At 34.3% G+C, this 70368-nt stretch overlaps 10 protein-coding genes across 15 annotated transcripts; 5 read left to right on the plus strand and 5 right to left on the minus strand.

Annotated features, from left to right (window-relative positions):
- The first annotated feature begins 18296 nt into the window (after positions 1 to 18296).
- Positions 18297 to 39222, plus strand: LOC129953633 (apoptosis-inducing factor 3). 3 transcript variants are annotated; one of them, XM_056066871.1, is made up of 4 exons: positions 18297 to 18716; positions 18791 to 18900; positions 37349 to 38262; positions 38343 to 39222. In XM_056066871.1, the coding sequence occupies exons 2-4, from the start codon at positions 18834 to 18836 to the stop codon at positions 39087 to 39089; spliced, it is 1728 nt and encodes a 575-aa protein (XP_055922846.1). In that variant the 5' UTR covers positions 18297 to 18716; positions 18791 to 18833; the 3' UTR covers positions 39090 to 39222. The 3 variants fall into 3 exon arrangements, with proteins under 3 accessions (XP_055922846.1, XP_055922847.1, XP_055922848.1); XM_056066872.1 differs by lacking the exons at positions 18297 to 18716; positions 18791 to 18900 and adding exons at positions 22943 to 23090; positions 23208 to 23278; XM_056066873.1 differs by lacking the exons at positions 18297 to 18716; positions 18791 to 18900 and adding an exon at positions 23144 to 23278.
- LOC129953634 (pinin-like) lies at positions 28552 to 30185 on the minus strand. Its single transcript, XM_056066874.1, has 2 exons — positions 30049 to 30185; positions 28552 to 29964 (listed from the first exon to the last, which is right to left on the minus strand). Exons 1-2 carry the CDS (start codon positions 30061 to 30063, stop codon positions 28693 to 28695), a joined length of 1287 nt encoding a protein of 428 aa, XP_055922849.1. The 5' UTR covers positions 30064 to 30185; the 3' UTR covers positions 28552 to 28692.
- A 1900-nt stretch (positions 39223 to 41122) lies between the features above and the next one.
- Positions 41123 to 41752, plus strand: LOC129940000 (ribosomal protein 63, mitochondrial). The gene is made up of 2 exons (XM_056048215.1): positions 41123 to 41400; positions 41473 to 41752. Exons 1-2 carry the CDS (start codon positions 41230 to 41232, stop codon positions 41620 to 41622), a joined length of 321 nt encoding a protein of 106 aa, XP_055904190.1. The 5' UTR covers positions 41123 to 41229; the 3' UTR covers positions 41623 to 41752.
- A 4167-nt stretch (positions 41753 to 45919) lies between these two features.
- LOC129938441 (required for meiotic nuclear division protein 1 homolog) lies at positions 45920 to 47354 on the minus strand. The gene has a single exon (XM_056046001.1). The coding sequence runs from the start codon at positions 47168 to 47170 to the stop codon at positions 45986 to 45988; it is 1185 nt and encodes a 394-aa protein (XP_055901976.1). The 5' UTR covers positions 47171 to 47354; the 3' UTR covers positions 45920 to 45985.
- Positions 47355 to 51796: 4442 nt separating this feature from the next.
- Positions 51797 to 54037, minus strand: LOC129939838 (beta-arrestin-1). 2 transcript variants are annotated; one of them, XM_056048005.1, is made up of 2 exons: positions 53500 to 54037; positions 51797 to 53398 (listed from the first exon to the last, which is right to left on the minus strand). In XM_056048005.1, the coding sequence occupies exon 2, from the start codon at positions 53382 to 53384 to the stop codon at positions 52056 to 52058; it is 1329 nt and encodes a 442-aa protein (XP_055903980.1). In that variant the 5' UTR covers positions 53385 to 53398; positions 53500 to 54037; the 3' UTR covers positions 51797 to 52055. The 2 variants fall into 2 exon arrangements, with proteins under 2 accessions (XP_055903980.1, XP_055903979.1); XM_056048004.1 differs by having other exon boundaries at positions 53480 to 54036.
- A 3255-nt stretch (positions 54038 to 57292) lies between these two features.
- Positions 57293 to 59713, plus strand: LOC129941811 (anaphase-promoting complex subunit 7). 2 transcript variants are annotated; one of them, XM_056050540.1, is made up of 6 exons: positions 57293 to 57443; positions 57508 to 57627; positions 57713 to 58208; positions 58268 to 58926; positions 58993 to 59273; positions 59342 to 59713. In XM_056050540.1, the coding sequence occupies exons 2-6, from the start codon at positions 57556 to 57558 to the stop codon at positions 59571 to 59573; spliced, it is 1740 nt and encodes a 579-aa protein (XP_055906515.1). In that variant the 5' UTR covers positions 57293 to 57443; positions 57508 to 57555; the 3' UTR covers positions 59574 to 59713. The 2 variants fall into 2 exon arrangements, with proteins under 2 accessions (XP_055906515.1, XP_055906516.1); XM_056050541.1 differs by lacking the exon at positions 57293 to 57443 and having other exon boundaries at positions 57450 to 57627.
- A 4495-nt stretch (positions 59714 to 64208) lies between these two features.
- Positions 64209 to 65725, minus strand: LOC129941787 (dynactin subunit 2). Of its 2 annotated transcripts, none has more exons than XM_056050510.1 (2): positions 65591 to 65725; positions 64209 to 65527 (listed from the first exon to the last, which is right to left on the minus strand). In XM_056050510.1, the coding sequence occupies exon 2, from the start codon at positions 65520 to 65522 to the stop codon at positions 64395 to 64397; it is 1128 nt and encodes a 375-aa protein (XP_055906485.1). In that variant the 5' UTR covers positions 65523 to 65527; positions 65591 to 65725; the 3' UTR covers positions 64209 to 64394. The 2 variants fall into 2 exon arrangements, with proteins under 2 accessions (XP_055906485.1, XP_055906486.1); XM_056050511.1 differs by having other exon boundaries at positions 65578 to 65725.
- Positions 65726 to 67000: 1275 nt separating this feature from the next.
- On the plus strand, positions 67001 to 67707 carry LOC129938760 (39S ribosomal protein L18, mitochondrial). The gene has a single exon (XM_056046493.1). It carries the CDS (start codon positions 67116 to 67118, stop codon positions 67647 to 67649), a length of 534 nt encoding a protein of 177 aa, XP_055902468.1. The 5' UTR covers positions 67001 to 67115; the 3' UTR covers positions 67650 to 67707.
- Positions 67647 to 68050, minus strand: LOC129938761 (cytochrome b-c1 complex subunit 9). The gene is made up of 2 exons (XM_056046494.1): positions 67810 to 68050; positions 67647 to 67742 (listed from the first exon to the last, which is right to left on the minus strand). The coding sequence occupies exons 1-2, from the start codon at positions 67939 to 67941 to the stop codon at positions 67704 to 67706; spliced, it is 171 nt and encodes a 56-aa protein (XP_055902469.1). The 5' UTR covers positions 67942 to 68050; the 3' UTR covers positions 67647 to 67703.
- Positions 68051 to 69216: 1166 nt separating this feature from the next.
- On the plus strand, positions 69217 to 69978 carry LOC129939654 (ribonuclease P protein subunit p29). The gene has a single exon (XM_056047753.1). The coding sequence runs from the start codon at positions 69308 to 69310 to the stop codon at positions 69932 to 69934; it is 627 nt and encodes a 208-aa protein (XP_055903728.1). The 5' UTR covers positions 69217 to 69307; the 3' UTR covers positions 69935 to 69978.
- Positions 69979 to 70368: the final 390 nt, after the last annotated feature.

Below are 70368 nucleotides of genomic sequence, written 5' to 3' on the forward strand. Positions count from 1 at the left end.
ACTTATTATTGATAGCTTACAATCAAGTTCTAATGGTGTAATGGCGCCAAGAAGTTTTCAAAAGTTAGAGAAGAGTATACTATTTTAGGTATTCATATGTCTCGGCTTTCTAAGAAGTATATCGAATTTAATTTGTGAACGCAACCCTTTTTTATAATCATTGAACTGTCATTTTCAATTGATTTAGTCAGCTCAACGTTTTTTCATCGTAAATTCGAAGAAATCCGTGGGCATTAACACCAATTTTTGGTCGTGAATATGCAGGCAATGTCAAGTTTAGTGCCAAATAGTTTTGTAATGTTGCTGTGTCAGTTTGCGGAAGTGTCAAAAATATCGCTAAAGTTCACACGATCCAAATCAGTGAATTTAAATTCATCAGCGTTCTCAGGAATTGGACATCGCTCAGAACACATTATGGCTTTTTTGCGTAAGGATCTTGGTTTACACCCATACAAGATCAAGCATCAATAATTGAAACAGATTGACTATTTGGAGCGAAGATTGGGCAAGCTGTCAAGTAAATATTTATTGGAAAACCTGATACTAGCACTAGCTTTCATTTACTTACATTCTTTTGGTTTCGAATCCAGTCATATTTTTCCAATTTTATTGGCAAATATTCATATAACTTTTGGAATCTACCCAATAAAATAAAATCAATATGTCACACAGTTTTCAATTTTAATTTCGAAAAACTTCACGTTTATTTCTCAATGAAAATCGTACTTTCATAAGTATTCCAAAGTTTTCATCATATATCATACTCTTCTATATATGTACATATGACCAATAAAAAAGCGTCAAATAAAGTCGAACACTTATCAACAGAGAAAAGTTCCTCTCAATACTGGCGCCACCACACGTCAAATTTGTATTGATACGACGCGACGACGCAACTGTCCTAGATAGTCCGTCTTCATAATTCAGTCGGTAAAGAAGTATTCCTTGGAAGCTGAAACAATTTATAAATTGTGTTGCTTTATCTTGTTGTTTTCTTGGTTTAACACATCAGTAATAATAATAGTCGAAGGATATTTTGACAAGTTTTAATACCTATAATTCATTAAGCATGTGGATGTTCATTCATGCCACAAAACAGGGTCATTGAAAGGTTTAATAGAATAAATCAACACCCAAGATAACAACATTTAAGATGCATGACTTGGTTTTAAGTACCTACTTGACTTTATGGCTTGAGGCTATTTGAGCGTTAGGATATGATTTAAAGTGATCAAAATTATGTTTCATTTTGAATAACCCGCTATTCACTTTGAGGTTGTCATAATTTGACATTTGACAAGTAAAAAGTTTGCTATAAAAATGAGCTATTTGCCAGACAAGCAACAACTAAATACAATTTTACGGCCACGTGAAACACGAATGTTTTCTTGAACATATCGAGATCATGCGAGCGCGAAAGTGCAAATTGGTGCTACAACTCTATCTGTGGGGTCGTTAGGTCTTGTTTATGATTCATGCCTCTGCATCACACTACTGGGAAGATGTTGATAAGTGATTTAAGGGACAGGGTTTTTACTAGCGAAAACTTCAAAATGATTCCAAAATATCTTTTAACATTACCAAGACAAAATATTGAGAGTAAAAACATGAAACCGTCATAAAAAATGACGGCATTTTAACAAAAAATTAAACAAAATATTACATTGTGTTTGATAAGAACTCTTTCAGACACTTTAACTTTTTTTCGTTAACATCTATTACGTTAGCAGTGTTTCTAATCAAACACAATTACAAAGCTGTCCAATTTTGTAATTATTCTTTTAACTATTTTCGTTTTTCCATTGATTCGAAGTTTTAGTTGTTTGGATTGAGTCTTGTCACACAGTTCGTTGAAAAATCTTAATTTTTGGAGACATTTGGTTCCCTATTCAGAAATAGTTCCACATCAAAATTGAATCAAAATTAAAGTAGAAACGAGTTACACAACAAGGCACTAAGATTTTAGCTTAAGAAAATTCGTGTTCCAAAAGATGACATTCTATAAGGATGCTTGATCCAGGGGTGGAATCGGGTAAGGTGATTTGGGATAGGTGACAGTCACAATCAACAAATTCGGTCTGTGTAAGGTGATATTCACCGGTGACAATCACGATTTGGTGACAGCTCTTGAGTTGTCACTTTCATTCGAAATTGATTTTTATTTTTAGTTTCTGAAATTTCAAGACAATATGAATGTGTTTGTGCCTTTGATTTCAACCTTTGAAAATGAAAATATTGATCGATTATAGAAATGTTTTTATTATTATTATTTTTTAAACCCTTATAAAACTAGACAACACAAATCTATTTACGGGCAGACACAAACGGTAGTAAATGCCCACGTTCGCGATTGATTCACATATGCTATTGTTCAGATTCCTTTGAGTTGTTATTGCGACAGCTGTGTTTTTACATAGTATTACAACAACACACACTTATCCGGATAGCTTCAGATCGGTTTTTGAATACAACCACTGAAATTGTAACAAACGTCAGTAAATTTCTTTTAAAGTGATACCAAATTCTAAACAAAATTTGGTGATTACCTTACACAGACGCAAAAATTAGTTTGATCACTTTTTATGATCATAAAGGTGACAATCAAAAATCACCTTAGCCGATTCCACCCCAGATCTTCTTAATCGTATGTTTATATAATAGAAACTGCAAACTATCTACGTAAAATAATAAAACGACTTAATTTACAATAAAACAAAATAAGATATGAAGGATATGAAGAAAATACATAAGGACTGTTATTATTTAATATAGTTTTTTTTTTCTCTACCAAACAAATACTTGACCCATAAAGTAATTTAAAAATAATTATATTATGAATCAGTTAAACCAATATCTCCGAAAAATCAAAACAAGTTCCAAGTCCATTAACTACGAGTACATATGTACAATTAAAAAGCATGAAAATAATAGAACATTATGTCTCCCTTGATAGTAAATTTATTATCATTCACAAATAAAAACAGCAACACAACACAATAATATTATTTTAGTCCGAAAAAAGTAAACACAAGATTCAAAACAATCTTTTAATGTGTTTGTTTAAAACAGCTGTGATTTGCCCGATTTACCGATAGGAGAAGTAAGCACGGTACAGTGTAAAAATAACAGCTATGTTGATTATTACTGGCCTTAAACTAAAAACAAGCTTAGGAAGTGCTTCAATTTGTTAAACGAAGAGCTTAAAAAGTAAAAATAAAACACATTTTATATATAAAGGGAAACATGGCTTTGGTAATGTTTAAATATATTTCATTTTTTATAACTACAAAGAGAAATCAAGGTCTCTCAAAAACGACTTAGACTATTTTGATGGAATTGAGAATATACGAATTTTCAATGACGTAGGAATTTCATACTTTTACAATATAGTTCCTCTTTAAATATCCAAAAAAAAATTAATTTTTGTCATCCATCGACGATACAAAAGATTTGTAAGTGCTTCGAAACAAGGCTTGAAAAAATCTCATACAAAGTTTGTCTCCTGAAGATCTTTCTCCAATTATTTATATACTTAATCTCTTATGTATATGAAAACTTCTGTTAAGCTTGACTGTTAAGGATTTTGGAGATTCTTTAATAATACAAAAGGGAAGTCTAATGGCTAACCATTAAACTTTTCTTATAATAAAGATAAAATTTTCAGAAAAATCCAATATTTCATTGACACTCTCGTGAAAAATTGGAATTATTCCCTATGCTGTCCCGAGAATTCTTCTTCTTCTTCTTAAGGTGGCGCTACAATCCTATGTGAACTAGGGCCTCACCCAATAAATTTCTCCATCTAGCACGGTCCCTAAATAGATGTCTCTAGTTTCGAGCTTCATAAGTTGGGTGAGGTCACTTTCCACTTGTGCGCGGCACCTGATTTGCGGTCTTCCTCTACTGCCCTGTCCTGTGGGTGTTGATTCGAAGACTTTCTGGGCTGGAACATTGGATTCCATGCGCTCTACGTGACATAGTCATCTTAGTCGTTGGACTTTTACCCTTCTTGCTAAGTCTACGTCGCTGTACAGCCCGTACAGATCGTAGTTCCATCTTCTCCTCCACTCCCCTTCGATGCATACGGGACCGTAGATCACACAAAGAAGAAGATTCTCTCGAAACGACTCAAGGTGCTTTCATCCGCTTTTGTCATAGTCCATGCTTCTGCACCGTATAGCAGGAAGAGTCTTATATATGCTTGCTTAGCGCTTAGCCCAAAGAAACAGCGGTTAGCAAGAGTTATTCTTCGTTTGATCTCAGCGCTGGTGTTGTTTTCTGCGTTTACAGCGGAGCCTAGGTACTAGGTAGACGAAGTCCTTGACTACCTCAAAGTTACGTCTGTCAATGGTGACGTTTTAACCAAGACGTCGGTGTTGCAGGTTCGTTCTTGACGACAGTATGTACTTTGTTTTGCACTTATTAACCGTTAAACAAATTGTTGCCGCTCTGCCTCAATATTCACAAAAGCCCCATTGACATCACGTTGAGTTCTTTCAATTATGTCAATATCATCAGCAATCAGCATACGCTAGTAATTGGACAGACTTTTGAAAAATAGTGACTCTCGTTTTGATGTGTGAGCTCTGCACAATTCTTTCAAGTACGATGTTAAAAATATCGCATGACAGCCCATCACCTTGTCTAAAACCTTTTTCGACATCGATAGGTTCTGTTAAGTTGTTTCCAACCTTTATGGAGCAGCGTGAATTCTCTATGGTCATCCTGCATAAACGGACGAGTTTGACAGGGATGCCAAAATTAGACATGGCTATATACAGCTCGTCCCTGTAGATGCTGTCATATGCGGCCTTGAAATCGATGGAAAGATGGTGTATGTCAATTTGGTGATCTTGGGTTTTTCCAGGATCTGCCGTAATGTGAATATTTGATAGACTGTGGACTTTCCTGGTCTAAAACCACACTGATAAAGACCTATCAGGTTGTTGACAATGGGCTTTAGACGTTCACATATTACGGAAGAAAAGATTTAGTAGGCGGTGTTAAGTAGACCGATTCCTCTATAGTTGGTGCAGTTAAGAGGGTCTTGTCCCTTGAACACCTTTAAAAAAATAATGTTCAAATTACGTTAGACAAAATGTTACATTACTTGGCCTTACTTAAAGATTATTTTATTCCACTGGACCAGATGGAATTCCTCCAATTGTCTTGTAGATCAATAGAAGCATCTCCTCTTCTTTGCATTATTGCACTTTAAGCTCATGCAAATTCGGAACTACATAATTATATGGAAGAAGACATTTAATACACCACTCCTTAAAAAGCAAATCTGACATAAGTAACCACACACTGCTCTCTAAACTGTCCTGTATTCTCAAGCCTTTTGAAGAATTTGTTTGTGATAGTTTTTCAAAACTAATATGTAATAAAAAACATGGATTTATGCAAAAATTATCTAAATTTATTTATTTACATTTTACAATTACCCTAGAACTTGGTCAAGGACTCGACTTTATGTTCAATGGTTATTCCAAATCTTTTGACCAATTTTCTAATGATATTATCACGTTTAAACTGAAGACAATTGGGTTTCCTCCTCAATTCATCACATGAATTTCTCCTTATCTTCAAAATAAGTCTTATCAAATTATACTGAGAAGCTTTTTTCCAACCCGTTCATTGCCAAAACAAGAGTTCCCCCAGGTTGTTTTTTAGGTCAATTACGCTTTATTTTATCTTAGCTAACAATGATTTACAACTTTGTGTACGATTTCGTAACATTTTAATTCATGCGAATAATTTCAAAAACCTTTAAAATCATAAAAACTCTAAACGATCGATTACAATTCCACGTGGATATTCACGAGTAGTAGTAGTAGAGTTAGTTAAGCCAATTTCATGTTCAACGGAACTTCATACGTTTCGAATTAGGAAGGCTATCATTATGATCCTTACATCTTCGGACAAAGCTTCTTAAAATTCAGCAAGGCAGGGAAATAATAATCACATCGCAGCGTTGGCAACGCAACAAATTTTAAAAACCTTTTTGAACTTATTATGTACCATTAAATGGGATCATTTATTTTGTAACTTAAGTATTGATGATTTGTATGTAACATTTTTTATTTAACTCTTTTTGACTGTTTCTATGGTTTAATTCTCACGTTAAAAACTTAAAAATCAAAAGGAACAAAGCTTGCATAAAGTATAATCAAACAGGAACTGATGATGATTATAGGAGGTTTATTATATTAAAACAACTATTCACTGAATACTCTAACATCCTATATGATGACTACATTCGGAAAATTGAATTAAACCTTAAAAATAATCTTGATATTTTTTGAAAATTCGTTAATCGTAAAAAGAAAACATGTGGGTACCCTTACTAAATGACTGATTCGACATCAAATAGTAATGAGCCGAGAATAATTGCGAACATGTTAACAAACTAGTTCAAAGATGTTTTTGTAGATTATAATACTGTTAGTTATCCTAACACATCTACCACTGCTATAAATATCCCCCACTTAAATTCTATCAATTTCGTTATAAGTGAAAATACTGTCCTTAATATTTTTCTAATACTTGACGAATGTTTAAGTCCTGGTCCCGACGGTGTAGCATCATCCAATTTAATGAAATGTGCTGCGTATTTAGCACACCCGTTATGTGTTCTTTTTAACACGTCTTAAAGTAACTCGCTGTTTCCTTTTATCTGGAAGAGCTCCTTCATAACACCAGTACACAAAAGAGGTCCTAAAAACGAAATAATGAACTACCGACCTATTGCTAAACTATCTGTGATACCTAAACTGTTTGATTCAATCGTATTTAGCGTCCTTTCTTTTCACTGTAGTTCAATTATCTGTGATAACCAGCATGGTTTTGTTAAAAAGCGTTCAACGGTTACTAATCTGTTTATCTTTACGTCCTTTTGTTTAGATGTTTTTGAAAAGCGTGAACAAGTAGAATGTATATTCACTGATTTCGGAAAAGCGTTTCATTAATTAAAACATTACTTTTAAAACTATCACAGCAAGGTTTTAACGACAGTTTCATAAACTGGATCTCCTCATATTTGCAAGATAGACGTCATAGTGTTATATTTCATAATGAGTGTTCAAATTAATTTGTTGTGAATTATGGTGTCCCCCAGGGTAGTCACCTTGGTCATATTCTATTTGTGGTTTCGATCATACAAAATTCGTCTGTCCTAATATATTTAAAAAATATATACTCTACATCTGACTGTCTTCTCTTGCAAGAAGACTTTATATTACTCAGGGAATGGTGCAATAATAATCGTCTTGCTTTAAATATTGACAAATGTAAAACAATGAGATTTACACGCAAAAAAGTTCTACTCGTTTTTAGTTACATGTTTGATTCTTGTCCTTTTAGTAGAGTTTATGTATTTTGTGACTTGGTTGTTGTCTTAGATCCTAAACTAACATTCAATGAACATATTAACTTCAATATATTTAAACATATTAACTTATAAACTTCAATAATAGTAAAAAAACCAAATAGAGTTCTGGGTTTTATTAAGAGATTTGCCCGTGATTTCCGTGATCCATATGTTTTAAAATTACTTTTTGTTTCATTTGTGAGACCAGTCCAGGTTGGAATATGCTTGAACAGTATGGTCACCTTACGACACCGTACACGTAACAGGGCCCGAAGCCATTCAGAAAAGATTTTGAGATTTTGTCCAGGACCCCTCCGTGGTTTCATGACATTCAAACATTACCGCCTTATTCACAAAAAGACTTTCTCTAATGAATCTTCCTTCTTTAACAAATCATAGGATGTATATGCAGTTTTATCACTATCGGTTCTTGGTAGTTTAAACTTTAGCTTTAGTCGTTCAAATATACTCCAGAAACCATTGAATACTTATTTTAGCAAATCAAACTATGGTGTGCTAAGGGGCTATGCACACCATAGTTTGATTTGCTAAAATTAGTATTCAATGGTTTCTAGAGCCTTATATTTGAACGACTAAAGCTAAAGTTTAAACTACCAATCAATTAATTGAAATCTATAATAAATTTGACTCTTGTTTTTATTCACCAAGTGATAATATAAAAAGTATAAATTGCAATTTAAAATGTTTCAGCAGTCTAGTTTAAGTTTTTAGATTTTAAGTATATGCTAAGAATTGCTAACGTCAGTATTTAACGAATTATAAATACAATTTTAACTGGTGTAATTAATATATTTGATTTATAAAATTTTATAAGTTTAAACTGAATACATGTGATCAATTTACTTGCAAGTCGAACTCAAACCACTTTGATTTTAGTTTTCATAAAATGTCGGTAAACCACGCCCTTAGATGTTTAATTAAATTGTCCGTAATTTCATTTGTATTTTTTGTAAGATATAGCTTGCCTTTAGCTTTTTTAGGGGCCAGTTATATCTATCATTGAAATCGATCCGGAACATTTTTTGAATTGATATTTGACGGTGTTTCCCTTGAATAAAAATAAATTATATACTGATTGATCAGAAATCAAGATGTTTTTTAAAGATTAAAAAGTGAAATTGCGCATTTATTTTTCTCTAAAAATGTATTTTTATATTTTCGTGACGGAAATTCATTTTCCTGAACAGTTGATACTTTTATGTCCAAAAGTGAAACCAATCCTTCCAATAATTTGTGTTCCAATTTCACACAATTCCAATGACAGAGTTGTGTCACTAAAACCTTTGTATATATAATTGAATAGTACTATCATGAAGAAGAAACGCTCGACCTGACATCTTCTTACGACTTCCTAAACAATTCGTTCCACATGTTTTGCATGTGGAATGTATTGCGGTGGGAGTAAAAATGAGCGAGAATTCCAACATAAAATAATAAATTTCCAGATTATTAGAAAAAACAGAAGATAGAGAAGAATGTATACAAATTCAGCGAAAGTTCGAGGGAGTCAATGAAAATACAATTTTGTTATAATTTATTATTTATTTTTTGTATAATTTGTTATTTTGATTGGTTGATTGGCAATGAAATCATTTAAAAAAACACACAGGACAAAAAATGAAAGAAAAATTAGAATACAAACATTTTGTGGTTGCCAATTAGAAAAATTAAGGTTTTCCCTATTTTTTTTCTAATCATTTTCAAATGAGACAAATATTTTTAAACCATGCTAATAATAGTGCGAACATTTTTAACTTAACATAGGAAGTTATTGTAATGAGTCCGATTTGTCCAATTCAAAATTTTGACATTTCTCGACGTTCAAGGTCCCTAGAGTCGAAATAAAAGATTTTAAGAGAGTTGTCTGTGCGTGTACGTATATACATACGTTCGTGCATCCGTTAGTTTGGGAACTTTTTTCGTCATCCACTTCCAGACGCTCTTAGATTCCACACTTAATTTTCGTACAGGCAGCACCCCCATGGTCCGCCTTTCGTACCAACATTTTGTGTTTCATGATAGTACTATTCAAATTAATATACAAAGCTAAAACTAATTCCATGGATTTCAATCAGGACAATTTGTTCGATGACAGAAATTTTTAAGGAAAGCCTGTCAAAAAAATTCCGATGTTTGTTTACAATGATGAAAACCAATGAAAGCTATAACTGGTGCCTTAGGTAAATATCTGACAGTGAAAACAAACAAAAAATATTTCCCAAGACAATCCTTTTCCTGTAAAGAAACAATAGTTACGAGTAATTTGTGGCAATAAAACAAATGGGCAGTTTATTTTTGATTTTTGCAGACTTCCTACAGATTGCTTGTGTTATTTTTAGAAGAAACCAAATGATAACAAAATTATTTACTCTGAAAATAGATCACCGAAGTTATCAATCAATAAAAATAATTAAATGAATAATAAACACGTCTACCTTAATTCGGTTTCAGATTCTTGGCTGTTGAACTTTTTTGCTTCATCGATTGATTCGCTAAAAGTTTGTTTTGTTTTTATACATAATAAGACAACAGGTTATTACTCAATTATGTGAATGCATTTGTTATTTAAATTATTTTGTTCCATTATTCAAATAAACTTATGTATACAAATGTACAAATAACAATCTGTTAAAAGTATATCGTCATTTTATTGCATTAAAGTGTATCTTTTTGTGTGATGCCTCCAATTTTTGTGGTGAAATATTCATAGCCATCATATGATGGCAGACTCTCGAGCTTTCAATTGTTTCTTTCTTAAATTTCTTATTTAAATCTTCGACAACAATTAAATTTCAATATTATACCAACTTTACTATGTAGAGTACACATTCTGTTAAATGAGCAGAGATCATTTTTGTATTTTTGCTGCTATTAGTCGTGATTATATGTAAACATGTTTTGTTTATTTCTTACGGTGATTCATTATTTTTCCCAGATATATTATCTCATCTTTTTAAATGATAATGCATTAAATACAATGAACAAAATAAGTAAAAGTAGAAGTACAAACATTACTCACTGTGATATTCGTTTTTTTTTTAATTGTTGACAAAAATTTGAAAATACAATTTTGTATATTCGCAAAGAAATGTGTTTCATTTTTATTTAAAGTACGCTAAATGTAAACAAGAAATTTTCAATTAACAGTTCACTTGAATCTCATATCTTTCATCATTTAATTTCTACGATTAAAATGCCATAAAAGCCAAATTATCAAAATTTCAAAAATTGTCAAAAGTTAAACAAATAAACTCAACTAATTTCGAACGAGATTTTTTTGGTACTTAAGGATTGATAATATTGACAAATTTATGGAAGTTGTATTGAGGCAGATTTCGCCCTTACAACTACGTCTATATCATATATTTGTGTGTCGTATACATAAATGACTCAATGTAATAACTCCTAACGCAATAACTCCTAACAGAAAAAGTAAAATAAAATTCTGATTCTTCCATTCAATGTTAGAAGTAAATTCACAAAAAAGATTCTGGGATCCAACCCACACTGAAAATTTTACATTGGTTCTCTTATATATAGGGCGTTTTTTTAGACGTGTGGTTTTAAATTTGGCAAACTTTTTTCTGAGTTAATCTTTTCGACAGCTGTAGATATTTCATAGTTGAAAGAATAATGGTTCGATAATAGGAGAGAGGTGTTGAAAAGAGGTGTCGGTGCATATTGGTTTTGAACTCCTGATGGCTGGGAAAGACAGAGTGTGGCAAGGCATTCCATATTCGCATAGTACGGCTTAAGAACTAATCTCTGTACTTGACAGTACGACCGAAGTTGAGCTCGAGGGTGATGGGCATTCTTAGAAGGGCGAGTATTACGGTTGAACTGTTATGCAACTGTCTATTTCTCTGGAGCATAAACCGGTAAAAGAAGGCGAGACAAGAAACATTTCGACGATGTTCAGGCGACGTTAATGATCTTATGATGGTAATATCACCAATCAATCTAAATGCTCTACGTTCAATACTGTTCAAGAGGCTTAAGTAAGTTGCAGGATCACCGGCCCAGATATTGGAGTTATACTCAAGCTTTGGACATATGTAAGTCTTATAGATAACAGCCAGATCAAAGGGGGAGAAAAACTGCTTGCATTTTTGGCGACATCGCGTGTGTGATCGTTCCACAAAAGGTGGTTGATAATACACATACCGAGAATAGCAAGATATTCAGTCTCATCTTTGCACGTGCCATCTATGGATAATCAGCAAAACAATGTATTGGATTAGAAGTTGCAGACGGGGGATCATTAATAAAAATGAGAAAGAGTGTTGGAAATAGAACAGAGCCCTGGGGCACACCAGCATTTATTTTGTGGTTTTCAGACTTGAATCCATCCAACACAACTTGTATTGAACGACTTGAAAGTTAATTCCTAATCCAATGAAGGAGAGATTCATGAATACCGAAAGCACGCATTTTCGATAAGAGAGCCTGATGCCAAACCCTATTAAATGCTTTTGAAATATCAAGTGCAATAATCTTACTTTCTCCAAAACGATGTAAAGATTTGTTCCACTGTTCGGTGAGATGAACCATGAGATCATCAGTGGGCCTATTGCTTCGAAAGCCGTTTTTTCGGTCTTTAAGATGCTTTCGATCTTCCAGATATTTCTTGAGCTGATAATTAATCATCGTTCCCATGACCTTGGAAAGAAGGAAAGGGAAGAAGGGTAATTAGACGGTGAGGAAGATTCGCCTTTTTTGGGAATAGGCTAGACAAATGCGGTTTCTACCCGCTCGGAACGAGACCCGAGGAGTAGGACAGATGAAAAATCTTACGCAGTTGTTTTGCCAGCGTTGAAGAACACCTCTTCAGAACAAAAGCGGAGATAACAGTCTGACCAGAATCGGATTTATCTATTGTTAAGATCTTTTAAGACTCTCGCTACAGTACTAGTGCGAAAAAAGATTTGCCCCATAGAATCACCAACTCGCTTAAGTACAGGCGGAGTCATAAGACCCACTGGCAGCGTAGAATTGGCGGCGAACTGCCGAGCGAAGAGATTAGCTTTCTCTAAAGAACTAAAAAAATGGACTGTCATTGACAACGAGCGTAGGAACCGAGGAAGAGGGAGAATTCCTCATATTCTTTACAAATGACTAAAAATTTGTACTGCCTTTGGTACATTGCAGTATTTTTTGCCGTCATTTTTGGTTATGTAAAAATTTGGTCCCTCGAATATTTGCGTTGCAGGCCTTCCTGGATTCCGCTTTTCTTCAACGGAAACTTAACTTCTTGACCCTAAAAACGTCTTTACAGCTCGCATCGAACCATGCGTTTTCCTTTGGTCTGATGCTTTTAACCCTATTCGGGATAAAAGTTCTCATTCCCAATGGAATCAAACTTGTGATCATATCAGCGCTGGCGTCAACGTCACTATCGAGGAAGCATAGTGACCAGTTAAAGATCGTAAAATAATTATTGAGACCGTCCCAGTTGGCTTTCTCGTATTTCCAAACGGTTCTCTTAAAAACTTTTTCTTTAACTAGAGAGTTTTTAAACGATAAATTTGCTGATATGACACAATGGTCAGATGTGCATAGAGGAGATAGAACACTAATAGTGTACTTAGCAGGTCGGTGGTAAGAAACAAGTCAAGAGTGTTTTCTGCTCGACCTACTACGTCCGATATTTGAGTGGGCTCGTTGGCCAGCTGAGTTAGGTGGTTCAACTCAGCGAAGATCTGAGCACACACTTCTTGTGGTGTTGTCTGTAATAACGATTGTCAAAATATTTGAGTCTTAAATCAATTTTTACCAATTGTCATCAGTTTTTTAAGTTTTTTTTATAAGAAAATTGAAAATACGACAAAAATTCACTACATTTAAAAAACGTAATTGTTTTAAGGGTAATTTAATTTGTTGTTCGTAAAATATTTAAGCTGATAATTTTGTATAGCTTTTTCATACCAATTTTGTATTGCGATATAATTTATAAAGTAAATGCATGCCAGTACATTTTCTACGACGAAAAAGTGGACCTCCAATTATTTTTAACGGTAAGTTATTGAAAAATTAATAAACATAATTTTGAGTGGACAATTTGGAGCCGAAAATATTTTGTCCTATTCATACATGTAAAAGGTGACTTTTTAGCTATTATCTCTTTTTGCATTTTTGCAACACTGGTTTAAACAGCAACACGTGTTTTTCGTGTTTTGTTTCACTGTCAAACATCTTCAGTTTGGTCTATAATTTAACCATGAGTCATCTTACTAACGAAAAACGCTTGCAAATTATTGAATTTTATTATCAAAATACGTGCTCTGTAAAGAAAGTTAATCGCGCGATTCTTGTGTTCAGCGGAGAAGATCGTAACGTAACCGTATTATGTTTGTAAGTAGACAATTTATTTTAAAGTAAGCTTTAAGTTAGCATTTAGAAAAAAGGGCTTGGTATCTTTTTCAATAGCAGTTGTAAAATTCCTTTTTAACGAACCTTTTATAAACATCCAAGTGTATATCTTCCTGGACACTCGCCAGTCATTCCATAGTGTGTTCTAAAAATAATGTATATAGGATCCCATAAAATATCATATCTGCGTTGTATGTTATTGACCGCCAAAGGTCGCGAAACTCGCTTTTAAGTTATTAGTTCCGTTTCTATATCAATTTCTTATTTTCAACCTTTTCTATAAACTCAGTCAAATTATCTTCACATTTTAATCATACGTACTGGCACCCACCGTTCGCACCTCTACTAACATGATTTCATTCCATGGTGCTTAACCGAAATACATAGGGTAATTGAGGGATAGATGCCGTACTTTAAATTTGAAACCTTTCTCTTCGTTTTGATAAATACAAACATTTCTAAACAGTGACAGTTCGTGAAAATAAACAAAGAAAAAATAAAAAATAACCATAAAATGGAATTCCAAATTATGGACTAGATCTTTCCATCCATGCTAAAATCGTTTAAAACTTGCTTAATCATCTTTCAAGCATAATAAATTGCTTAAAATGGATTTAACATTTTACTAAATCATTTTTATTAATATTTTCGAAATTCTAATCTAGTTTTGGAATCCTCATCTGGCTCAGCCTAACTTTAAATAGCTTTTTCTACTTTTGTTTGTTTGGGCGACTTCCACTCTTTTCTTTTATCAATAAAACTAGGAGAAGTTAAAACTGACTGACTCCATTTGTGTTGACAAATCTCAACAAAAATACAAATCATCACAGACACTTTTAAATAGTGCTGCATTTATTTAAGTTATTAATTACGCATAAGGCCTAGAAAGGTCCCCTTACAATTTGTTCTCAATGTTTTTTTCGGTAGGGCCTCTTAAGTCCAATTACCTCTTGTCGCCTTTATACGGGACACAAAGAAGCTTATGTTTTCTCTTTACAAAAATGGATGAAACTGCGGCAGCTATGCATACCCGAAATACACCTCATTATGAAACTAAAGAAGCAAATACAAAAACCTGTTCTTTCATTTACGTATTTTCCACACAAAAGTCTGAAACTGGACCAGATTTTTTGCAACAAACAGAAGGGAAGCTTAAGGTGCCAGTTAGATGCCAGTTATTACATTTTGTTTATAGATTTAAAAACAATTAAGATAGTCAAGTTTGTTTTTCTTCAGTCCATAACTTTCTGTTGGTAAATGTTTAATATTTAAATGATGAAATCTTTTTGAAAGACCACCTGATTTTTGATTTTATAATTCTGAACAAAAATTGTATACTGCAAGCTTTCCACCTGTCAGGTTTCCTTTCAATAATCAATCATAATGTGTCCAATGACAGACATTTTCAATGAAAGCTATAACCATTCTGTCAAAAAAATTCCAATGATTGGTTGCAATGATGAAAGTTATAACCAGTCCCTAAAACAAAATAAATAGGAACAAATCCAGTTACATATCCAATATAGCAAAATATTTGACCTTCGTTTTTGGTTGAATACTTAACGAATAAACGGAAAAAATTGGTTTGCCTGGATCATTACCCCGACACGCGGCATCTCTCCCTAGAAAGGTCCCCTTACAATTTGTTCTCAATGTTTTTTCGGTCTTATATTCCAAGCAGGGCCTCTTAAGTCTAATTGTCTCTTGTGACCTTTATACGGGATATAAAGAAATTCCGGCAACTATGTATACACGAAATACACCTCATTATGAAACTTAAGAAACAAATACAAATTACAAAAACCCGTTCTTGTTATAACTTTTATTTACGTATTTACAACACAAAAGTCTGAAACTAGACCAGATTTTTTGCAACAAACTAAAAAAACTTCCATAGTCAGAGAGGAAGCTTAAGGTGCCAGTTAGATGCCAGTTATAGCTATCATTGGTTTTTATCATTTAACATTTTGTTTATAGATTTAAAAACAATTAAGAGAGTCAAGATTGTTTTTCTTCAGTCCATAACTTTCTTTTGGTTAATGTTTAATATTTTAATGATGAAATCTTTTTGAAAGATTTTTGTTTTTATAACTCGGAACAAAAACGTTGCACTTAAAGCTTTCTATCTGTCAGGTTTCCTTTCAATGATTAACTATTATCTCAAATGCTTAATTTCAATCTGGAAATTTTGTGTACAATGACGGACATTTTCAATGAAAGCTTTAACCAATCTGTCAAAAAAAAATCCAATAACTAGTTTTAACGATGAAAGTTATAACCAGCCCCTAAAACAAAATAAATAGGAACAAATCCAATGGTCCTTGGATCAAATGGTTGAATACTTAACGAATAAACGGAAAAAATTGCCGTTCATTAGAAGTATGAATTTGGACAAGTGCGGCATCTATACCGACGCGGCATCTTTGCCGCAATTGCCCTACACGCTTTGATATATATCGCTTCTACTAACTATTAAGATAGGGTCTTTCAATCTTACTTGATTGGTATAATCGTGAGCAGGTTCCTTATCAAACGACGTGACTTCGGCCAAACTTATTAAGTCATTCAGTATTTCCAATTAAACATTATTTCAAAAGTATGTATCATGTAGATAAATACGTTCATTGGAAATATTATAAAATTTAGATTGGGACTGCACTAATGGAATGTCTGCGTTGGTATATCTCTTTGTTTGCAATTTTTTGAATCTAAAAAAGTATTTGAATTTACACTTCGCAGACATTACTTCCAGAAAACAAGTTTTCTAAACAATAACCTTCCGATAGTTGAAAATAAGCAAAACAAAAAATAAACCTGTTTACCTATATTGCTCATAATTTCGACCTTAACTTTGCGGTGCGATCAATTGAAATGATTGTTTCTTTTGTATGTTGCAAAATAATAAAGCTTAGCCTAGGTATATTGAAAGGAATAATAATAATTTGTTCATCGGTTAAAAAATATGACTCACAAAAAGTAGTTAAAACATTGTTTGGAAGCTTGTGTACTATAAACGTCACACTACAATGCAATTGATTGAGATTATATTTAAAAAAATAAATTCACAAAAAAAAAATATGTCAAAGGCACCTTTCAAACCTTTGGTCAGAATTAATGAATATCTACTTTCTCAATTTATAGGCGAGTTCAATAATATATAGTCTTAAACTCACATTTCTAAATACATGGTTTTTGTATAAAGTAAGTAATCGGTGTTTTAAAAATTGAAGTTTCAATCAAGATGCTAGACGTCACGTAAATTCCCAAAATCAGTATAACGTTCGTTCTTTTTTAGACGTGTGGTTTTGAATCCGGCAATGCTTTTTTTTGGGTTGGTTTGACGGCTGTCACTTGATTTCTGCTCAGTTTGTTTTGCCACTTAATATTGAAGAAAACTTTTGGTGAGAGCAGTATCGCACTTCGTGGGCTTGTGGAATGGCCTCCATGATACTGGGATTTAACACCGCCGGCTATTTTTTGTTTTTCTCGACGGATATAAGCCCGAGACGATTGACGTTATTGCTGACATACTGCTACTAATACTGAAAAGGTGGTTGAAAATTTGGTATCTTGGCTAAAATTTATTCAAGTTAGTCACGGTGGTCAATTATAAAACATAATGGCAAACTCTGAAGTACCCTTGGCATGATGGTTAGTTCGTCTTGGGTTCGATTTTTTAACCGGTACTGCCTCTTGTGAGGAATTGACAAAAGTATTTTCTCAAATTAGCTGTTCGGATTCAGCTTTGAACTGAAGGCCCTCTCCATCCCTGACAACAGTTCTCGCACACAGGAATGGTTGAGAGTTGTAAGTCACTAGGCCCTAATTCACAACGGACTGTTTTGCCACCCAATTTATTTTTATTTAATGGCAAACTCTTATCTTCATAATAAAGCTAAATTCTTGCAATAAAATTAACTTATTTGCTTTTTTTTTTATTTCCTAAAATTGCTTTTTGTTAAAGTGATAAGTAAAATATTACATATGTACATATTTTTATTTAAAGTTGGCTCAACACTATACACTTTGTCTTCTTGTCGCGATGCCGGCTCGTCACAGTGGTTTCAACATAAATTAATGGCGTCTTCTGCTGATGAGTAGCCTGAATTTAAATTTAAAAAACAACAACAAATCACGTAAGTTTTAGGCTAGCTTATATTTCATAATTTTAGAAATAGTTTTTTTAATCTGCAATTTTTTGGAAACCAAGCACTAAATATGCTGTAGGTACCTACTCAAAAATACAGACAGTACCTGATAACAATCTCAAGTTCAATTTGATACGATTTCAAAGTTCAAATAACGCTCGTAAATAAAAAATAATAAAAAATTATCAGTTTTTTTATCAAAAAAAAATATGCAATTACCTATATTTATTTTATCTCAATAAAGTGACGCGGAGTGTAGATACGAGTCGTGTATACATAAAAATATGTAGGTACACATTTCATTTGAAAACAGCTGCTTGCTCTTATACTAACTAAACTTCAACACACAATATACACACGAAATTCCCTACGAACCGGCAAAAGCATTAAAATTCAGTAAGCTAGCGAATGAGTTACAGATAAGTCTATCCATTCCACTGGCCGAACAATATTTTGAACAGGTTACTCGTGGAAAATATTTTAAACGTCATCGTCATCATCAGGCCCGAAGTGTTTGTGGTGCTCCCCCGCAGTGTTTTTTTTTTCATACAAATTCATGTTTTCCATCAAAATGTGCATCTTGTTTGATTAAAAGTTTTAATATTCCAATGTAATAAATGTTTTTGTAACCTGCACGTTTCTAAGTGTTGTCGTCATCGTTGATAAATAGAGATATCCTCTAAGCACGTCGTCGTCGCTATCACCGCCGGCCGCAGTCTCCAGCGCCGCTGTCTGTCGTAGCTGCCTGTATCGCCTATAATTTATACCGACTTGACAAACTAAGTGCTAGAGTATACTTTCAAAAGGTATGTGGGATGGGAACAAAATTGTGTTAATGAATTTTCAATCATAACAGAATTTCAACTTAATTTTGCAACAGGTCTCGAAAAAGAAATAATTTGAAAAAAGACGTATCTCTCAAAATGGGGTCCATTAATTGCAAGGAATACAAGACAAAGAACAATCCAGCGTGTGCGCAGGAGAATGATGGTAAGTTAGAGCATAATAAAGGACGTTTTTAATTTCCTTTTTTCGTGATGTTGCTTTTAAGATTTTATTACCTTTTTATTAACGTAAAAGGTAAGTGTCCCTATTTACGCGTAAATTCTATACTTAGGAGTTTTTGTATGTGGCCGGTCGCGTGCATCAATAAATTAAGAGAAGTTGGTTTTTTAGCCAAAAACTTTGTATTTAATTTTAGGAAAAAATTGTTTAGTTAATTTCAAAACATCGTATGAATAGCATTAGATACCTTACCTACAGGCATCCAAAATCAATTTTAACGCACACAATAAACAAATTAAGTGTAAGTTTGTGGGATAATGAAACTTTAAGATTAATCGTTTATCTACTTTTAGAACATTGAATCATAGTTTGCTCTTGGTAAAAAAGGGGTGAGATTATTAATTACGTATTATGAAATAAAAACCCTTGGAACATTAAGCAGGCCGAATTTTTTATAAAATTTCAGTTTTTTTTTCATAAGAAACTTGGTCAAAAAATAGGTGTTTCATACTGAGTATACATATGTATGGTTTGAAAAGAGGTCAAAAGCGGACCTCACTGATTGTTGTTGACCTTGACATTAAAACATATCGCAAAAGGAGTTCATACGTTTTTTTCAAGTCTTTTTTTCTAATAACCATACTGGCTTTTAATTGAGTGCAGTTTACTTACATGTCACTTCTTAATAAAATATAGAAATAAATATGTACATAAATATATCCACATATTGTCTAATTCATGGTCTTTAATCTCCTCTTATAATGGAGGTGTTGTACACGTTCAATTGCTGCAAAAATCGGGAAATCTTTAAATTCAATAATATGAGATTCGAAAATGAGCACGTTCAGGCGACTTGAAAGTAAGGCAAGTTTCTAGCATCTGATTGGCCAGCTGCCAAAAAATTGCCTTCCAATTAAGGCAACTTTAGTGAAAACTTGACTGGAAAGTTAGCCAAGAAAAATCTCCCTAACTATCAAGTCAAGTCAACTTATGCCAGAATGACAATGGATCATGTTTTTTTAATTAACTGGAAGTAGAATTTTATTCCTCTACGAATAATTTATTTTTCGCACAATTTCATTTAATATTTTGTGTATTAAAAGGGTTGCTCGTCAAATTGGAAAAGAAATAAGTAATTAATATTTCCTAACAATACGAAATGCAAATTAGGATGGATTTGTAGTTTGCCTGAGGACTGTTTTGTAGATAGTAATGTTTTTGGTAGTTTTTGTACGACGAACTAAAGGTAGAATTTAGGGAAGTAAGGCTCTGAATTTGAAGCTTATGACACTTGAAAAACCAACTAGTTGCCTTGGTCAAAATGTACGTTCAAGGAACGCAGTTGACTGCAAATGAAGTTCCTTATGTTGTCTGAACCCGCACAATGTCAAATTCAAGGGCTACCAACATTAAACCACGAAATAATGATTTTTATGAAATAAAGGTTTTAAAATAACAAGAGTTAAAACAAAATCTAGTTTCTTTTTTAAATGAAGGTTTTAAAAAAATATTTCTTAATATTTTTATATATTTCTAAATAGCCAGAGTTAAACAAAAACCCAGGTTTAATCCCAATATTTAAACGTCATTATTTTAAGTAATGTAAGTTTAATTAAAATGTAGTTTTGTTAGTTTTGAATTTTCTCATAAACTAGGCAATATTAAACCATCTTGTTTTCAATTTTTAATTAAAAATAAAACTATCAAAATTAAAACTTAATTTCGCAATTTCCAAAAACATGGGTGTAAAAAATCATTATTTTTATCAAAAGTTTGCATGGAAATTTTTCACAAACTATTGACATAAATAATTTAATTTAAATTTTGTATTGTAGAACGAACTTCTGCCTTTCAAAATTCTTATAGTAATCTATTGTAAGTTTTGACGTTGTTTTTTAATATTTTGTTTTCAATTTGAGTTATTTTTTCTTAAACCTATTTCACCTTCACAACAAGTGCACATAGACCCCCTCCATTTATTGTAAAAAATGCTTTTTTTTGTACCCTCTACAAATTATCTATATTTCATTTTTTGGTGCCTAAGTAATTTTACTCGTGCCTTAAATATTCCAGCTTGGTTTTGAAGTAACCAAATTTATGAAATCAGAAAGGTTATAAAACAGTACAGGGTATCACGTAACCAAGGTATAAAGTACCCCAGGTTATTAAATATCCCAGATTATAAAATAAATCAGTTTTTAAAATAATTGATCTTATTTCGATCTTAGGCACTATTCACATGAGGACGACCAACGAATGAACGAATATTCGTCGATTTTGACATTTCTTTCACATGAGAGTTTTTAATTCGTCGCGAATGAAGTTTGACTTTGACAATTGTTTATTCTTTGTGCTTATCATTATTCTGTTTCGTTTTGAACACAAACGATTGAGAAAATGCGGTCGAAGCTATATTTGTTTCAAAAAATTATTGAAGTCCTTGTTAAAAAACAAAACAAGAAAAAGATTTCATGTGCATCCATTTAATACAAGAGTGAAAATTGAAGGAGAATATCTTTCCTTAATTAGACGCTGGAAAAATATCCAGAAAAGTTCCTTACGTATTTAAGGATGTCAAAGGAAACATTTGACTACATATTGAGCTTGGTAAAAAACAACACAGCCACAGCCAAACACCACTTACCACCGAAACCAAAACAAGAATGATTTTTTTAGATTCGGTACATCCGCGTAATTATTTTATTCGTTGCGAGCGTGGATAATGTGGAACGCGAAAAAAGTTTGACAGTTCATATCAACAAAAAATTTTTTCGTGACGAATTGAATTAATATTGAAATGTAAAAGTATGCATCATAAATCAAATATAATGTATGTATATTGCTATCGTTTTATTAAGAATTTGTGTGGAAATATGTCTTCAAACGAATATAAACTCACATTTTGTAATTCATTCGTCGTTCGTTGGTCGCGATTATGTGAATACTGCTTTAGTTCATCCAGCAACTAAATCAAATCCCATATTGAATGTATCTCCTATGTCAAAAAAAAAACAATCTGGCGAAGTTTTGTAGATTGCAATCTGCCTAATCATATTAATTTACCAAAATCAATGAAATAACACTGCCAATACAAGGCTAAAACTTTGTTTCAGGAGTTATAAGAACCTGTAAATTTTTACCTACCTTTTGATGCTTTTCATTTGACGCTTGGGTGACAATTCAATATGTTTATTACTTAGAGTAGTAAAAAAATGTCTAATTATTCTTATAATATTATAAAAAAACAAGACCTTCCCGCCATTTTAAGTGATATTTTCAATAAAAAAGACAACTGAATTATTAAAATTTCTAGTAACTTATAGAGCCTTGAAGACTATTGCCTTGTCCAATTTTAGCATAATTTATAATTTCCAATACTGACTATTGGTCCAATTATTTCAAGGACCAGCAGTAAGCTTTTGATTATTAGTTTACGATAAAATTTATTTTGGGACTTATTACGATAAGTTGGCGGGAAGGGTTCAAAATGTACATATTTATTTTAGAAACAGATTTTTTATAACATAACAATATTGAATACTGCAATCCTTTCACTCTTATATTATTTCTTAATATGCATAAAGTATTAAACAGTTTTTATTGCGAAACATTTTATTGTAATACAACATATTTTTCTTATATCAAGCAAATATTTTTCGTATAAGTACCTATCAAATAAATAAATTTTGAATATCGTTAAACTTAAACGAATTATTTAATTTCCTTTTTATTATTTTAGTTTGCATTAATCTTTCACTCTTGTTTTACTAATTATTTTTAATATTGTTGACACACATTTTTAAGTGATTTATAAAGATTTTGGGAATCCAATTAATAGGTCCGTTTAATTTTTTTTATTTTCCTTACAAATTCAAATACGGCCCTGGTAGCCAGAATCTGTCAAACAATTTAATCAATATGAGAAGAAACTGCCAAAGAACCTGTGGTGTGTACAACACGCAATATTACCATTCTTTTAACTCTCCAACAAACATAACGTAGTGTCGTAGTTGTGCTGGAATTTTCAATCGACACGGTTAGTTGCTCTCAAGTTGTTGCAATTTTTGTCTCGAATGTTGTAAGCGAGCTGCAATATTTTTCTACTATTGTTGCGATATAGAGTTTAATAAATAAATCCAAGGATATCTATGTTCATAGATATATTTTATATATATGTTTGTATCTATTTTATGTGACAATGTAAACAACTTATTAAAAATAATGTATCATTCTTTTTTATACTTCAACTGATTCACGCGTTCTGCATCATTTCCATCAAAATCGAAATCTAGACGTTCATCAAGAGGCTTTACATAAGTTAAAAAGCGAAAGAAACTACATTCTAAATTTACAAATATCTAAGGTAATGTGCAAAATTATTAAGATATGTACTCGTATGTGTACATAAGTTTGTTAAAAAGTTTTAAAGTTTTTATACTCCAAGGTTTAAGTTCATTCAATATTTTGACAGTCAAAACAAGATTATTGGAAATTCCCAACTTTGTTTTTTTTTTTGGAAATGAGTTTTTATATTTGTTTAAAATTTCAATTTGAACAAAGTATCTACAAAAAGTCTTAATATGAAAAATATTTTCCTGGAAGTTTGATGGATTAGATTAGATAGTAAAATAATGACAAACTAAAACTGCCTATTACACCAATTATGTAGGTACCCCTTGAAATTTAAATGATTCATAGGAACTTTTATATTAATTTATATACATACATATGTGTGTAGGTAGTTAAATTCATATACAACCACTTATAAAATCAGCTGTCTCACATATCTTACTTTTGTATTACAGAAAGAGAATGCATAATTTTCTCTTTTCAATGCTGTTTGTTTATAACCACTACAATTACAATTAAAAAAGCGGTTTAAAGAGAATGGTTAAATTCGTAAAATTCCCCTTGCGGAAGTTTCAATTTTTAATTTAGCCTCGAAATATTTTCTTCTGTTTAATAAGCTAATAACCTGTTACAAAAGGTTTGTTCGTTTCAATTTTCATAGAGTTGAGCCAGGTTTTCTGCACACGGTCAAAAGTTATCGACGGAAATATGGGTTTTTCGGTTCCCATGCAAATGTCTAATTGACATCAGTGAAAAAAAAACCCTAAGTATTCTCTGGGTATATTGAAATAATTTAAGACAATTTTGGTGTTCTTGATTACTATTATTAATTTAACTTGTTTATTTTTTATTTCCATTTTAAATATAATTAACTGCTCAGTTAGTATTTTCAATATTTTTAAGGATATTATTACTATAAGGCTTGACAGATCAAACAAATATACATATAAACAGAATTTTTCTCAAAGAAGTCAAATAGGAAATCTAATCCTAAGGGGCCCGTTGTAGCTGTCTGTAAAATCCATCAGTAAATTTTTTGTTTTTAGTTTTTGAACATGTTACAGATTTATTTCTAGCAAAAGATTGATGCAATAAGATGAATCCTATATTCATTTCTTTTTCCAAAACAAACACTGCATTTAAAGTTTTATTAAATTTATAAAGGGTGTCCCAAAATAAACGCAAGATTTGAATTAAATAGAAAACGCCGTTTTTAGTCTTTTGATAGTTATAGTTTTATTGACTCGTAAAGTACATAGGATAGGGTTATGTATGGAATAACACATCGGACAAATGGCCTCCACGGCTTTGCATGCACATGCGCACTCTTTTGTTGAAATGTTCCATGACCATTCTGCATAAATGTGGCTGAATTTCGTTGATGCAGCGTTGAATCTCCTCCTTTAATGCACGGTGGTTGTGGGCTTGTTGACATAGACTTGTGATTTCAAATAACCCCATAAAAAGAAGTCTAATGGTGTTAAACCACACATTCTGGGAGGCCAATTTTGATCACCGAAACGAGAGAGTACACGACCTGGAAATGTCTCATGCAGTAATTGAATTGTTTCACGGGCTGTATGACATGTGGCACCGTCTTGTTGAAACCACATATTGGACACATCAATATCATCCAATTTTGGCAGAAAGAACTGTGTAATCATGTCGCGATATCGAGCACCAGTAACAGTCACTGCTTGACCAGCATCATTTTCAAAAAAATATGGCCCAATTATGCCTCCAGTCCAAAATCCACACCATACAGTCACGCGTTGTGGATGCATTTGTTTTTCAACAATCACATGTAGGTTCTACGAACCCCATATGCGGCAATTTTGGCGATTGACAAAGCCATTAAGATGAAAATGTGCTTCATCGCTTAGGATGATTTTGCTCGAAAAATCAGGGTCCATTTGTTGATGTTCAATAATCCATTCAACGAACTCTCTTCTCTGTCCATGGTCATTAGGCTTCAATTGTTGTGTTAATTGAATTTTGTAAGCATGAAGACACAGATCTTTGGTGAGTATACGCTGTAGAGAGGTTCTTGAAATTTGCAATTCTTGTCCACGACGTCGAATTGAGGTTCCTGGATTGTCAGCAACACTCTCACGCACTGCTTCGACATTCACATTTGAACGGCTTGTTTTTGGACGACCAGTGTGTTTGGCGTCTCCAACGGATCCAGTCTGCATGAATTTTTCAATTAATCTCTTCACAGTTGACGAAGTTAAAACACTATTCCGACCATATTTTGTATGAAATTTTCGAACTGCAGCCGCCAAACTTTCACTATTTTTGAAATATTCTTTAATAATGAAGAAACGTTGTTCTATCGTGTAACGCTCCATTTTTAATAACCCTATAATGTTAGCTGACAAATTGCTTTTTTTCAGGGTTGCCAACACTTCACTGCACAAATGGCGGCAAATTCAAATCTTGCGTTAATTTTGGGACACCCTTTAAATCCATTTTAATTTTTTTAATGATGATATTTCATTTTACTGAATAGCTGACTGCCAAAAGACAAACAAAAATCCAGTTAAATTTACTGTTGGTGTTCCAATTTTGTACTGTTCCGATCACATCATTAAAAATTTGACTGATGAAAGCAACAGTAAAAAAATTGTCTGAGGCGCGAAGCTCGATGTTATGATCGAAAGAAAACAACATGCAATGACGTACATTTACTGATTGCTATAAACGCTCATCAGTAAAGCTTTGCAGATTCCTCCTGTATCAAATTTTACTAATGGATTTTACTTATAGCTATAACCGGCCCCTTAGTTCATTTTGCAAGAATTCTATTCTTAAAGTTTTGACAGTACAACTTAAAAATCTTTATAAGAACATCGGTTTATATATCTGGGAATTGAAAATATCTGACACCTTAGAAATATAAACTAGGCAAATAACCTGAGCATAGCAAAATAAATTCTTTGAATCTAAGGCACCAGTTATAGCTATCATTGGTTTTTTTTTGACAGGTCGTTTATAACTATCATAAAAAATGTCTGTCATTGATTCCTGATTGAAATCCACCGAAAAACTTATACGAATAGAAATCTGTCATTGGAATTGTGTAAAATGGAAAACAAATCAGTGGACCGGTTCGTTCCACTTTTTAACATAAGAGTATCAGCTGAAAATAGAATAATTCATTTTAAGAGAAAAATAATCACGCAATTAAATTTTAATTTAAATTTTAATGTAAATTCTTATTGATCACCAGTATAGAATTTTAATTTTTAATTAAAGGGAAACACCGTAAAATATCGATTCAAACATTTTTGCGGATCGATTTCAATGATACCTAGAACTGGCCCCTAATGCCGCTTTGACAGTTTATTTCTTACTTAAACTTGGTCCAAAAAATTCTGTTTTGGAGGGAGAGAATTTGTTTTCCACGTTGATTCAGGTTATAAAAACAAACAACTTTTGGTTTTATCAAACGCCAACGCTAATAAGCTTAATAATAATAGAATGGTAAAAATTAATTAGAGTTTTATGCAAAGATTCTAAACAAATGGCAGCTAAACGCTTAAATGTGTTATATAAGGCGTTTTTTTCTAACCGAACTGAGCACATGCCAGATCTTAAACGTGTCGAGTATGCCCTGAACAGATTTTGATCAGAGCTCTCAAATTTATTTATGAAACACATTTAAGAATTATATTAAAAAAAAGTTAAAAATGAAAAAAAATATAATTAATTAATTCCCAAGAAGAAACAATCAATAGCCCAATTTAAAATAATTTGTAACACAAAAAGTAGCCATTTGTGGCTCAATTTGACTATTCTCTAATATTGAGTGTTGGATTTATCCGAAATTTTCATGGAAGAAAAAGAATGGATATGTAACAATAGTGGTCAAAGTCCAAAATAAGAAATGGAAATTCAATTTTTTTAATCTTTTCTTATTCTTGCAATAATAATTATTTAACATGTACTCGTATGTATCATACATTTTATTTTAATTTGTATTAAAGAGTTTGGTTATAAATATGTTGCAAATATCTAAACTAAAATACTGAATCCCACTGCAATATTACAAATGCATTTTCTATCAGGTAGTAAACGGTACCGGTATAACGATTTCTTTTGGACAAAATATTAGTTTTTCTATCTCACACTAGGTGACATTTTGTCTTGAAATGTTTGGTATCACTTCCAACTAAGTCAATAAAAACATTGGGTTCAGTCAACATAATAAGGGACTTGATTTGCAGTCAACTTTATTCTTTGAACGTACATTTTGACCAAAGCAACTTGGTTTGTTGGTTTTTCAAGTATCATGAATTTCAAATTCAGAAGTTTACTTCACAAACCCCTACTTAAAGTTCATAGTACAAAAAGTACCAAATAAATTATTGTCTATCAAATAAATTATTGTCTACAAAGCTACAAGTCCATCACGATTTGTATTTAGTATTAGTTATTTCTTTTCTAAATTGACAAGGAACCCTTTTACAGAGAGCATTAAATGAAGTTGTGCAGAAAATAAATAAATCACAGAGTAATAAAGTTCAGCTTTCAGTTGAATGACAAAACATGAGAAACTGTCATTTTGATAGAAGTAGACTTGACTTAATAGTAAGGTAGATTTTTCTTGACTAACTTTCCAGTCAACTTTACATCAAAATTGCCTTAATTGGAAGGTAATTTTTTGGCAGCTGGCCAATCAGATACTAGAAACTTGACTAATTTTCATGACCCTTATGTCGTCTGGCCCAGTGTTTCCACATTAGCCTTTTTACCTTTCTTTGGTGTCAGTTGAGAACTACAGTATAGTGACTTACAAATCTTAACCTGTTTGCGAGTGTTTGTTTCAGGGAAGGGACCTACAGTTTAAAGCCGAATCCGAACCGCTGGTTTGAGAAAGCACTTTTCATGATAAAAATTACTCTTGGAGGAATTTCCAGTGAAGGAAAACTAGATGGCACAGACAGGAATCGAACTTAAGACCTCTGGCACGCACTAACCATCATGCTACGGATACTACCATTGTCGTCTATCTATACATAAAATATTATTTAATTACAAAGAGTTCAAAAGATTGTCTCTTAAATGCGGCTTTCGGATTCGGCATTCATTTGTTTATCATTATCAAAAAACATTAAACAAATATTTTTTCAACGTTCCATTAATAAAAATAAATATACATATATAATTCACATTCCAACTGGAATATTTTAGGAAGTCCAGACTTATTAAAGTCTTTGTCAGTTTTAAGACGTAATTAAAAAATGACAAGTACTGTCAAACTTGAATAAAGCGACAGCTGCATGTACTTACCCATATTTTATTTAATCAATAGAATTTAATATTGAACAAAGGCCTTTTTCTTTTATTAAAAATTACAGACATTTTTAACAGCTTTCGCTTATCCTTTCACCGAAGTTCTTACAAAAATATATTTGTTTTTATTTATTTTTCTTCTTTGGTTTCGCCTTCTAGTTTTGGCTTCTTTTTATCATCGATTGGCTTTTTCGGTTTCTTTTGACTAGAAATTTTCGTATTAGTTACTTTACTACCTTTTATTGATAATGATGAACTGTCCAATCTTGTTGCATTCGAACTAAGTCCGGTTTCAGTTGTTGGATTGGCTGTTAGTTGCCAGTTGCCTAAATTTGATATGACTTGGCCAAAACGATCGAATGCTTGGCCAACACGATTTGCAATTGTTGGACGCTCTTTATCGTTTGTAATCAAACCGTTTGGATAGTAAACAAAAATACCTTCTTTCTGTCCGAAAGAGCCCTGCTGTTGATAGCGCTGTGTATCAGATTCTGAAACTTGAGGTCGTCTTACTGGAACGTTTGAAGGCCTGAAAACAGTTTCGAAGTCAAGCTGTTGCTGTGGCAAATATTGTTGTTCCAGCGGGAATTGTTCATTAAGTTGAGGAGGTTGACGATGATATTGAGATTCTGGCAATGTTTCTTGAACTTGTGAATAGAGTGCTACTTGAGGTCCAGGCACATATTGCTGGTCCACCTGAACAATTTGCTGGGGCTCGGATTGTACCTGAAACTGGGGCTGAGGTTGGTACTGAGGCTGATATTGGGCCTGATACTGAGGCTGAGAAGTGGCTACAAACTGTTGGTTAGCCTGTTGACTTGGAACTGATATTGGGGATGGGGCTTGATAAACAAATGTTGGTGTCGATTGGGACTGGGCCTGAGGTTGAGTCTGCACCTGGGGCTGGGACGGAACCTCATAAATTGGCTGCGGGTATGCTAGAGAGTAGCCGATATTTGGATTTGTCTGATCGGAAGTTGGATTTCGATTTCGCTTAAAAAAATTCATAAAAAGCGGAATGCTTTTAGTTTCTATAGAAGATTCATTCTCACCACCACCCCGCCGCCGTGATCTAGACATATCAAGACCTTCATTCGATTGAATTAGTTGAATACTCAATTCTATGTTATTTTTCTGTGCCGTATAATGCTCAACCATGTGTTTTATATCTGATTTTTCAGTTGTTGGCAATGAAGAAGTTTTTAGCTTATCTTCCAAGACGCTTATTTGTGCGAGAAGATTATGATGCATTTCAAAGAGTGTCGTTAAAAGCACATTCACATTCTCAGGATTCCTATCGTCAGACTCGTCTGGCTTGTGAACCGGTAATCGAACATCTACTTTTTTGCTATCAACATCTGCTGCCACAGATGTGATAGTTAAAGTAATCAAAAGGTAAAACTATAAATTAAAACGAAAATTTAATTAGTTATGGAAATATACATATGTACGTATGATGTAAAAAATATGTATCAAGGTACTTACAATAGATATTTGCATGTTGAATGCCAGAATGCTTCTGATTATTGAAACCTTTGGTGAGTAATCTTTTATAGGATTCTTCTTCCATCTTTATACTGGTTCTTTAGTCTTATACTTAATAAACATTCCAATGCAGTGGTCAGGTCATTACCATTTGAATGTTTCCCTTGAGGCTTTCTTTATACTACTAGAGCGGTCATTAAACTTAAGATTGTTGAACTATTTTTACTTTTGTTCGTCTCTTATTTAAACCTATCTGTAACAATGTGTCTTACCAAAAACTTGTATAATTTTTAGAACACTTAATCGAAAATACATTCAAACATGTCTGTTTTTTGTATGTGATTATGATGATGAATCAAAACAAGGGATTCCCTCAAATATGTGAAGATTCTTTCAAATTCAACATATTTTGTATTTTTTGATATCTCCTACCAAATTTTATCGGATTTTAGAATTGAGGTTGATGTCTTCAATTTTTAATGAAATCTAGGCTTAAGGTATTTATCATAATATTTAAATAAAATTTTAATACACCTTAATTTATGCTTTATAAATTAATATACAAATATGAGATTTAAAAACCATATCCCAAACCTTGATTTTATGTTTTAAAAGTGGTAATATTTGGCGGTTTAGAGCGCCAAAATCATAATTCTGCTTGGCTTAAACCCAAAAAGTGTAGAAAGAGATGGTCTTCGTTTTTAGCTTTCACTAACTTAATTCATAGTTTGTACCTATAGGCATTGGCCGCATTCACAAAGCTATAGATACGTAGTCAAGGTATTCTGATTGGCGAAATCTTACTAAAAAAGTAAAAATGTCGGCTACAAAGTTAGTGCACACTGGTTTTGACGTTTCACAATCAGCTGCTCGGTAAGGACACAAGAATTCAAAATGAAATGAATATTTCGGTATTTAAATACAAATATAAATTAGTCATATTATATCATCTATTTGGTTTTATTGAATTTAAAAAGAAAAAAACTATCTAAAGTTTTGAAAACACAAATGTTTCTTATTTTATATATGCATTTGTATTTGTCGTTAATATGACAGTTCCGGATTGACAACCTTTGTAGTGCAATTTTGCATTCACAAAGCTAGTTGAATTTTGATTACGTAGTCGCTAGCTTTATGAATGCGCCCATTATTTACTTTAGGATAACATTTTGTGCTTTGACATTACATCTGCATATGTATTTGTGCATAATCTTTTTTTTGAGAAAATTTACTTTCCTTCTTAATTTTGTACTATTAAATGTCCTAATGTCTTGTTTTTCCCAAAGACAATTTCGAAAGGAAAAAGAACAATACAAAAAGTAATTTTAAAGAAAGGTAACTAGAAGTAACGATATTTTTAAAATTTTAAAATTTCGAAAATGATTTTTTTATGCGATTGAAATCTTCAAAAGGCACTCGATAAGAGTCTTGGGTTCGATCCCTGCCTATGCCATCTAAAGTTTTTTTTCACGGGTACTGCCTCTTGCGAGGAAATGAAAAATTCTCCAAGAGTAATTCTTGTCATAAAAAGTGCTTGCTCAAATTTGCCCTTCGGATTCGGCTTAAAACTGTAGGTCCCTTCCATACCTGACAACAGTACTCGCACACAGGAATGGTTGAGAGCTGTCAGTCACTAGGCCCTAGTTCACAAACGGACTGTTGCGCCACCCAATTTATTTATTTATTTAAAAATAGCAAAGCCCCAGGGTATGATAGAGTTCCTTATGAACTCTTCAAAAACACTCCAAACGATTTTTTTGACCTATTCAAATGTATTGCACGCGGCTGAAGTACCTGAAACTTTCAGAAAGTCAATTGTATTTCCAATACTCAAAAAAGGTGACATAAATAATGTGAAAAGTTATAGAGGCATCTCTTTTCTAAATGTTAATTTGAAAATATTTACAGGAATTATATTGAAAAGGCTTGAGTTTTGGGTTAATGAGAACAAATTGTTTAACGAATTTCAAGCAGGTTGCAGAACAGATTATTCAAAAACGGATCACATTTTCTCCATCCAAAATATCGTAGGTTACTATGCAGAAAATGGGAAGAAGCTGTATTAAATATTTATTGATTTCAAAGCTGCTTTCGATAGCATTGATCGAGGAGCATTATTTTATAAGTTAAATCTACTGGGGTTATCCGCTAAGATATCTAACGTACTAAAAAAACTTTACGAGAACACTACATCAGCTGTATGGGACGGTGAACAAATATCAGAATGGTTTGAAACCAAAAGTGGAGTACGTCAAGGATGTCTTTTATTCCCCCTGTTGTTTGCTCAACGACATAGTTGACGCTTTGCCAAAAGGTATTTCAGGACTTGTTATAAAATACCTCCTATATGCTGATGATGTAGTTTTGTTTGCAGGCCCCCAGAAAGTCTTCAGCTCATGATAAATAGGCTAGATAAGTATTGTATAATGTGGAATTTGCTAATTATTATATCAAAATCGAAACTTATGATATTTAGAACAGAGAGAGGACGACACAGTAAAAATGAAAGGTAGTTTCCAAATGGTGAAAATATTGAAGTTGTGAATGAGTTTACTTACTTGGGAATGATTTTCACACCCCAACTCAACCATAAGAAACACTTTCAAAGTAAATTGAAGAAATCGTTATGTGCTATAACCTGGCAAAACTTGTTTAGGAACACAAATGTTGCACATAGTGTCAAATTTAGAGTGTTTGATGCGGCTCTAAGACCTGTAGATTACCAAAATCAACACCTAAGTACATGCTGCTGCTTGAAACAGGTCTTCCTCCTATTTTCATTTTCACCTTGAAAATGCACTTTGATTATGTTGCTTATGATGGTGATAATCGATTACCAAAATTATTTGCAAAACACAGCAAGGGCGGATCCAGACATTTCAGGGGGGGTCACACACTTAGATGAGTTTTTACTCTCCGCTTAAAAATGTTCTTTAATGTTTTGTAAAGGAGGCTACCAAAATTTAAATAACAGAATGTGTACGAATATATTAACCTAACCTGCACACATTTTAATTTCTAAAATGATAACTTAAGTTATCAAATTATTTTAGAACACTGTTGTCCAGCAAAGTATGGTCTAACTATTAAATGTGTATGACTCCCTACACATGAAAGCATTCCCAGATTTCCAAATTTTTCTAAATATGCCATATTTAAGAGCTAAAACACAATGGTTTAGAGTGTTTTTGCTGCATTTCACGCAGAAATGTAGGAAATTGTTTTGAAACGTAGCTGTTTTCCAAAAATAAAATATACGTCTCTTGTATCCATTTCTATTTATGCTAAGAACGCTGAAAAGTTCAAAAATCCAGAAAGTTAGAGAATATCTGATATGAAGAAATGCCGGGCTTTTTTGACGAAGTTTTTCGAACTTTATTTTCGGGAGTCTTAAGTCTATTATTACTATCGCTATCAGTCTGCTTACTCGTATTTTAACCTTAAAGGAGTCAACAAAACTTAAACATTTTAGAGAAAAAAATGTTTGGTTCTTGAATTTAAGTAAAAAGGTGCTTTTGAGTACCTACATACATAATTTTTCTAAAAAAAATAATTAAAACTAATTAAGGTAAATAAATAAGTTGGGAAGAAACTTTTGTGTGGCACTCACAAATTACACGTTTCAGAATCTCTTTTCACTTCAAATTTCAAGAGATTCAAAACTTGTATATCAATAGATATGACCCGTTTATTATGTTTTTCAATTAGCCATTAGTTTAACGAAAGGGTCATTTTTGCTGTTTTTGGGACATTTATCTTATTGAAATTCGTGCTTACATATTAGTTCTAGAGCATCCAAAGCAAATTCACTTCAAAAGTAGATTTATTTAATTTTTTTAAATCTTTTAAGATCTTTTGTATTCAACAGGAAACCAATTTTGAAATAAATAAAATTCATGACTGGGTCTTCCAAAAAGCCTGTTTGAACATATTTCCTACATATATTTTAAGATTTAAAAATGTTCCTGCAAAATAAGTTTTTCTCAAAAATTTAAATGCCATTGTGTTTATGAGCTTATAAATACATGTACATTTTACATTTAAATTTCGTCAAACAAAATTAATATTTTCCTTAAAACAAAAAAAAAATACATTTTTGATCAAAAAAAAATCATCATTAATTTGATCATTTGATCATCAAAAAGAGCTTGCACTGAAAGTGAAGATTATTGAAATCGGTCCATTAGTTCTTGAGAAAATTTAAAAACAAAATAAAGGTTTTTGAGAGGTACCCTTCTGGAGTAATAAATACCATAAATAAGTTTTTTTTTTTAGAAAGAAGCCAAATTAAGAACACAAAATTTTGAGAAAGTTTTAGAAAAATCACATATTTTTACCAAAAAATTTGTATGGCGACTACTGTTATTTTTCGCATTAATAAAATTTAAAAAAAGCCTTATGCTTATCGGCTGGAAACCTTAATTTCAATCAACACAATTGTATGTCCATACAAAGACAGCCAGACAGACTTCTCTATTGTCGTAATATCATATTTAATTGAAAGCTCTAGGTCGAAATTGTTTACTAATGCAAAACATACCATGTGAACATCCTGTGTGAACTAGGGCCTCACCCAACAAACTTCTCCATCTAGCTCGGTCCCTAGCTAGATGTCTCCAGTTTCGAGCTCCAAGTTGGGTGAGGTCACCTTCCACTTGTGCGCGCCACCTGATCCGCGGTCTTCCTCTACTGCTCTGTCCTGTGGGTGTGGATTCGAAGACTTTCCGGGCGGAGCATTGGTTTCCATGCGCTCTACGTGACCCAGCCATCTTAGTCGTTGGACTTTTACTCTTCTGGCTAAGTCTACGTCGATGTACAGCCCGTACAGTTCGTCGTTCCATCTTCACCTCCACTCCCCTTCGATGCATAAGGGACCGTACATCACACGAAGAACTTTTCTCTCGAAGCGACCCAAGGTGCTTTCATCCGCTTTTGTCATGATCCATGCTTCTGCACCGTATAGCAGGATGGGGATGAAAAGGGTCTTATATAGCAACACTTTGGTCCCTCGAGAGAAGACTTTACCACTCAATTGCTTTCTTAGTCCAAAGAAACAGCGGTTAGCAAGAGTTATTCTGCGTTTGATCTCAGCGCTGGTGTTGTTTTCTGCGTTTACAGCGGAGCCTAGGTACTAGGTAGACGAAGTCCTTGACTACCTCAAAGTTGCGTCTGTCGATTGTGACGTTTTGACCAAAACGTCGGTGTTTTATGTCCTTTCTAGACGACAGCAAGTACTTTGTTTTGCCCTCATTAACCGTTAAACCCATTTTTGCCGCCTCTGCCTCAATACTCACAAAAGCCCCATTGACATCACGCTGAGTTCTTCCGAATATGTCAATGTCATCAGCATATGCCAGTAATTGGACAGACTTTTGAAAGATAGTGCCCCTAGTGTTGACGTGTGAGCTCTGCACTATTCTTTCAAGCACGATGTTAAAAAAATCGCATGACAGCGCATCACCTTGTCTAAAACCCTTTTTGACATCGAAAGGTTCTGTTAAGTTGTTTCCAACCTTTATGGAGCAGCGTGAATTCTCCATGTAGATGCTGTCATATGCGGCCTTGAAATCGATGAAAAGATGGTGGCTGTCGATTTGGTGTTCTTGAGTTTTTTCAAGGATCTGCCGTAATGTGAATATTTGATCAACTGTGGACTTTCCTGGTCTAAAACCACACTGATAAGGACCTATCAGGTTGTTGACGATGGGCTTTAGACGTTCACATATTACGGCAGAGAAGATTTTATAGGCGATGTTAAGTAGACTTATTCCTCTAAAGGATTGGGCAAACAATACTGAGGTTCCATTCATCGGGCATGCTTTCTTCCGACCATATCTTACAGATAAGTTGGTGCATGCTCCTAACCAACTTATCTCCAGCTGCTTTAAAGAGCTCGGCATACAAGCCATCCGCTCCAGCGGCTTGAATGCCGCAGAAGTGATCCTTCCATATCCTCAGCATTGACTGCGGTTCCACTATGATGTTTCCACTTTCGTCTTTGCAGCCTTCGGTTCTAGGTTTATGTACCTGTGAATTTCGTTTCACCTGTTCATAAAACTTTCGAACCTCATTCCTGCTTTTATACCTCTCAACATCTTCGACCGCACGCTTCTCATGCCCTCTCTTTTTCTTTCTGAGAAGTCGGCGTTCCTCTCGCCTCTTCTGCTCATAGAACTCACGAGCAGCTCTCATCGTTTTATGCAGCGCCGCTTTGCGTGCCTGTTGTTTGGCTGCATTTGCCTGCCGACATTCCTCATCAAACCAGGGGTTCCTTGTTGGTGGCTGTTTGAAACCCTCGAAAAGCTAGGTGAAAAAATAAGACTAGATCTAATTGAGGAAGTAGAAGGCGCCTCACATAGATCTCTATATCCAATGAGCTCAATTATCTGCATAAGTATTTCCTTTTTTTAATGTACCTCTATTTTTTAACCATTAAGGTTCCAAGAACGGTCATTTCTGACATTATGACTATGAGATCTAAAAACCATAATCTTCGAATTTGAAGTATTTATATGTATTTGAAGATCCCGAGAGTTACAATACTGGTTAAGTTTGTTAATTTGCAGTTGTAAGGTTACCGGATTATCAGTAAGATAAGAATGAAATAAAAGCACCTTAATAAGCAAATAACCATAGTATACACCCCCTGGAACACGGTCTCCAATGTCGTTAATAAAAAGTGAGAAGAGCAAAGGACTCAAAATGCAACCTTGCGGGACACCCACTTCTTCTTAAATTGCTGCAAAGAGGTTCTACCATTAGAAACTACCGCTGTTATATTTAAAAGAAGTTTCTCATATATTCTTAAAAATTTTGTTGAAAAGTAATAATTTTTTGTTTATAGTATCAAAAGCAGTTTTCTTATCCAATAACCGTTTAGCGACATTAGTTAGTAAAAATTTGATCAACTGTAGAGAGGTTAGCTCGAAACCCAGCCTGAAAACAACTTATTTTGTTGTTTGTTTCAACCCAAGGTACAAGTCTAAGATATAGCCACTAGCTCTGTGAATGCGACCAATAATGGCGAAGATTGTACTTGCCAAACTTCAAAAGATGACAGCTCCTCAAATACCGGCTGTTTTTCGTTATTGGAAAACCCTTAAAAAGTAAACTGCTAACGATTGTTTTCTCCTTTGGTCTCAAAATCAGTGCTAAGTGCAATTCGATGAGTCAAAATGGTCCCTATATTCTATAATCTACTTTTCGTCCCTATATTCTATAATCTACTTTTCGTCACGTAACCAAAATATTTCCTACTTTCTACTACTTACATAAAATATTTTATTATTTTTATTTTTAGTTGACACAGGCTCTTATAAATTTAGATCAGAATCCGATATGGAAGACATAATTGAAAAAGTCGTTTGCAACGACTCCGATATTCAAGAAAATGAAATGAAACAACTAAATTTCGATGATGATTCTAAAATTCTACTAATCAAACAAAATGGCATATTAACAGCAATTGGCAATAAATGTTCTCACTATGGAGCACCATTGCACACAGGAGGTCTAGGAGACGGGCGTGTCCGTTGCCCATGGCACGGCGCCTGTTTTAATACTGAAACAGGAGACATTGAAGATTTTCCCGGGTTGGATTCAATTCCCTGCTATAAGGTTAAAGTTGAAAAAGATGGACAGGTCAAAGTTCAAGCCAAGAAAAGCGCTTTGGACAAGAACAAACGTCTCAAGGACATGGTACGCCGGGATGAGAATGACGATCGGACAATTGTAGTCGTTGGTGGAGGACCATCGGGCGGAGTGTGTGTGGAAACGCTTCGTCAGGAGGGCTTTACTGGCCGAATTGTAATGCTTTGCAAAGAGAATAGCCAACCATACGATCGAGTAAAAGTAAGCAAAACTCTCGATCCAGATATTTCAAAAATGCAATTCCGCAACCTAGAGTTTTACAATGAATACGGTATTGAATTGATGTTGGGCGTAGAAGCAACGAAATTAGATACAGTCGAAAAGACTGTTTCTTGTTCAAATGGATATATTATCAAATTTGATAAGATTTACATCGCAACTGGATCTCAAGCAGTGAAGGTCCCAGTACCTGGAGCGGAATTGGAAAATATATTCACAGTGAGGGACCATGCGGATTCTCTTGAAATAAATGCACTTATTTCAAAAGATCTTGATGTTGTATGCTTGGGTTCAAGTTTCATTGCTCTCGAAGTTGCTGCAGCGTTGGTGAAAAAAGTTAAAAGCGTAAGTAGCATTCACCAAAAATATGTATATATTTATATTATTTGCTTTAATATACAATTTTGATTTCTTATTTTACAAAGGTCACACTCATTGCTCGGCAAAATGTTCCACTAAAACATACTTTCGGAGAAGAAATCGGTCAGAGAGTTTTGGAGCTTTTCAAAGAGAACAACGTTAATATGGTTATGAATAGTGGTATTAAAGAAATAATTGGCACAAATGGAAAAGTATCAGAAGTGGAACTAACAGATGGTACAAAAATACCATGTGGAATGTGTATTATGGGCACTGGTTCCCGATTTTACACAGATTTTCTCCAAGACTCTGGAGTCAACGTTAACTCGAATGGATCCATCGACACTGATAGTCACTTGATGACAAATGTTCCAGATGTTTATGTCGGTGGAGATATCGCCAATTCTCCAGTTTACACAATTGGCAATGCACTTGCAACAATTGGACATTACCAATTGGCTCAGTATCACGGACATATTGCAGCTAAGAATATGGCCGGAAAATCTGAAGAACTGCGGGCAGTTCCGTTCTTTTGGACGGTGTTATTTGGAAAAGGTTTTCGTTACTCCGGTTATGGGAAACCAACTGAAATTAAAATTATCGGAAACGTACAGGAACTCAAATTTGTTGCTTTTTACTTGGATGGGGAGAATAATGTAATTGCAGCTGCTTCGTGTAATCGTGATCCAATTGTGGCGCAGTATGCTGAACTCTTAGCAATGGGTAAGACATTGCAAAAAGACGATTTGGAGGCGGAGGATCCATTTGCCTGGACGCAAAAATTAATCAAAACTGATGTCAGAGTTTGCTGAGTTAGGTTTGCCTCCAAGTGTGAGATATTTACTTAAAATCAACCGAAGCTTTTTCAAAGAATCAAACATATTATGCCTCTGTATATTTAATGTACCTATTTTTATTTTGTAAATATTATTTGATGTTCCATGATATTACTCAGTTCTTATCCTTTAGTCAATTTAACTAAAAAAAAAAACACTTTATTGTTGAGTATGTATGTGCATGTGTAAAAAAGAAACTTAATTTATTTTGTTGAGAAATATTGAGTATACTTTGCTGATACTTAAAAAATATCTCAATGTCAATGCCAAATATATTGGCCTCTAAATACGTTCAATCTTGTGTTGGATAGGCTATCCTCGATGGGTAAGTTTTTAGATACTCTATTGAGCAGAGGCAGCCGGCTGAAAATAAAAACAACTTTCACCTGTTCACAAAAAACAGACACATTTAGATTTAAGGGTCCAAATGTTTGTAAAATAAAATGGAAAATTTTAATATTTCACCGTATTTTTACAAAAAAACATACAAATTGGCTGCGTTCAATCTCATACAGATAGAGTATCCGGATACCTTTTAGTTATTGTTTTACGTGTAAAATAACAGCTGATCAAAAACAGCTGAGATGTCAAAAAAGGAATCCAAAGAAGTCCAAGAATTTCTGGGGTGTGTAGCTATCTGACAGAACAGCTGATTCATAGTTGAATCTCAAGAAATTTGAAAATTGATTTCAGCTTTTTGAAGTTATATTTGAGGATGTTCTGTACATAATAGACGAAGAAGAATCTATTTGCCTCCGAATTTTGACTTCGAAGCTTAAATTTTTCGCTGCTTTTTGTGAACAGCTGAAAGTTGTTTTTATTCTTTGACATCTTTCTCAATACAGTTATCTAACTCCGTTCAAGAAGGTATCTAATAATCCACCTATCCAAAATATCCTATCAAATACGAAATTGAACGCAGCCATTTTAAATTAGTTTTCGTGTTCTTTCAAATTCAACCATTAGCTTTTCTGTCAGATAACCAAATGTACCAGAAATTCTTGGATACATTTGAATTTCTTTTTTGATAGGCCAGCTGATAAGCAACAAATGTTACAACTAAAGAGCCTCTACTAATTTTAAAGAAGAGGTTTTTTTGGGTTTGATTCCTGTTCTTGGCCAGAACAAGCAAGCTTATTTGATCTAAGAGCGTTTCATTGTTTACATCGAACACAAATATTTTATTGATAACAACTGAAAAAAAATAAATTCAATTGAGTTAATGCATTCAGAAATAGAGTGGATTATTACGACAGATCTGGCAACGCTTGGTGATCCTTGAACGTAACGGATTTTTTTAATTTGACAACTGACTGAAGCTTTTCAATAAGATTTCTTTTTAAATTGATATTCGGCGTTAGCGGACGGAAAAGAATACAAAAGTAAGAAAATTATTTAAAATAAAAAAGAAGTGAAGTATTATTCCTTTTGTGAATTTTGTAATAAATAATAAATTTTATTAAAACGAGTTAGAAGCGAGTTTCCATTCGACAAGGACAACAAGGATGTTTAATAAAGCAGGTAATTTTATTTTATTTTAATATAAATCATTGTTCATTCCTACTTCACCAAATGCCTGTTTAACATAAGTGAGATGTAAATGAGTGTATGCAGTATGAACCAATATGCATACCACCCATTACAGAAGAAGTATCTACATATTACAGAAACTAATAGAACAAGAAAATGAGTCTTCTTCTTTCAAATGGAAATCGTCTTAAAGCCAATTTCTTGGCAACGTCTTAGAGAATTTAGGTTGTTGCTTTTAGCTCTCGATTTTATGGGGGTTGATATTTAGGCAATCTTATTTTGATTACCCTTAAACCGACTTTTAATGGTAGAACATTGTAAAGAAAGAAGCTGTTGCATAATTATAAGTATTTAATTCTGTTTTCAATTAAATCATGGTCTTATGATAAACTTACACCTCTTTGCTGCCACTAGCGCCAGCGGTTTTCTACTTGTACCACCAGCAGCTGATTCAACGGATTGACAGTTAACTGACAGCTGACGGCTCTAGCTAAAATTATTCTTACTTCTCCTCGTCTCAACTTGTGTTACGAGATATATCTTAAACAAAAATATTACCTTCTTGTTTAATTAACAAAATAAAAAAATGCGTTTATCAATAGTTAATTTTTTCAAAAACACCGTTCCTGGTCACATATTTCGTGGTAAACGACGACTTGTCAAGCCAGTGAGTAAAAAAGCCATGGAAACATTAACCAGAGAATACGACCGCCAAGAAGCTATAATGCTACTTTTAAGAAATCCATACTTGACTCAGGTGAATGATGATATTTTATTTGCATTACATGAAAGCAAATTTAATATAAATATTTTATTTTCCATCGCATAGGAGGAATCTTCGGGCCATGCTAAAGTTTTTGCAAAAAGAGAAACTTTGGTTAGGAAATGGCAAGATGCACAGGCATTGAGCAAAATGAAGCCACACATTACATTGGAAGATCGTCTGAATCACCTTAAAGTTAAAGAAGTTTGGGATTAATACAATTCAATGTTGTTGTTTTGTTATTTTTAGTCGTATAAATCAAACTGGAGACTTAAATATAGTATTTTATTGCCGGTTGTTTTCTGTTATGGACATGAATTAAAAGTTAATCTTGGAAAGCACATCACGTTCTTGATTTTCTAATTTCAGATATTTTTTTCTTGTTATGCAATAGACGATGAGAGGAATTCATTGATTTGGGGCACCCGAATAAATTGATATGGATTTGTAACAGAAATATGGTACAGATCGTACAAATGCCTACTCAATCTCTTCTAAATGGTCTTGCATTGAAATTAAGCAACCCACACCTGGACTTTAACACCTTGCGAATCATCTTGCGTGACTTACTGTCTTCGAAGTAATTTCGCGAACTCGTCATATCCTAGGTTTGAATACTTGTACTGGAATCGTGATTAAGGCCCTCTGTTTGTGTGTTCCGTCCAATGTGTTTCTTTAAGTTTCTGGAGGCAATGCCTTCTACTCAGACCTTGTTCAGGACATTTGCAGAGGGAATGGATAATCGTTTCACTTTCTCTTTGGTCACTATAACTACGGAAAAAGGTATTGTAAGAGATACCCAACTTCTCTGCATGAACTCCTATAGGCCAATGTCCGGTACAAACTGCAAAAATCCTGGCTATGTCTTGCCTTGGCCTGCATAGAAGATCGTTTGTACGATTTTTATTATAGGTGGGCCATATCTTCCTAGATATAATGCAGTTGGGTAAATTGATTCAGTTTGGTAGATAGAAAAGATTTTACCTTCATAGCACCAAGAGGAATGTTATCCATTTCCGCAAGTGAGCTATGAAGGGCCGATCCTTAGCTGGCTAGCTCGTCAGCCCGTTCATTTGCCACGATACCACTATGGCCCGGAACCCAGATCAGGGTGACACCGAGGTTAATATTCAGGCTTGCAAGCTCATCGCGACATTGCTGGACCAATTTAGATGAGGATGTGGCCGAGTTAATGGCTTTGACAGCTGCCTGACTGTCTGTGAAGATAGCCGCATTATGTTTTTAGTTTGGGCTGTGTGTAAGTAAGGGAGGCATGCAAGATCCCTTAATGCCAGCAGTTCAGCCTGAAAAACGCTAGCAAAATCAGGATGCCTAAGCGATTTAGCTCCATTAAGGGTCTCAGAAAAAATCCCAGAATCCATCTTTGAGCCGTCAGTAAAGATGGTTGTGTCGAATCCTATCGACACGATGTCATCCTCATAATCTTCTCTGGATGGGAAAATAACCTTAACACCCTTACTAAGCCTTAAAGTAGGAGTGCAGTAGTCAGTGTCTACCGAGATAATATCTGAGAGAATCAATTTCATTGTGTTGCAGTGACCATAAGTTTTAAACAACCAGCTGTTTGATTCCTTCAGCCTAATAGCGCTGCAGGAAACTATGAATTTAATAAAAAGGTCGATTGGTAGAAGATCCAAAATAACGTTTAAGGCGTCCGTTTGACTACTTACTTGCCCAGTAAATCTTACAATAACATCTTAAAGTTTTCTCGGTAATCTATTTACGGGAAGGGTACTAGTCTTGAAAGGCTTTAAGAAGATCTGTTTCTATATTTAGGATAATTTGGTGCGATACTGGTTAAGGTGATTTCCGTTATGTTCGGAATAACCCCAGAAATGTGGACAGTAGTTCATCCCTAATTTTGAGATAGCTTCATATGTTTTATACTTAGCTGACTGATGTATGCTTCTGTTTCTGATGAAGTTTGACCAGGTAGCATTTATGGAGTTTTTTTAACTTTACAAGTTATTGATGCTCTGTAAACGAAAAATGTTTAAATAACACCAAATTATCTGGATACATTAAAATTTTGATTTAAAAGTCATCAACAATAATTCCATACGGCGACATTCGATAAAAAAAAGAAGATTAATAGGATCAGATTTTTTCGTTGTTTCAGTCCTAGAGAAGTAATGAAACAGTGTGCTAAATCCTTGCAATTCCATTTACGTTATAAAGCCCCTCAATAACTCTTGCAAACATCTGAGCTATTCTATTTATTGTGTCAATTGCTCATTGAAAGTTCACAAAAAAAAACACAACTTCTTGGGTTTTCGCAGGTACATATAACCTATTTTGGTAAGCCTTAAAATGTATTCAACTGTCGGGTAACGATTTCAAAAACTATTTTTAATCCGCTGATAAAAAACTCAGAATTTCGACGAACATTTAAGAGCAGAGTATCCTGAGTCTGAAGATATGTACTACTTGCTTTTTAAAAATTTTCTCGAAGATTTGACTAGGACAGGATAGAAGTTTCATTAAATTGGTGAGTTCTCTCGATATTTTTAATCGTTTTTCAAAATCCTACGACTTCTAAAAAAGGGGAGGGCTCTAGTTGTTTGTCATATGTCCCTTCTTTCCAAGGTCATGGAAACGCTGATTAATTATCAGCTTAAGAAATATCTTGAGGAACGGAAAATTTTTAAAGACCGGCAGTCAGTGGAACAAATCTTTACTTCGTTTTGGAAAAAGTAAGATTATTGCACTTAATATATCAAAGGGATTTGATAAATTCTGGCATCTTGCTCGCTTACCAAAAATGAGTGCTTTTGGTATTGACCAATCTCTTCTTCGTTGGATTAGAAACTTTCTTTCGAACCGTTCAACACAAGTTGTTTTGGACGGATTCAAATCTGAAACCCATCAAATAAATGCTGGTGTTCCCCAGGGCTCCGTTTTTTCTACGACCCTTTTTGTTCTAATCCAATGCATTGTTTCGCTCACGGTAGCACTGTTATCTTTTTATGATCGTTTCCAGACTCACAAAAATATGATTAGCTCATTAAATTCCGACCTATAAGGCATTGTACAATGAGGAATAGAAAACCATGTGGAATTTAATGCTTCAAAAACCCAATGCTGTCTTTTATCGTTAAAGCGAGATAAACCCTCTTTGCCAGTATATGTGACTGGCACTTGCATGAACGAAACGGAATATCTCGACATCCTCGGAATGTGCATCAGTAACCACCTTTTGTGGAGGAATCACAAACGCGATTTCGCCGAAAATGCCGCAAGATGTCTAGGTTTTCGAGACGTTGCAAGAAATTTGTCTCTCCGTCTGATCTGGCTACAATCTACAAAACCTATATACATACGTCTGAAACTTGAATTAACTCTCATCTCTGGGCTGTTGGTGCAGTAACTTATTTAAGCCTCTTAGACAGTATTGAAAGAAGAGCTTTTTAAATGATTACGTCACTCGAACATCGACGCAAGGTTTCTTGTCTCGCTCTTTTTTATCTTTATTTTAACGGAATATGCTCTAGTGAAATAGAAAGTTGCATTCCTCCCCTTAAACATTTTAACCATAATACCCGCGCTTCTAGGAATGCCCATCAGTTTACTCTTGAGCCCAACTTCGGTAACTATGAAGTACAGAGATTAATTTTTAAGCCGTACTACGCGAAGGTGGAACGCCTTGCCACGCTCTATCTTTCTCTCACACTGTGTCTTTGGCATATTAAAGGTACATATATGAATCCCTCTGTGTTCGCTTATTATAAAAAAATAGTGATGTTTTTCCCGCTTACAAATAGTTTGGAACTGAAGATTTAATTCTGCATAGCTTTTTTTTAATGCACTGATTGCAATACTTATGAAAAAGCTTGAGAAGATCAAATTTTTTTCTTGTTGTCACAATCTCTATGTCATATAATGGTCAACCGGGCTTCTTACAGCCTGTTCTTGTTTTACGAATAACAGCTGAAGAATCAATTATTTACTTAAGCGTGTCTTATTTACAAGAGTCAATACAATTTAGAATTCTTAGCTTCTAGGTAGACTTAAATTTCAAATCGTTTGAAAAGTTATTTCTTCGTACCAATTTGCTCGATATTCTGTTTGTAAATAATTTCAAATTCGTTAGAACGTTAAATTAAATTGTATTGTTGTATATAAAATAAATGTAAAATATCTAAACTGTATCGGTGTTTTTATTACTGTTGAGTAAATTAAACTAAATGACAAATTAGTAGCAGGTATGGGTATTCCCTCAATTAAAAAAGTTGTTTTGTTTGGCTTATACCTAAGCGAAAAATACAAAAAATCTGCCTTATAATATTTCTGTCGAAAGATGATTATACATTTCCTCCTAGCTACTTCGCGTTATGTTTCCGAATAGATTTATTGCAGTCATAGCTAATAACAAGTTGATTGGTACTTACCTTGGACTTTGCACTTTTTACGTCATTCAATTTCCAAGAAAAGTGAGATATGAAACAAAAATTTAACAAAAATACCATCTCGTAACAAAAACTAAAATTTTAATAAAAACAAAAACAATCTAACATTTTATTTATTTTCAATACATTTAAATTTAAAAATATGAAGGTACTTAATGTGCTACAGGAACCATTGCTTGTGGTTCATTGCTTTGATAGTGTCGCTCCATGTGATGCAGGATTTCGAATCCAACTTCCACCATAATTAGAATTATGATCATCCATTCGAGACGGATATGATGTTTGTCATTTAAATTGTGCGAAATCAATTCGGCCAGCTCAACACAATGGTTGATTTTTTCGTTCATAACTTTGGTTCTGCGGTTGATGCTGAAATACGAACAGACTTGAATGTAAAGTGTTTCCAATTGCTCACGATCCCAATAGAAGTCAGGAGTGTCGAGTAAATCTGAGCTTAGATTTATCATGTGTCGCAGAGCGAATAGCTCTCCAGTCATACGTAGTGCTTGGGCCCTATCAATCTTGATGCGGCGGCCTTTCTTAAGGTCTTCCGTTAGATATTCCATGCCTTCGATGTACCTCTCCAGGGTAGCCTCCCATATGCCCAGTTTGATGGATGTTGCCATAGCGTTTGAGAATGTGTATTTCTCTAAGAATGTCTGATCTCCTTTGGAAAGGAAAAACTTGCCGTTTTTGAAAAGAGCTTGCGTTTTACTTGGCTGTGTGTCCTCTGCGATTTCGATAGGTTCAGGGATATAGGTATACGGCATGATTTCACTCTCGCCCTTGACAAGCACCTTCAAATATCCATCTTTCTCGTATGGTTTCAGAAACGAAAGCACATTATTTGCTTCTAATTCGTTGAAATTCCACATAACAACGGATCCTTCTCGGAAGAAAAATATATCTCTTGCTTCCCCATTTACCATGTACTTTGCAGTGACATAGAGAACATCCTGTTCTGCTCCCAGGTTGTCCGTTGAAAAAAACTTCTTAGCCGCATACAAGTTCTGCTCCTCTAATCCGACGACTAATGCTTCCAGATCATACTGCTCGGCAGTAGAAAATGCGGTTACGTTGAAAAATCCCTGAGCAGCAAGATCCTCTTCTTCGTTGCGTTTTTTGCGAGTTACACGCTTCTTGATTTGAATTGGCGACACTGTGTTTTCATGTACTGAACGATATTGCGTTAGGTTCTTAGGAACTGCAAGGACTTTTCTGTAATTACAAAATAAACTACGTTTAGCTGCTGTTGTGACTGTAAGAAATCCTCTTTGTCCAGAGGTTTGTGCGATGACAGTGAATCCTTTGGCGAATAATGCTCGTGTGAAGTTCATTGTGTACGAATATGCAATTGATGAATGCGACTAAGTGATGAAATCCAGCATATTTCACCGGCAATAGTGGTGATGGAAAGAGTAGGTTATTCAACAATTCAAAGGAAAATTACAAATGCAGCAATCAGCAAAGGTATCAAGTCCAACCGCATAGCATACCTACGACTGTATCGGCTTCACTTTCGATTCGGGTTTGACAGATATCGCACGTGTGACGTTAAGTGTTGCCCAGTGCTGTCTTCAATATTTGTACTATTGACCACTTAAAAGTGTTGAGTAAGCATCATTACTGAGTTTGCAGACAAGGGGCCTTATAAATAGTCAAAATAATAGCTCACTTAAATATTAAACTGGGCTCTGCTACCATTTATTTGTTTGTTGAGAAACAAACTATAAATGTACCGTTAAATATAACTCCACGGCGTGTTCTGTTATTTTGACAGCATACAAAATAATATTTTTCAGTTAAAAAGCATTAAGAATTGTTGGGATTGTTCGTGAAAATATTGTAGAAGAAAGTAAGTGGAAGAATACTTGTTTTAATATTTCATTGTGTTTTTGTTTTATAAATGTCAATCATTTTCGAAATGGCTGCAGTGTCGAAAAGCTGAGCATCGACATATTTTCTGAACGGTAACATTTTTAAACTTTAGTGCCTCCTTTCTTTGGCCAAATCTTCTAAGATGATTATGTCTTCAACATTTGAACCATTAAAATCTATTTTAAAACTTAATTTTGTTCAAATAAATATTTATTTTTGACTTATTTTTATATTAATTACTAATGTCACCTGAATTCTAACTTTTTCACAGCGAATGTAGTAGATAATGCAATAGAGGGGTATTTATTAAAAGACTTATTTTGGTTGAAGCGAAAAGTAACACTTCGTTAAAACCAAACCAGGCGTGTTTTTAGCGACTTTTTATTGTTAAGGCTCATAGTCGAACAAATAAAGTCTTAATATAAACTTCCTGTTGAAAACAATCACAAAAGGAACTAACTGTTCTTCCAGAAGAAGTCTTAATTAGTTTACGTATTAACGAGTGCAGTGAATCTGTCCAATTTCCAGCTAAAAATTTTTAAACTGTTAAGCTGACAGCTAAAAATTGAATTAGATTTATTAAATCTGCCAACAAATCATAACTCAAAAGTAAATAAATTTATTTTTCCCCATGGAATGCAAAAACGATGGAAATTTGTGTTTTGACAGATGTAGATCAAAATTAAATTGATTTATACCCATAGAAAACCCCATTAGTTTATGTGATTAAAGTAGTTCTTATTTGATTATTTTCATACAAAGTCAAAATAATTAAGAGTCGTTTTGATCACAGCGGGTTTTAATTTTAACAAAACTTCGAAATCGGAATCAGTTGTTAATTTCAAACTTAGTCTTTTTTTCTTTAATTCTCATCAGAAGTTCTTCAACTAATTTAATCTACCCAAGAGCTTTTGATAATAATGAACTGTGACTTTTAAAAGAGCAACGATCACTTACCCGATTCCACTGCATTGCAAATGTGTTTTTTAGACGTGTTGTTTTTAAGAAGAAATAAAACTTTATGGGCAAGAATATAATATAAAAATGACTTTGCGATAGTAGTTGGCTTGAATACAAACCAGTTAAAAGGCTCAATTTTCGACAACTGTTCGCAGCAGTTGGGACGGTATGTGAGCAATAACTTGCTGAAGATTTTTTTCCAAGGCGTAAATTGTATCGGGATTATCATTTTAGACAAGATAACATAGCCACACAAAAAATATGCCAGTGGTGCTAAAACGATCCTGACACATCAGACAGACGCAAGATAATGCTCCCAGCAAAAGTTTTGTGTTCAATAAACTGAATACAGAGCCATCTTGTTGGAACTGAAGATCGTCCACATCAACATCCACCAATGCAGACACAAAAAAGTCATAAATCATGACTCTAAAGCGTTCCCTATTAACCGTAGCATTATGGCTGGATTCATTTTTGAAAAAAAAATGTGGAGAAATGATTCTCTATCTGCTTATTGATCACACCAAACAATGAATTTTTGGGGATGTAACGGTGTCTCGACAATTATGCAAATTAACGCACTCATGTAAACGGTGAGTGAGTTTCATCGTATTTTGAACAGAACCATTGTTTTTTAAATAAATGTGCACAATTTTCAAACGTTGTTCAAGAGCAAAGCTTTTAATAGCATTATAATAGTGACAGCTGTCAAAAAGACTAATTGTGTAAAAAGTATTGCAAGATTGAAAATCAACCTTGTTAAAAAAGTACCCGTTTTTTAAAAGGTTGAACAAAAATAAACGTATTTGAGTTCCTGACAACAGTACTCGCACACAGGAATGGTTGAGAGTTGTAAGTCACTAGGCCCTGGTTCACAAGGGACTGTTGCGCCACCCCATTTTTTTTTTTGATTTGAGTTCCTGAGAAATTATTTATTAAAATAATACCCGTGTCCTGACTTCTGATGGTTAGTGCGTAGGACTATCATGCCAGAAATGTTGGGTTTTATACCTGTGTGTGCCACCTCTGGTTTCTCTTCCACGTCTACAACCTCTTGCAAGGAATCGACAAATTCTTCAAGAGTAATTATTGTGATATTACTCAAACTTACGAATTTGGCATACAAACTGTTACTGTAGGTCTCATCTATCTCTGAAATGACTCGCACATGAATAGTTGAGAGTTGAAAGTCATTAGGTCCTGGCTGTCTACGAGTTGTTGCGCCACCTCCTTTATTATGAAGTCAGTCAGAACTTTTCGTTGAAATGTTTAAAAAATAATTTCCTAATTCTAAAATAAAGAAATATGTAAAGTAGAATATTTAATCTAACTTTTAATTCCATAAGCGGAAACTAGAAATCGACTAAAAACTATTTACAATGGGCAGGTTCAGACGACATAAGGGACTTTAAAGTTAGGCAAGTTGATAGTATCGGATTGGCTAGCTGTCAAAAAATGATCTTCCAATTAAGACAACTTTAATGGAAAGCTGACTGGGAAGTAAGTCAAGAAAAATCTCCCTAACTATCAAGTCAAGTCTACTTCTATCAAAATGACACTTGATAATGATTTTTCATTCAACTGAAAGCTGAACTTTATTACTCTATGATTTATTAATTTTCTACAAAACTTTATTTAATGCTTTCTGTGAAAGGGTTCCTTGTCAATTTGGAAAAGAAGTAACTAATATTTCTTTACAATAAAAATACAAATCGTTGTGGACTTGTATCTTGCTGAGGAGTGTTTTTATGACAGTAATTTTGTTGGTACTTTTTGTTCTATGAACTCAAAGTGGAGATGTGACGCTTGAAGAACTAACTAGTTGCCTTGGTCAAAATTTACGTTCAAAGAATGAAGTTGACTGAAAATGAAGTCCCTTATGTTGGCTGAACCTGCCCAATCACTTTGAGAGTAAGAAAATTATTAAAACTTTCATGTATGAACCATTTTTAATCTCAGGTTTAAAGTATTATTTAAAAAAAATGACAAAATAACGATTTATATTGTCATTAATATCAGAAGTAACTTAAACTAACTAAGCGTAAAATTATCGTCGCAATTAATTTTATACTTTTAAACTTCGTCATTTGGATTACAAAAATGTCTGTTTTGAGAAAGGTAGATGAATGAAATAATTAGGTACATTTATGGAATTTTAGTGAATGCCGTATGCTTGCATTTTCAATGGGACTTATTTTAATGTTTTCGTTCTTTTCTATTCATTTTTGAATTACTTAACAGTAATTGCAATTCACACAACTATATATATGTACATCGGATTCCTAAAATAACATCCTATAACTTCACTACAATTGGCTGTAAGTTTTTTTTACAACTCCTTATTTTGAAGTTACTTCCTTATTGTTCCTATGACGTCCACAATTCTTGGAAGGCAACTGCGAACCAACATCAATACTTACTAACGTACTCCTTTTACAGTCGCATCACACGAGTATAGAATGCCTCCTTCTATTCTTACATCCCATTTTAATATTCATCACAAATATCTTCTGCATCAATATATCTCCTTTTAAATGCTTACCTATTTTCGTAACGATGACTTTGTATTGATCATTGCATCAAAAGGAGTTCGCTTATGTTAATGAAACAAAAACAAATACTTAAAATTCAATTCAATCGAGCTCACAGATTACTTAAGTGACTCACCCCACAAATTTGTGGCTTTCATCATGAATCACTCTCATAAATTGAACTTAATTGGAATAGATATTTTTTCTTGTTGTTTTTTTTTTGGTACATAGTTTTGTTGTGTTTATTTTGGAATACTAAAAAATATAAAATATACAAATTTTACTTTTTGGGATAACGAATGGTGCAGAGAAAAGAGAAAAAGGTATTTTTTGCTGTTGTAATATTTTGTATTTGTTGGGATGTTTTTGTAGTTGTTTCATAAATGCGATAAAAAAAACTTCTTTTTGTTTTGTTTATTAATCTTCTTCGTCGTAAATCGTAATTGCATCGTGTCGTTCGTCGTCATCATCATCATCTTTATCTTTGTTGTTCGTCGTCCAGCTGTTCTTCATCTTTAAAAACCAGTTAATCACTAAGGGACTATTACATTAAGCCGACAATAATAATTATATAAGAATATAAAAACAATATAATAGATAATATAATAATATATAATATAAAATGAACTGGAGACATTTTTGTTTTGTTTTTAAATAATAAATGAAACACATATATGTATATGTATTTGCATATACATAAATATATCTATCGCTACGAATACAAAATTCTGTGTTGAATCCAGACACTTAGTTCTTTGCTTCCTACTTCTAACATTTCTTGCTCCTTACTTCTTAGTCCTTGCGCTTTTTTTTACGTTCAATGCAAATGTTTTTGATGTTGATTTAAGATCAACTAGGCTTCCGTTTCTGCTCCTTTTAATCTCAGCCTGGCAAAGTCCTCGAAGATGATGTCATCATCTTGACCGTTGTCGTCGCCGTCTAGTTGAATAAGATTGGTTGTTGGAACTTCGGCGGCATTTTCTGCCGTCAGACCGGCATTGGCTGCTTGTAGGCTGCGTCGGGGCGATCTTTCTGATATAATTGGATCCGTGTCATCCTCTGGCTTGGGATGCATGAGGATAAATGGCAGCTCGGCAACCAAGTCACCGCCCAAGAGTGGGCCACTTATGAAAAGTTTCACCTTCACCTTGTAGTGCACAATGATGCCCAGGCTCTCGCGCTGTGTCGGATCTGCGATTATTGTGCTCGAGGCCAAATTTGTATCTTCGTGCTTCAACTGACCATCCAGAGCTAGACCCCACTTGTCTTTGTTGTTGGCCAGAAGCGGAGTCAATTCGAAGACCTTCGAGAGCGTGAAGCCGGGTTGCACTTGGACTCCGTCCTCCGACTCGGTTTCTGCCACCACACACTTGTACTGCGCCGTCGAGAACAGGCAGATGTCAGCAAATTGACGCACCAGCACCTTGATCTTCTTTACGGTGCGATTGGAATTATTGGCGATATGGACATTCACACAAATCGACTCGCCATGGTGGTACAGCTCCTTGTCCAGGCTGGCTTCGAGGTGAATTTTGTTTGGTTTCAGCATGAACTCTTTGCTCACCTCAATCGAGGGCTGCTCGCCAAGCTTGGAAGGGGCGTACATTATTTTCCGTATAGCTAGGCGAACAGAGTTCCTCTTGTGTGGTTTGTCGTCGACATTCTCGCCCACGAACGCCTTAAGTTCATAGTCAACTCCGCAGGGTTTGCCTGTGTCACCCGGAGCCGGTTGCAGCGACACCGATGCTGGACAATACGGAGGAACTTCGAAGTAAAATGGATATGCGTTTGGGCCGAGCTTCTTTATCAGCCTCTCCTGTAGCCGGGTCAAGGGTCGCTCTGATTCCATAATGGGGAATATTTGTTCGCTCGCCAAATAGAGATCTTTCCGAAACGTTAGTCCCAAAACATCCAAATCCTCGCGACCATACCTGAACGCCGCCAACACCTGTCCAAACACCTTGCGGTCCTTTACATAATCTGGCTCAATCAAGACCACTCCATCGATTGGATCTACATGCGACACATGATCCACAAAATCCCGTTTACCCAAATACACTGTTATTTTGCCATTGGACGAACTCTTTTTAAAGACTCGTGTCGCCTGTCGCTTCGAACTGCCATCGTCAATGTCCGGATCCGGAGAAGGCTGCGGGGATCGATGTAGACCTGAATTAATCATACTTCTGCTTCTACCTGTGTAAGAACCAAAATCAAAAATATATACAAATTCCAAAACGGCGAGTGTAGAAAGAAACTTTTTCCTTCTATTATTACTTTTATTTTTTAATACTTGCGTTGAGGGGCGTGCGTGACGCGAGCGTAATGAATGGAATTTCGTTTAATGTTTATCTCTCTGGAAGTCGAAGTAAAGTAGCAGTAGATATAAATTTGTGTTCGTTTTGTTCTTGTTTTATTCTTTTTTTTCTTTAAGTCAATAAAAATATGTACATCGGCGGGTTTCCTTTTTTTCTTCTTCTTGTGAGTTGTGAGCGAGCAAACTGTTGTTGAATGTTGATTCTGTTTTCTGATTTCTTATTTAAGCAGATTTTTGATTTCTGATTTTTAAGTTAAGTTTAAGTTTTCTTTTATAGCAGATTATATTATTCTGGTGCACACATTTGTATATTATTTAAATTTCAAACAATAGTTTGCGGTTAGGAGAGGAAAAAAACATTCAAAGTTTATTATATTTTTGTGAAAAATGTTAAAATTAGTTAATTGAAACGACGAACATAAACGCCCAAATATTTATCTAAACTCATTTTTCTCGGCAAATGTCAAGTTTTTTCTTGTGTGCGATATGTGCTGTGCAGTCAGTGTGCGGTGTTTTGGTGTGTGCGTGTGAACTGTTGGTTTATGAGGCGGCGGGGGTGACAAATGTTTTTTTCCTGGAAATTCTTCGTGTCGATGGAAGCGCTGCCTGTGGTTAGTTTATGTATCGAATAATTCAACCGGTAGAAAATGAATGGGTTCTTTTTCTTGACATAAAAAGAGTTATTCCAATGGTGTTCTTTTTTAAAGCCAAAAATACGTCATTTTTACTTTTTGCTTTTTTGGCTACAATTTGCTATTGTAAAATTTGAAGAAAAATCTGATTGTTAACAAATTAACGTTGAACTATTAACCTTCTCCTCATACTTGTGTAGGGGAAGTGAATTTAATGTGTACGTTCACGATTGAAACCACTGAATTTATTATTTGATTGTGATCATTGAAAATTTCTCACAATGAACCAAAAATCCTGATTCAATCCACGAGGAATTTTATTTTCTGAAATCTTTAATGGGAGTTGTATAAATTAAAAGAAAAATCAGTTGAACCTTTAGGCTAGGCGCGCACATGGAACTTTTAGTTTCAAAACTGTTTGGTTTCTAAACTGAGCACTAGAGACTTGTATGAGAGTCCGCGCACATATAGAAACCATTTAGTCGCCAATCAAACAACTTTTTAGTTTGTGTTTTGACACTAACTAAACAATCATCTCAAACCAATTCCTTAGTTTGTGTCACAAAGAATTATATGTAACTGCGTGAATATTCAACTAAATCGTTTAATAATTTTTTGTAAGTGCAAGAGAGAGAAAAATTTAGTTTATGTTTATTGTGTATTGGTTTATATCGTTGATAACACTCGGAGTTGCTTATGTGCGCGATGTTTGGGCAACTAACGATCGAACTATTTGGTTTCGAAAAAGTTGCATGTGAGCGGCGTGCCTTACCAAAATGTTAATTTCAGTTTTTGTTTGCTTTCAAAAGAGTCGACTTTAATATTAAGGTCATAGCATGTATCGTTTATTAATAAGAGATCATAGCATAAATATCGAATTTCATGCAAATTTTAAATTCAACATTAAATTTGACAAAAAATTGTCAATTTTTTAAGATACATATAGCAATATGTTAGCACCCTTATACATGTTAGTTGATACTTTAAAAAAAAAACAAAATTACTCCTTTCATTCCTACTTTTTATAGTTTATTTTACTCTTAGCTCTTAAACAGCTGCATACATTTGGAATGGAACAGACAGCGCCACCAACGAGTCTGAAGATTCAACACCAACTCTTTTTCCTTCTTGTACATAAAACCTATAGTACCATCATCGTGGGTTTTTATTGGGGTGACACCTAGTGCCTGTGTCCGACATTAGCTTTTGCAGTTTTTTTAATTATATAAGACTCCCAAAGCAACCTTGAGGCTACGGCGAACGTTTAAAAAAAACAGCTAAATGATAATACTATAGTGCACAAAGGTTAGGTAGCATTTATTTATTCTGACATTTCGATTATTATTTATTTAAATACTTCTTCACCACATTTAAAAGTAGCTTTACTAAATTCCCGAAAGCATTTTCTGTGGATTGCTTATAGCAATAAAATAACTGAAAATTTGTTTGAGGTTTTGTCATAAAATTCCACAAAATGATTTCATTTCCTTGATATTAGAGAAAAAGCTTTTAAATTTGAATCAAAACGCCATTGTACAATACGCTGGTGACTCTTATTTGCTTCTAATTTTAGCTGCACACAAGAAGAGTACTAAATATATATTTTCTAGACAGTGAAAATGTCAATAGTAGGTTTCTTTTGAACTGCTTTTTACCAGGGTGACAACTCTTACTAGGGGTCTCCATTGAACATTTCTGATGACAGGACTATTGGCCTACCATCAGATAATCCAATAGAGACCAACAATCCAACATCTAGTCCATGATCCGGTCATCACAGTTTGGATTTTTCGAGCGGATCAAAATCCTGCCATTAAATTTGACGTTTGTCAAATACATTTAATTTCTTATATTGTTGTTGTTTACTACATATTACTTACCTGTATCAGTTAGCTATTGACCGACATGCTACAAAAATGCATATAGTCTGCACCGTCCTCCTATAGTAAGTCCGTGAGTAGGTGTGTATCTCAAATTCCCTTACTTCAAGAAATGGATTCGCCCAAAACCTCTGTTTTCTTTTATCCTCTTCAAAAGTTAGTTGTTGTAGTTCCTCCAGCTTTTTAACCAGTATTCATTTTTTTAAAAGGGCTAATTTTTATTTACTCAAAGCATTTTTTTTTATATAATTCGTTTGAAACTTAATTTTGTAAAAAAACAACAACTACCGACACAAAAGCTAAATCAACAAAAAAGTAAACAACACATTAACCGTTGTGTCAAATGTGACATTTGAAGTTGCTCATGGCAAGACATAATATGCCCAGTCAACTCAACCACTGATCTGCGTTATGATCAGATCATTGAGAAATATACTTACTAATAGCCTTTCTACACCGAACCGAAAACTCGGTTTTCGCAAGTTTTCCCATACATTTTTCTTATATATTGCAATGGCTATTCTTTTTTTCAAAGATATGCACTTTCTAAAGTTGGTAACGGGCATTTTTAGTTTTTTCAGCTCATTGCACAATATGTTGAATGTTTCACGGCTGATTCTAAAATGCTGTTTAAAAAACTCAACATTGTTTTCTAAGACTTCGTGTTCTCAAAAAGTGCTTATAGGTAGAAAGTGCAGTGAGGTAGAAAGTTTTTTTTTATAATTTAGAGGTAAATGGTATTATGGAAGCCTCCCTTTGTCCACATGCTTCTTTGTCGATGATGATTCTCAATTGCATCAATCAAACTCTTATTTTTTTCATTTTCAAAACAAAACGCTGACGTTTTCTGGTCATGGTAGAGCCTTGAGGCAATGATATGAAGTTGAGCAAGAACTTCATACTTTGTTCCAATTTCTTTGTATGTTTGGATATCAAACCAATTTGGCGAGAAATCATTTTATTTCACAAATTATTCGAAAACCAATAAATTTTTAAATTAAAAATACATACATGTATTATTTATACAAAATTTGACAATTAGTATCAAAATAATGGAAATTTCAAACGAAAACTTGTTAATACTCGGTGTGAACACTTTATGAGTTTTCGAAAACTTTTCGCCGAAAACCGGGTTTTCGGTTTGGTGTGGAAAGGCTTAAGATATATTTTTTTATGTTTAAAAAATGATTCGATGCTAAAAAATGTTTCTCTACAAATTTATTTTTGACAGTTCATGAGGCGCATACATCTGTGAAAATGAACGCATTCAAGATATTCTTGTTCTTCTGTCATTGGTGAACTTCAATTGGTGAAAAAAGTGTAGTGTTGAATTGCAAGTAAACAGAAAGCGGAAAAGTTTGGAAAGAGAAGGTAAAAATCGCGAAACTAACTATCGTCAATTCGTATCAGAGGTTCGTATCGTCTTTAACATTTTTTTCTTTTCATAATTAAAGAATATGAACTTACCTTCGGCAGCCAAAAATTAAAAAAGGTGGAAATTTTGAATAACAGTCAACACACAAAATGGAAAATGTTTTATTTTCAAACTTGAAGAAGTTATACGACAGTGAACTCTACAGCTGCGTGATTTCTGTGGTAAGAGCATTCTACCTATCTTCATTAATTAAGTTTCAACAAAAAAAAAGAACAATTCTTTTTCTAATGGTGTTTTGTGATTTAGGCCAGCCTGCTTACAACTGTCTATCAAAATGACAGATTGGTTGCAACTCCCGAACAGGAGTACCAGGTACTTTTGTTTCGTGGAGACGCGTACTATCATGAACGAAAGTTTCGTTTGGCAGCAACACACCTGCATTCGGCTCTAACTATGCGAAAGACCCTTATGAGGCGTAAGAATCCTAGTTTTGATTGGATCGAGAACACCTATGATCAGTTTACGGAGCTAGAAATTAAATATCGTCTAGCTATATGCTATCGTAAGTTGAATGACTCGAATTTGGCTATTTCGACATTGCAATCGATTCCGAGTAAGTCAAGACTTCCAAAGATAAACATGCTTCTGGCAAAGCTACAACATCACCACTCAAGAAATGCATTGGAAGCTATTGCCTCTTACAAAGATGTACTGCGTGATTGTCCAATGGCATTGGAGGCTATAAGTTCACTCTTGGAAGTCGGCGTTGATGGAATTGAAGTCAATTCGTTAGTAGTGAATGGTAAGCAAGAAATGACTTTATATAATTGGTGTTTTCAAGCTTAGTTTATAATTTTATAGTGAGTTCGGCTCCCAAAAATGTTGAATGGTTAAGTTTGTGGATAAAAGGCCATGCTCAAATATATGTTCATAAACATCTGGATGCGTCAAAAACATTCCAATCTATTAACGACAACACAAAACTCCATCAAAACGATCATATTCTAACGTTAATTGGAAAAGCTCTCTACTACAACGGGAACCATGCTCAGGCGCAGCAGTATCTAGAAACAGCACACATGATAAGTCCATATAGCACAGAACATATCATGCCATTGGCCGTGGTCTATGCGAGGAATAATAATCTAGCAGAGTTGGAAAAGCTGGCTAGCCAACAATCCAATATCAATGAATTTAGTTCGGAAAATTGGTTTGTCATGGCTGAGAGTCTATTGGCGAATGGAAAATACGAACAGGCTTCCTATTTTACCCACAAAGCAATTGCGTTTGATCCAACAAATGTTGAAGCGTATCTTTTGCGTGGGAAGATATTTCTTCAGTTAAAACGATATAAGGAAGCAATTCATTGTTATAGAACAGTTCAGAGTTTGGCTAACTATCGTTTTGAGATGTACAAAGGTCTTGCGGGGTGTTACATCGGACTTAAGCGCTTAAAAGATGCACAAACAATGTGTGCTTTGGCTGCACGCTATTTCAGGACTTGCCCAAGGGGCTATGTGGTGAGAATTTTATTTTTCATTTGCATATTTCTCAGACTTATTATAAATTTGATAAAATATAAACAGCTACTTGCCAGTATACTTCTGTACTCTTCGAATACAGTTACAAAACGTCAGGCAAAGACTTTTATAAATCGGGCTTTAGAAATCGACCAGTTCTACTTTCCGGCCGTATCAGCGATGGCTCAGATCCTTCAATCTGAGGGAGAAACACAGGAGGCCATAAAGCTGTTGAAAAAACAAGCGGCTAGCTATCCCAGTTGCAAGCTTTTCACAATGCTTGGAGATATTTTAAGTAGCGAAAAAGACTTGGATGGTGCTTTGGAATACTACACAATTGCCCTAAGGTTTATATAAAATCAAAAAAAAGAAGTGAATCTTTCTAGGTACAAAAATGGGTTTGATTTTTTTATAGCATGGAACCAACAAACCACCGAGCTTTAGAGGGTGTAAATGCCCTTGGACAGGCTTCTGAAACAACAACAAAACAAGATGAGTGTTCTTTAGCAACAACTTCACAGGATGAAGAATGGCCAATCGATTATGATGAACCATCAATTGAAGCAGTTGAGTTTTCATCAACAGCTGCTGCTAATCCAGATGGCGAATCTGAAAGCGATCCGATATGGTCGGATGTAGATGCTTAGGCTATCGTAGTTTTATCTTTTAATTATTATAGTTATTGAATCAATACAATTCATTTACAGTTATCAATTATTATTATTATTGTTAATCTTATTTTTCAGTTAAATATGATTTTCCATTTTTACTTTACCAAGCGAAAGATTTTTTGAAAAGTCTTGAAATTTCTTTATTTGTAAACTCGAATTTTTTGTATTAATTTTCAATTCACTTGGGCAGACACATGTTTTGGGAAGCCATTTCTTATGTTCAAGCGATTCCAAGCAATTGTACGGACATCGTTAGTCATTATGCTGAAGACGTAGCCATACTCGGCAGAAAAAGTGATACGTCGTTTGGTGCGTTTGCCAATATTTTGTTTGAAGTGTCGAGAACGAGATAAGCTGCGAATGAAGAAGAGGAGAATTTCAACATCATTGAATTGCACCAACATTCACTATTAATAAATATATGAAGCTTTAAAGAAGTGAATGGCTAAACCATTAATATGCAAAGTGAAATGATTGTAGAGATCATACAAAGAATTGCTCTTGATTAATTTTTTTTTGCGGTACAGAAGGAATTTATAGTCATTGGACTTCAAAAAGATGATAGGACAAAGACTAAGATAAATACCCTGTTACAGGTAAAGGTGTTATTTATTAACTTCCTAAAAATAAGTTCGTAAACTTCGTTAAGTTGTATGAGCAGGTGAAAAGAAATTCACAAGGTTATAAACATAAAACCGAAGACTGCAAAGACGAAAGTGCAAACATTATAGTAGAACATTATAGTAGAACTCAATGCTGAGGATATAGAAGGACCACTCCTGCAGACTGTATAACGGCGACGACGTCGACGAACAGGCATGATAATCCATTCAATACAGACGACGATAGACCGAAGCCTTATAAAAAGTCGCTGGAGCAGATGGCTTAAATGCCAAACTTTTTAAAGCAGCGGAAGATAATTTGGTTAGGACCATGCACCAACATATCTGTAAAATATGGCCGAAAGAAAATATTGTTTGCCCGATACTGGAAAAGGGGGACCCTATAAACTGCACCAACTATAACATCAGATAAAAAAAACTTCTCTTTCGTAATATCTGAACGTCTAAAGCCTATTGTGAATTACCTGATAGGTCCTTAAAAGTGTGGATTAAGGACAGGAAAGTCAACAGCCACATTAAAAACCTTGCAGAAACCCAAAAACATAAAATCGACACCCATCATCTTTTCATCGATTTCATAGTCGCTTGTATGATAGTTCATACAGGAACCAACTGTTTAGAGCCATATCTAGTTTTGGCATCCCTGCCAAATTTGTCCGTTTATGCAGGATGACCATGGAGAAGTCCCGCTGCTCTGTAAAGGTTAAAAACAGCTTAACGGAAACTTTTGATGTCAAAACATCCTTTAGACAAGGTGAAGCAGACCTCTCACGTCAACAATAGAGGCACTATCTTTTACTTGCATATGCTAAGGCGATGCTCCGTTATCAATGCAGAAAACAACACCAGCACTGAGATCAAATAAAGAAGACTCTAGCTAACCGCTGTTTCTTTGGGCTAAGAAAGCAACTAAAGTGTTTCTATATAAGACCCTCCTACTAAACTGTGCAGAAGCTTGGACTATGACAAAATCGGATGAAAGCGTTTCGAGAGAAAAGTTCCTCACGTGACTTAGGGTCCCCTATGCATAGAAGGTGAGTGGAATAAAAGATGGAACGGAGAGCTGTACAGGGAAGTAGATTAGCCAGAAGGATAAAACTTCGACGCTTGAGATGACTGGGTAACTCTAAGCACTTGGAAACAAATGCTGCGGCGCAGAAAATATTCGAATTCAGGCATATAGGACAGAGCAGTAGAGAAAATGGCGGAGCAGGTGGCGCTTTCAAGTGGAACAAATCTAGGTAGGAACCAGGCAATATTTTGAAGTTTTTTGGGTGAGGCCCTTGTTCTCAAAGGATTGTACCGCCACCTTAATAATAAAGTAAACTTCGTTAAGTACAATAACTTCGTCCATCAGATAAACGCGTCAAGAAAAACCTAATCAATTTTAATTAAAAATATGGTTATACATTCTGAAATTAAGGGCAAGGAAAATACCGGAGGCGTTACAATAACTAATTGCATACAATGTTCTATAGTATCATTCAGACGGACTTATGAAAAAAATATCCTAAATCTTACAAATATTTCGAAAGACTTGAACAAAATACAATTGCCACCCTGAAGACTCACCTTACTTGTTGGCACTGTCAAAATAATGTCGAAATATCGAATACCAGCGGTAATACTGCTTTTGCCCTTAAGGCCCAACTATAATATGCATAATTTAACATTGCAACACACCCGTTGCGTGATGGTTGGTGTGTAGGACTGTCATGCTAGAGGCATTGGGTTCAAACACTGCCAGTGCCATCTTAAGTTTTTTTTTCACGGTTACTGCCTATTTCGAGGAATTGACAAATCCTGCAAGATTAATGCTTGTTAGCCGTTCGGATTCGGCTTAAAACTGTAGGTCCCCTCCAACCCTGAAACATTACTCGCACGTAGGAAAGGTTGAGAGTTGTAAGTCACTGGGCCCTAGTTCTCAACGGACTATTGTGCATATTCCTAATTTAATTATTTAACATACCATCTGTTTAAAGACTTCAAAGGCGCTTAAGACAGGATAGTCATGAGTGAATTCAGCATCCAAAATAATGAGAGTAATGTTATCGGACAAATACTGCAATGGTCTCCGACAAGAAGATTGGCTTTCCTTCTCCCCCTTCAACCTGGTAATATCGGTTGTGAGGAAACACAATTCCGGAGGAGGTACACTGCCGGTCATAAGATTAGAAGCAGGTATTTTAGAAAAGTTTAATAGATATTTCTTCCGTTACACGATGGATTAGAAAAAACAACTATCGTAAATGAGGGACTATTTTGTTGACAACAAAATATAAAATTTGGGTACTTTTATGACAAATTGTTAAGTGAATCAAGAATATGCGAATATAAATCGGGTCATTAGATTAGTGAATAAATCGACGTTGTTTTGTAGAGTGCACACATATTTTTTAAATGGTAAAATGTATAAATGAATTGTTCTTGATTGAATGTTAATAGAAATAGGCAACAAAAAATGTTTGACAGTGGAGGAAAGGGCAAGAATAGATGTTTATTGCTCTAAAGGTTTTTAATTCTTTGCCATCATCTTTCTCTAAAAATTATAAAAAAACACTTCCTCTGGCTTAAGACTTCGCGAACCACGAAGTATCCTTAGAATAGCGTCAAATTCAGCTTTATCGGCAGCTAAAACTAGGGAGAAAGCTAATGTTAAGACCAGCTTATCCACTGTTAAATGCCATGCTAAACACATAAAGCACCTGAAGATTAAGAAAAAACCACCTTTTAATGACGCAAGGAAGAAGCAACGCTTGTGTTTCGAGAAAGAACACATAAGCTGGGATGTACAAAATGGAATGACCGCAAATGATTGGCGGAAGGTTATTTTTTTCCTACTAGTAATTTAACCTAAATGGTCCAGATGGTTATAATTATTATTTTGATCACCTGAGGAAAGATTTTTAAACCGTCACCATAGCAAAAAAAGGAGGCGTTATCGTCTGGGGCTCAATTTTATTGTATGGCGCTATAGACTTGGTAGTCCAAGATACCAAATGACTAGGAAAACATTCAAAGCCTTCCTGCAATCAGTATTCCCCAATATTATCGAGTTTTTTGGACCAATTCCATGGATTTTTCTTAAGGAAAACGCTCCTATACACACAGCCCGAGAGTTAAAATCATTATTGCAAACTTCCACTTGCTGCCTTGGCAACCATATTCCTCGGACCTTAACTAATTCAAAATGTGTGGGACTAGCTTACACGTAAGGTACATGAGGGAGGAAAGTAAGATTTCTCTGGTCTACTTGGAATCTCTTTAAAAATCATTAAAAGATAGAACTTTGTAAGTTATTTTGAAGGCTGGTGGTATCACACATTATAAAAATCCAAATAAAAGCTAACAAATATTTCAAAATATAAACACTTGCATTTTATTTCCATTTATTTGACGTGCTTCTAATATAATGACCCGATTTATTTTCGCATATTCTTGACTCAATTAACAATTTTCCATGAAAGTTCCGTTAACTAAATCTCTCATTTACCCAAATTGTATATTTTGTTGTTAACAAAAAAGCCCCTCATGACGATTTTATGTCTGCTTCTAACCTTATGACTGGCAGTGTATAACAACGAGTTATACGAAATATACAGCTAAGCTTATATAGGCCACGAGGATAAAGCTTGGTAAACTCTGGTGGGATGGGCACCTAGCACACATGAGTGAAGAAGACCCTGCCTGGAAAGCCCTTTGCAGTACAATAATGCAGAAGATAGCGGAAAAGATCATGCCTCCGGTGGAAGAATAACGCATGACAGGACACCTAAAATCTTGGGTGAGCAGCTGGATAATATCGACCAACAACCAGAAAAGGTTGAATGAGACACCAACAGAGCCAATGGACAGGCCGAGGAAGTAAGTGGTAATTCTTTTGTAAATCCATCAACCATGTTTCAAAAATAAGCCAATACTTAAACCTTGAAAGAATAGTCTTCTCGTTCAAACTTAAACTATGACAACACTAATTTCCAAAACAAGATACATTTTAAATACAATTTATTCGCTTTGCATGGTTTATGAGTATGTTATTTGTTTTTTTAAGAGAAAAATTAAAATATTTGTTTTATAAACGAATAATACAATTTCATAAAAATATTCTATTTAATGCGAACATGACAACTTTAAATTAATGAATCAATCCATCGAGATCAAAGGTGTCCATAGTCTACTTTGGAATTTGAATAGCATTGATACGCGTCTCTAACTTATTGACTTCCTTGTTGACATTTTCCAAATTATTTGCGAATGTTTCCTGCACAGAGGTCAGCAAGGTTTTATTATTCGCCAAGCTTCGGCAAATGGAACTTTGAGTTTCCTCAACTTCAGCGATGATTTTAGCAAAGTTCATAGCATATTTATGAAGAGATTCTAATGCCTGCATGCGCTCGATGATATCAGGCAGAATTTCAGCAATACCTTCGGTTCTCTTAGCAATGTCATACAATTCGCAAACTTTTTGATCTCTCTTAGCATCATCAGCCGAACCACTGGATTTCTCTGCGACTGCATCCATTTTACCGGCCAAATTAACAAGACGCGTCTCGATCTGACTAAGCTGATTGGGTTGAAGCAGAGCTGCTTTGGTACTCAATTGGCGTACGGCTTCAATTAGATTCGAAGTACCGGTACTAACAGCTAGCCGGCTTAGTTTCTCCGGGTTGACACCAACAGCCTTTTCCAATTCATGCAAACGATGTTCCAATTTTGCCACACGGGCAGACGCAGCTAAATCAACATTCGGGAGCTTATAGGCTGTAAGAACACCCGACGTCTTGTATTCTTCAACTTGTTTGATTAGTTTATCGACTTCAGGACTACCAGCACCAGCATGCTCTTGGCCAAGAACCTGCTCCAATCGCAGCGAATCGATAACTTTCTTTGCGGTTGATATAATAGTAGCAACTGCATCGTACGACTCTCTCTCCTCTTGATCGACCTTCTTTTCATTTCTCATCGAATCCAATTCTTCAAGTAGATCATTCATTTCGGATTGTAGACGACGACATTTCTCTACAGGCGTTTCCTTTTCTCTGTCGTAGTCTGTGCACATAGTCTCATAGCCTTTGCGATATTTCTTGTCGATGCGATCGGAGAAGTCCTCACGGCTCTCAAATTGCTTGCCCTTGAACTTGCCAAAAGAGTCTTGTTTTAAAATATGAATGTATTGAATGAACTCGGTGCTGGGCTCTTCCTCATAGTAGTCAGAAGTCTCGGCTTCTACATCTGGGGTTTCATAAACATCGGGCTGGTCGTAGGCGATGCCTGGTAAGTTCTCAAACTTTGGATCTGCCATAATGCCTAAAAACAAGCAATTTGAGATTTAATCGAATTTTTTTTTTACTACCAACCTGTGAATTTTACGTTTTAAGTTTCTATTGGAAAGCAAAGTTTTCACAGACGATGACGAATCTTGTTGAATAAAAATCAACAAAATTGGCAATCCACATAACAGAAAATAATTGTGAAGTTTCGAGGTGACACACACAAACGTCAAAATAATGTACAGATTCAAATTTGCTGGTCCCTGTTGGCTCCTTGGAAAACGGAGTATTGGATTATCAGAAAAGTAGTGTCACAAAAGTACAGAACATGAGAGTTTTCTATTAAACGCGGGTCGATTTTAAAATTGAATAAAACAAGTTATAAATAGATGAGATATCAATAATGTTTTATTTTTATTTGAAAATCTTATCAATAACATTTTACCCGAGTTTTCTGGGTGGATTCGAAACGGTTATTTTGTTAATTCATCTATCTATTTCTTTAAAATTGTTCCTCATCACAAAAGATGATTTTTCGATCAAATTTGAGGTCAACTTCCAACTGCTTCAAAATCCAACTAAACACGACGCTGTGTATGGTCGTTTGGTTTCAGCTCCTGGCCTCCTGGGATCAATTGGATTTTTTATGAGAGCAGGCCCAAATTACGACGCAAAATTCCCAAGTTGTGATCTGCTACAGGCCAAGTTTTTGTGAGTGACGCTGAATTCACTGAATTGTACATTAACTTACGGCAGATCTTGCATTCCGTTGTCGGGGTATTGGCTAAGTGTTAACTGAACCAGTACACTCAAATTTGGTCCCGAATGTCGACTTGGTAGGACGACTAAATGTACCCATAAAACGGGAGCAACGCGCTTATCGTTGCTGCAAGAGAACATCCATTTTGATAATGAACTTATAACTATAACTTGACAAGATGATTTGTTTTTAGTGACTGATTTAAAGAAAAAAATGTTGGTAGAAAGTAAAACAAAGCAATGTGGCCCACGAGCTGCCAAATCAACTCTCCATATTGTTCATATTGAATGAGAGTCCTCTTGTTAAGCTCTCAAAATGAGTTTTAGCAAATCTCCCAAAATTTATTTTAGTAAAGTCTCTAGACTTTTACTTACTTTTCAATTTTATTTTTTTAGCGTCAATAATCATAAAAAATCATAATTTTATTTGCTGAAAGAAATATATAAGACCTCAACCACCTTAAGTAAATAAGTAAGAGTAAATTTTTCAAACGTAAATGATTTATAACAAAACAAAAGTATTTGCATCATCTAAGGAATATTCAAAAGGTTTTTGTTATCATAATTTTGTTGCAATTACAAATGGATGTATAAAAATTATGTTCATGCTGCAGAAAAATGTACATATCTATACCTTACTTATATTATACTACATAAATATAGTACCATTTCTCTTGTAGACAGCACAGTAACAAAAACAAAAAGAGGAAACACTTTTGCTATCTCTCAAAACAGATCCATTTTTTGACATATGAGATCTGACATAACCTAGAATACAAAATTCTCCAACCAGCGTAGATACCGAATTGCGGTAGTATATTATTTGTATTTATTTATCAATAAATTTATATTAAAACAAAGTGGCAATGTCTAAATCATGGCGCCCTAAAAACTGTGCTAGAGTTTTGCACAAAGTCAAAGAAGTCTTGGCCCCTTCAGAACACGACACTTACCTAATCAATCGCAATCCCAGGAACCTGGAAAAACTACGCATAGCTTACAAGCCAATTGGTTATCATTTGGAAAAACCAGGCAGAACTTTTTGGCACAAATTAGATCTAAATGTGTCTGGGAAATATGTCACCGCAGAAGTAAAGCATTTCGAAAATGGTCCTGTGCTCTCGGCCAGCACATCCGAGTGGGCAATCAAAAAGCATCTATTCAGAACTAAAGACACTAGTGCCTTTGTGAATCTAGGACGTGTGTTGGCACAACGTTGCATTCAAGCAGGCATCACTGAGATGTCTTGCAACATTGAAGCTGTTCCCAATGGAAAAGTCGATAAATTCCTAAAAATTATGGAAGAGAATGGAGTAAGTCTACAAGAGCCCGAGAGATTCAAAACCCCACATCCATGGGATGCCTATAGACAAGAAAAATATTGGGAAACAAGCGAATAGATTTAGCTTTGTGTATTTATTTTAAGTCCAATAAAATTTACATTGCAATTAAATTTAACTCTCGTATTTGTGTTTGATGTCGTTCCAGAGTTTCTGTGGGTAGAATAATTTAAAGTTATTACATAATGCGCATGGGGGAAAAATAATACAGTCTACTTACACCACGATTTGCGGATGTGAAGATGGCCTCGGAAGCCATGTCAAAGGAGCGTTCGAAGAAGAACGTAGAGGCTAGGATGACAACAGCAAAGGTGGAGCTCCTTTTGAAGAGACTGTTGTAGATGGCTTTCATTTTTTTGGAGATTTATTTGCAACTTTTCGTGAACTCGAAATGAAAAATTTTCACAAGTCTGCTCGGACTTGAATTTTGACAGCTGACGGATGATGCAAAACTGATGAGCCAGAAATGCCAGATATAAATTATTGGATTGAAAATGAGTTTGACAGGTGAAATACAGGGAATTTTAATAGTACCATCAAAAAAACAAATAACCTTAAGCGGCGAACACATTTAATACAATGTAATGAAGATGCAGCGTTGCAGTAGCTTTGGAGAAGGATAAAATATTAAGCCAGGCATTTGAGAAAATATTATTAAGAGGTAATTGCTGAATGTAAGATAGTAATATTTATGTTTTGTTTCAACCTGCTATTCGGTTAAGATTTAAATTTTATTATTGTTAGTATTATACTTTATTGAACAATAATATAATTACAAAATTCAATAAATATTTATCAGAGCATTAGTTCCAGCCCTTCAGCTCGGTCGGAGAGATTTAAAATTCACTTTTAACTTTGTTTTAAAACGATATTCGTGAAGCAAATTTATCTATTCAGCTGAAAAAAATAATACAAATTTTGACAGCTCGTTTCTGAGGACAGAATTTTGCTAATGGTTTGTCAGGTTTACATATGATATGGACACAAAAAATGAAACTTACTTATTTCAGTGATTTAACTAGGTTATTACTAAAGTGTAAGACGAAAAATACCTTTGATACATTTTATTTATGTCTTTTATCTTGATCGCTTTGATATGGTGACTTGCCTTCAAGGATTACATATATCTGCATCCTGATAATAGAGAAAAGAGAAGACAGAAATATATTGGAAACTTAAAATGGGAGTAAAAAAATCTTTCTATAACTTTTTGATAGTACACTTTTGCCACAAGCCTTCATAAAAGTGTAATGAAATCATCAAAACACCTAATTAAATCTAATAAAATATAACAAAATAGAAAAATATTTGCGGACCACCAAAACAAACTGTTTTAAAAGAAAAAGGTGGCTTTAATTAGGAACAACACGGTTTTTTCATAGTCTTTAACTGATAGTTAAAAGAAACTTGCAATTCTTTATATAATAAAAACGCATTGAAATTCGGCTAATATTTTACTTGTATAATACAAATTATTTCAATTAGTTCTATGAACTTCAAAATTATGAGGCAATTTACAGAATGTGAGTACTTCCATACACAGTCTTTTCGGGTTACCAAACGTGCACAAATACAGGAACACAAATATCCCAACATAAATATCCCAATGAACAGTTGTTTTTCTGTCATTTTTCCCATTTGTTTTGTTATTACTTTTATACACAATCCACGTTATATTCCGCTGCATTTAAATCCTTCGTTTATTAATAATTCGACAAATGTCTGCCGATATTCAAATAACAAACATAAAGGAACTCCTCACCGAAATGGTAGTTCCAGCCCATCGTCCCAACGTTAACATAATTCCAGATCACATCACAATGTTGCATGGCACCAAGAGTAAAAAGCAGCTTAATCGGAAGAGAAAAACCAACAAAAGCACAACTCTAAACCGGCGTGAGTTCCAGCAACTTGGACTCCACACACTACCCACAAAACTCTTAAAATACAAAGATGTCCTACCTCTGAATAAACTCTGGAAAGGCTACATCAAAGAGCATTTGAATTTAAAGAATGGTGACACCATTCCCGAGGTATATGAGCCAAACTATGATGCATTTAGCAAACTTCTAGTAAAGTCTGACCTGCATGGTGCTAAGATATCGGTCACTCAGTCGAAATGTCCAAGTTTAATTGGACTTGAAGGAATTGTTGTGCTCGACACAAAAAATGTCCTGAAGATCGTCGGCGAAGATAATAAACTGCGAACGATACCGAAGAGTGAATGTGTGTTTGGAATGCGGTTGGGAAATATCACATTCACCTTGTTTGGAAAACATTTGAATATCAGATCTGCCGAGCGATCGGTTAAGAAAATCAAAAACTTCATTGAACCGGATTTGTAGGTATAAATAATAAGAATAATAATAAAAATATTTTGTTAAACAAACTTGCATTTTGATAATGATATTAAAATTGTTTAAATAGATTTCAAGCAATAATCGTTGTTCTATTTAGCTCCCAGCTAAGAGTGCAACTGCTGGTAAAATAAATCCTGTAGGTTTTGTCCAAATCGTGCTGAAATGGGTTTCCAGGAGAAAGCAGTAGGAAGTAATTTTTTTAGGTTTTCGGATTGTGTAATTAAGGTTCTTGCAACATAGCTTATGGTTTTTTTTTAATCTCGTTTGACTATACCAATAAACCGATAGGTATTCAAAACTATGTAGGCTATTACTTTTATTTAGTTGGTCAATTTTGGACTTGATGTCGACTTCAGTTTTCTAGAAACAAAAGCACGAATCTATGCACCGTTGTCTGTTGAGTTTTTAATTTGTATCTA

The sequence above is a fragment of the Eupeodes corollae genome, chromosome 1 (assembly GCF_945859685.1).
Source record: "Eupeodes corollae chromosome 1, idEupCoro1.1, whole genome shotgun sequence".
Lineage (NCBI taxonomy): Eukaryota > Metazoa > Arthropoda > Insecta > Diptera > Syrphidae > Eupeodes > Eupeodes corollae.

Bases quoted from the DNA above. Each gene is read 5' to 3' on its own strand.
- LOC129941787 (XM_056050510.1), bottom strand. From the start codon at position 65,522: ATGGCAGATCCAAAGTTTGAGAACTTACCAGGCATCGCCTACGACCAG.
- LOC129940000 (XM_056048215.1), top strand. From the start codon at position 41,230: ATGCGTTTATCAATAGTTAATTTTTTCAAAAACACCGTTCCTGGTCAC. The intron at 41,401-41,472 runs GTGAATGATGAT...TCCATCGCATAG, and splicing joins GAAATCCATACTTGACTCAG to GAGGAATCTTCGGGCCATGC.
- LOC129939654 (XM_056047753.1), top strand. From the start codon at position 69,308: ATGTCTGCCGATATTCAAATAACAAACATAAAGGAACTCCTCACCGAA.
- LOC129938761 (XM_056046494.1), bottom strand. From the start codon at position 67,941: ATGAAAGCCATCTACAACAGTCTCTTCAAAAGGAGCTCCACCTTTGCT. The intron at 67,743-67,809 runs GTAAGTAGACTG...TTCTACCCACAG, and splicing joins TCACATCCGCAAATCGTGGT to AAACTCTGGAACGACATCAA.
- LOC129938441 (XM_056046001.1), bottom strand. From the start codon at position 47,170: ATGAACTTCACACGAGCATTATTCGCCAAAGGATTCACTGTCATCGCA.
- LOC129939838 (XM_056048005.1), bottom strand. From the start codon at position 53,384: ATGATTAATTCAGGTCTACATCGATCCCCGCAGCCTTCTCCGGATCCG.
- LOC129941811 (XM_056050540.1), top strand. From the start codon at position 57,556: ATGGAAAATGTTTTATTTTCAAACTTGAAGAAGTTATACGACAGTGAA. The intron at 57,628-57,712 runs GTAAGAGCATTC...TTTGTGATTTAG, and splicing joins ACAGCTGCGTGATTTCTGTG to GCCAGCCTGCTTACAACTGT. The intron at 58,927-58,992 runs GTGAGAATTTTA...AAATATAAACAG, and splicing joins CTTGCCCAAGGGGCTATGTG to CTACTTGCCAGTATACTTCT.
- LOC129938760 (XM_056046493.1), top strand. From the start codon at position 67,116: ATGTCTAAATCATGGCGCCCTAAAAACTGTGCTAGAGTTTTGCACAAA.
- LOC129953633 (XM_056066871.1), top strand. From the start codon at position 18,834: ATGGGGTCCATTAATTGCAAGGAATACAAGACAAAGAACAATCCAGCG. The intron at 18,901-37,348 runs GTAAGTTAGAGC...TTTTATTTTTAG, and splicing joins GTGTGCGCAGGAGAATGATG to TTGACACAGGCTCTTATAAA. The intron at 38,263-38,342 runs GTAAGTAGCATT...TATTTTACAAAG, and splicing joins TGGTGAAAAAAGTTAAAAGC to GTCACACTCATTGCTCGGCA.